Consider the following 62,641-nt stretch of genomic DNA (forward strand, 5'->3'; position numbering starts at 1 on the left):
ACATATACATTCATTCAAACCTCCCCCCATGAGGAGGATCTGCTCTGAGAGACACCATTCGTTTGCTGCCCCGAACGAACTCTCTCAACGTTCGGTTGCTACATGATGCATGAAGAAGACGAGGCACAAATACCTACTCATTTACGTTCTTGAATTTGAATAGCTCCAGCCGATAGCTGTCGTTGAGGAGAACATCCTCAACCCCGCCGCAAAGGTTGAGGCAACAACAAAAACAATCGAACTTATTGCGTTGCACGGTCCGCAACGTATAGTGCAAAGAGGGGGGAGGAAAAAGAAACGAAAAAACTAGCTTTATTACGGAGATACAAATACTTAAAAATTTTAAAATGATGTGTGAATCGACTATAAGCAAGGTGTGGAATGACATTCATCTTGGCGGACAGTGAAATTGAAATAAACAAAAAAATAAAATAAATAAATTAAATAAAATAAATTTAACGATGTTAACGCAGCAAATGCTCAAGAAAGAATGATCGAGAAAAACTATGCGTGTATGCGTGCACGATCTGTACCTAGTAGGCTAGTGGCTGTGGAAAATTACTGACAGCCACTCAAATGTTTCAGTTCAGTGCGAGTGGTTGGAAAGTCTGTTGCCAAACCAACACTCCTCCTCAACAGTTTCCAAGTCCTGAAGCTATTAATCCAACCATCGAAGAATACTTCCAGAGTTTTGTGGCCCCCACCGGTTTGGTGAGTAAATCTGCAGCCATGTCTTCTGTAGGGCAGTAGGATAGCAAAAGCGTCTTCCGGTCACACATCTCCTTCACAAAACACCGCCTTGCTTCAATATGCTTGGAGCGTTTTGTCATTCGTTCGGAGGCCACAAACTTAATGCAACTTTGGTTATCCTCAAACATCTCCACAGGTTCAACCACAGTTTCTCCAAAATCGGCCTACAAATTTCGTAGCCAAACAGCTTCCTGGCTTGCCTCGCTGAGAGCCACGTATTCGGACTCCATGGATGACAGCGCAACACTATTCTGGAGTCTACTCGCCCAAGAAATCGCACCACCCGAATATAGAAACACGTATCCAGCAGTCGATCGTCGGGTCTTCAAATCGCCAGCCCAATCAGCATCAGAGTACCCGAGAAGCTTTCCAGAAGAATCACCATATTTGAGCCGCCAAGATTTGGTTCCTTTTAAGTAGCTCAAAATCAGCTTCGCTGGGACCCAATCCGCCTTCGTCGGCGAACACACTCTGCGCCCCAGGATCGAAACGCTCACCGCAATGTCGGGTCTCGCACACACCGCTACGTACAAAAGTGCCCCTACGAGGCTCCTATAGGGCGTCGAACCATCCAGGGTTGGGCTTTCGGATTCCATTTTAACGAAACCTTCTTCCATCGGCGTTTTGGCAGCCTTTGCATCGGAAAGGCCAAACCGTTGTACTATTCGATCGATGTAGCTCTCCAAGGAAATGCTGTATACGTTTTGAAATCTCGTAATTTCCAATCCCAAGAAGTAGCTCGCATCACCAAGATCCGTCAGTTCGAACTCTTTCCTAAGTGACTGATAGATTTTCTCTATCTCGGTACCATCCTCGCTTCCCACCAAAATATCGTCGACGTAGATGAGAAGGTACACTCTTTTCCCATTGGCCACTTTGGTGTACAAACAAGGATCCGCTGTTCCCTGCTTTAAATCCATTTTCACCAGGACATTGTGCAGCCGTTGGTTCCAGCAACGCGCAGTCTGTTTGAGCCCGTATATGCTCCTCCTCAATCTGCATACCAGCTGTTCACTGCCTTTCTTCACGTAACCAGGAGGCTGCCGCATGTAGAGGTCCTCGTCCAAGACTCCGTAGAAGTATGCAGTTTTGACGTCGAAATGTTTCAACTGCAACTTGTACTTACTTCCTATAGCCAGCAGCGTCCGCAAAGTGGTTTGTCGAATAACAGGAGCAAACACCTCGTCGTAGTCCTGTCCGAACTTCTGGGTTAAACCTTGCGCCACCAGGCGAGCCTTATATTTGACTGGCTCCCCAGCAGCATTACGCTTGACTTTGTAAACCCAGCGGCATCCGACCGGCTTCCGTCCTACAGGCAGTTCCACCAAATCCAATGTTCCGTTGGTGGCGTGCGACTTGAGCTCGTCGTGCATCGCTTGCTTCCAGTCACCACTGTTTTCACACTTCAAGGCTTCTGCAAGACTGGTGGGTTCCATCTCCTCCTCGAAAGGAACTCCGGCCGCAAAGATTTGTTCAATCAACCGCTGTGGCAGGACTCCTTTCGTCGACCTCTGCGATCGTCGAGCGATGTCATCCAACGGAAAACCCCTAAACGATGTTTCCCCGTCAGTCGCATCCCCATAGAAGGATTCTTCAAGATCGTCGGAATCAGCTTCACCACTATCACTATAGTCTTCACTTTCCAAAGGTGCGGCACACTTAATGGTATAACCATTTCTTCGCCACACTTTTCAACACTTTCAGGTTCAACTTTTTCAATTTGTGGCAGCTCATGTTCAACCCGACCCTTCTTTATTCCAGGTTCATCAAATTTGGCATCCCGACTCACACAAATTTTGTCGGTTTCTGGCACCAAGAAACGGTACGCTTTCCGTCCCACAGAATACCCCACAAACACCATTTTCATCGCCTTTTGATCCAACTTCCGGCGCTTTTCTTTTGGAATGTGAACAAAAGCGTCCGAACCAAAAACCCTCAAGTGTCTATACGACGGCTTCTTGCCGTACCACAACTCATACGGCGTCTTCGGCCGTGTTGATGTCGGCGACCTGTTCTGCAGATAACACGCCGTGCTGAGTGCCTCACCCCAGTACTTCTTCTCGAGACCCGACTCAGCCAGCATGCACCTGACCATCTCGATCAAGTATCGATTCTTCCGTTCCGCCTTCCCATTCTGCTGTGGGGAATACGGAGCCGTCTGCTGTAACTCAATTCCACTTTGAGCCAGGAACATCTTCAGTGCCTTGCTGGAAAATTCACCACCACCGTCCGTGCGAAGAACCTTGGGAGACCGACCGAATTGGTTTTTCATCATGGCACAGTACTCCCGCACTTTTGCTTCAACTTCCGACTTAGCTTTCAGCAAATACACAACGGTGTACCCACTGAAGTCGTCCACCATAGCCACATAAAAACGATTACCGCTCGGAGTGCACACTTCCATGCCCCCCCCCCCTCCCCTCCATTCGGAATGGACTAAGTCACCCATGTCGTGACCTAAGCCGACTTCATCCTCCGGAACAGCGCTCGTGCTCCTTTTCGTCCTTCGAAGAGCATCCATTGTTCCAATTTAAAGTTGAACTACACTTCTCAACTATCACCAACAGAATGACCAGTTTGCGTACCTGTCCCGGAACAGCGTTTTTCTATTTCCCGATGTTTTCTCTTTTACTCCTGCGGCGCGGTGTGTGTGCGAAGAGGCCTAATCGTTTTTCTTTTGCGTTTCAAGACACTCTATAGTGCTTTTCAGTTCCATATAGTCTATTTCAATCTTGATCAATTCTGCGTTTTGATACACCCAGAAAACAGTAAACTTTTTTTTCATTTTTTTAGATACTGTTTTTATTTGGCTTTAATATTCATCCTTTATTTGACTTATTCACTACATTATTCTCCTTCTCTACTCTGAGTTCATCTTTAATTTTCTGGTATTGTTCTTAAATTATTATTATTATTTGGCTTTAATATCTTTTTTTCAGTTGTTTTTGGCGTAAACCTTTGGCCATGACAGCCCTGTTGTAAATTCATATGAAGCATATGATTAATTTTACTCTCTCTTTCTCGTTTTTTTTAAGTCCACAGGGACTTTCTCCAAAAAAAATTATATTCAACGATGTCCCACACCGAAAACAGTTCATATGATTCAAATATGAATTCTTCTTAACTTGCTTCACTGCTTTTTTTTTTCAAATGTAGTACATACTCATTTGACTTAATTACAGAACTATCAACTAATAGTTTTGGACATAAAATACATTTTGAATTTAAAATATATTAAAGCCCATTGTGCATTCATTAATTTTCCCTCATTTTTCTTTGGCCCATAGTTTGAGCTGTCAAAAATTATCCGAACCTTTGTTGTTTACGTTTTTGTTTAGTGTGACTTTATTGATTTACTTTCTTATTTACTAAATTGCTCTGAACTTACAAACTGAAATAGTTTTTTTTTTTAAAGAAAACAGTATATACGAAATGGTCGTCAAATCTAATTCTTCTATTAATTCTTCTTAACTTGCTTCCCTGCATTTTTTTTCAAATGTAGTACATACTCATTTGACTTAATTACAGAACTATCAACTAATAGTTTTGAACATAAAATACATTTTGAATTTAAAATATATTAAAGCCCATTGTGCATTCATTAATTTTCCCTCATTTTTCTTTGGCCCATAGTTTGAGCTGTCAAAAATTATCCGAACCTTTGTTGTTTACGTTTTTGTTTAGTGTGACTTTATTGATTTACTTTCTTATTTACTAAATTGCTCTGAACTTACAAACTGAAATAGTTTTTTTTTTTAAAGAAAACAGTATATACGAAATGGTCGTCAAATCTAATTCTTCTATTAATTCTTCTTAACTTGCTTCCCTGCATTTTTTTTTCAAATGTAGTACATACTCATTTGACTTAATTACAGAACTATCAACTAATAGTTTTGAACATAAAATACATTTTGAATTTAAAATATATTAAAGCCCATTGTGCATTCATTAATTTTCCCTCATTTTTCTTTGGCCCATAGTTTGAGCTGTCAAAAATTATCCGAACCTTTGTTCACTGATAAATCATTTCACACATTTTGCAAAATAGTTTCACACATTATCTGCAAATATATGGAGCTGTCAAACTCGAGTGTGGTTTTCACACACCATGCAAGTTTGAAATTTACACATTATACGAATTCACAGATTAAGGAAAAAGTGTGTGAAATCACAAACAGTCATGCGCGAGCCAAGCAGCAATCATCCCTAAAGTCGCTTCAAGTCATGAAAGAACAATGGCAAGTAAACCCGCACAGCACCTGAAATTTTGAAAATAAATCGACTAATGCATGACTTTCTCTTTCAGATCCGGCCTGGTATCGCCGGCTTGTTCTGGCTGGTAGAAAAAGCTCATGGAATTGCTCCCCCCGCAGCACTTAAATTAAATAATTACTGAAAATGTGCGAGAATTAATAAAACAAAAAATTGGATTTCAAATCATGATGTTTCAATATCCAAATGAATGAAAATAAGTTTAACTATCACCTCCCGTTTACCTAAATTGAACTGTTTTGTGATATTCACACATTTTCCTGTTTTAAACGCTTTTTGCATAATGTGTGAAACGCACACATTTCGTTTCCTTAAGCGGTATTTCCCATTAGTGTGCAGCGGTACCTTCACACATTTAATGTGTTGGTCTACTTATTTCCAAAATGTGTGAAATTTGACACACTAAAGTGTGAAATGATTTGTCGGTGTTGTTTACGTTTTTGTTTACACTGATAAATCATTTCACACATTTTGCAAAATAGTTTCACACATTATCTGCAAATATATGGAGCTGTCAAACTCGAGTGTGGTTTTCACACACCATGCAAGTTTGAAATTTACACATTATACGAATTCGCAGATTAAGGAAAAAGTGTGTGAAATCACAAACAGTCATGCGCGAGCCAAGCAGCAATCATCCCTAAAGTCGCTTCAAGTCATGAAAGAACAATGGCAAGTAAACCCGCACAGCACCTGAAATTTTGAAAATAAATCGACTAATGCATGAATTTCTCTTTCAGATCCGGCCTGGTATCGCCGGCTTGTTCTGGCTGGTAGAAAAAGCTCATGGAATTGCTCCCCCCGCAGTACTTAAATTAAATAATTACTGAAAATGTGCGAGAATTAATAAAACAAAAAATTGGATTTCAAATCATGATGTTTCAATATCCAAATGAATGAAAATAAGTTTAACTATCACCTCCCGTTTACCTAAATTGAACTGTTTTGTGATATTCACACATTTTCCTGTTTTAAACGCTTTTTGCATAATGTGTGAAACGCACACATTTCGTTTCCTTAAGCGGTATTTCCCATTAGTGTGCAGCGGTACCTTCACACATTTAATGTGTTGGTCTACTTATTTCCAAAATGTGTGAAATTTGACACACTAAAGTGTGAAATGATTTGTCAGTGTAGTGTGACTTTATTGCACGCTAGAAACTATTAAACCATTTATTATTCAAAAATAACCATTTTTGACCTTTTCCCGGGAAATGCCATTTTATGAGTTCTCCATGAGAACCCATAAAATGACTTTTCAGTGAGAAGTAGGAATATGGTTATTTTTCAAACGTAATAAACAAGGGCAGAGAAGTTGAAAAATGGTTATTTTTCAAACTAAATTCGAAATTTTACCAAAATAGTTATTTTTCGATTCAGTTGCATCAGAAATTGAAAAATCATGGTTTTTAAACATCCAGTAATTTATATTTTCAACCAGATTGTGTTTTATAAGTGTGAAAATGTTTAAAATTAATTTTTATGGCACATTTTGTAAAATTCCCATGTATCTCTGGCCACGATAGTCATTCCTCCGATGATTAGCTAAACCACCTCCTCCTCCCCGATTCGGGCCACTTCATCCTCGATCCCTCTGTCGTGACTGGTGGGTTTCTGTTCTCAATTTTTTTTACTTTCACTCTTCGAATTCTTTTTTCTTTATTTATTTCTACTTCGAAAACTTAACGCGATTTCTTATAAATTAAATGAACTGCTCTACACAACAACTCTTTACTAACTACTTCTGACACGGTCGGTCGGACTCTCCTTTCTTCTGAGAGAGATTCTCAACCTTCGTACAATTTTCTCATTTTTACCCATCCGCTCTCTGTTAGCATTCTTCAAAGATGAATTCACAATTCAAGTACACACTGAATAATTTATGTACATTTTTTATGGATATTTTTCATTCAATTTCTATCAATTTCAACTATCATATGTTCCCTTAACATTTATCACCTAACTTGAATCTCAATACAATTAACCCAGATTTATTATTCTATATCCAATATTCTCTACATTCGCCTTCACCCGTACTCTCATTCGAAAACACTAAAACCACTTAAAACAATTGATAAAAAAAATTGGTATCGAAAGAGGTTCAACCCCTTCAACGTTCTCTGGGATAATTATAACAACCATAATAACAAATCATAAATTTAAAAAAAATCACTATGATAATATTCTTCACTCTTCGCTTTTAACTTTTTATTATTTTGATTTTTTACTAGTTGAAAATTTTGACTTTATTAAACTCTCTTTTTTTTACTCTCTTCTGTTACACTTTATTATTAACTCTTTACATTTTTTTTTCTTACACATTACTGTAGTTTGTTTTCACTCCTGACACTTTACTCTTTAACCGTCTCTTTCCTTAATTGAATCCTTTTTTTATCTATTCTTATACGTCGTGATTCTTAATTCAGTGCTCTTTATGTACTAATGATGCTGTAGTATTTACTCCTAGCTCTGCGTGTTTATTATTTATCCATTATTACTTCTTCCTTACTTCGTACTTCTTATCATTACTCATTACTTTTGACCTTGCGTTTTTCATTTCAACTCTGAACTCTTTCTCTTATTTTGCTTATTATTCTTTACTTTGCATTCTTAACTCATTTTACTTTTCATCAACCACTTTTTGATACTTACTTTTACCTTTTACTATTTTCTTTATTTTTTTTTTTTCATTACTCTTCAACAACCACTTTTTCGTCTTTGTTCATAACACTCTTCACTTTTTATTCTTTACTCTCTTTTTTTCAACATTTCATTATCTACCCTTAGCTCATAACTTTTTACTTTACTCATTGTATATTTTATCTTCTCTCAATATTCTTATCATTTTATCTGGTCTTATTATTCAATTTCACCTTATTCGCTTTTTTATAATTTAAACTTATTTTTCTTTCACTCTTCACACATCCCTCCTTACTTGAACAACTTTTTTTACTCCTCTCTCCCCGTTCTTATATTTCCAATCTCTTTTCTCTCGACTACCTGTCATATTCTCTCTACTCAATAATAAATACCCTGTACCGTTTTTTTTTTGTTATAACTCTTTAATCTTGACTCTTTATTCTTTACTTCTCACCATTTACTGATTAATCTCTATTCTCTATTCTTTATTATGTACTCTTTCCTTTCTACTATTAGCTATCTGTTCTTTGATCTTTGATTTTACTTTTCTTTTTTCGTACGTCTTTACTTTTACCTTTCACTCTTCTGTTTTAATGGATAATTCCTGACATCTACTTCATGCCACTTAATGCACTTGATTCTTAGACCGTGATTTCATCGTTTGACAGTTGAACCTCTAGAGTTGCGTATTGACTTTTCTTGTTGGCTTTCCTGATTTCCAAATCTTCATTATTTCTATTTTACTATCAAAAAACTTTCAGATTTCAACTGCATTGTCAAATAATTTGAAATCAATCAATTCTTGTTCGTTTTTTTCTTTCTTTTATTATTTAATTTTTAGTGTTTTACTCTGAGCTTCGAAACGTTTGCTTAATTTAAAGCAACTCTCTATCATTTACTGGTTTTCCTTGATATTTTCTTCTAAACTCTTAGCTCTGTTATGTTAGCATCTTTATTTCTTTACAATTTGACCTCTCAATTATTTTTAGTCTCTTTGAAATTTACTTTCAACTTTCCTTTTTTTTTTACTCTCTTCTTTAAAACTTTGTTATTGACTGTTAACGCTTTTCTTTTTAAACTTTACTGTTTGCTTGGTTTTATTTCTCACGTTTTACTCTTTGACTTTTATTTTTTTTTCTTTTTACCTCTTTACTTTTTTTTTAACTTCTTTGAAATTTACTTTAAACTGTTAATTGTTTTTTTTTTACACCTTTCTGTTACACTTTATTATTAACTCTACGCTTTTATTTTTACAGTTTACTGTTTGCTTGTTTTCATTCCTTACGCTCTTTGACCGTAATTCAACGAAGAAATGATTGAATCATATTCATTCTTTTTATTATTTCCTGTCTACTCTCATTAGTAATGACTCTTAATTCTGTAATGTTTACTATAATTATGCTGCAATATTTACTATAGTCATGCTGTACTATTTACTATAATCAAGTGTACTATTTACTATAATCATGCAGTACTATTTACTACTTGTAGTTATTTTTTTTTTTACTTCGTACTGTAGTATATATTGACTTTTCATTATTCGCTTTTCTGGCTTCATTATTTCTATTGTATTAAAATAAAACTTCGAATTTCAACTATATTGATAAAATGTTTTCAATACATCAATTTTTGTTCATTTTTTTCAAAATAATTTTACTTGTTTTACTCTGCACATCAATAAAATTGCTAAGTTTAAAGCTGCTCTCTATCATTTACTGTTCTTCCTTCTTCTATTCTCTTAGCTCTGTTGTGTTTATACCTAGCTTGGCATTATTTATCTTTTTTTTTTTACTTTTCACCTTAAACTTCATATTTTTTTTTATTTAGTTAAAATTTACTTTTAACACTTTACTTTTCAATATTTGTTCTTAACTTCTATTCATTCTCTTCTCCTCGTTTTTCGCTTTAGATTATTTTAAGATTTTTTTTTCTTTCGATCAAAGCTGCCAGCGTGTTGTAACAAAAATCATGCAGTCAACTAGTCAACCGGAACCACTCAAACTAGTAAAACACCCGCATAGTAAAAAACTGTATCACAAACAGTCCATACGATACATCTACGGACCCAGAAAAGGTGATTATCTCAGTAAACGTAGCTATAATACTGAACTTTACTTCGACAACGATAAGAACGAAACATGAACGTTCATGTATAAAAGTGACGGTATCTGAAAAGGTGAATGGATAATACGAACGATTTATTTCAAATTTATCAGAATCGTAAAATTGATCTCAAACCGTTATCCTTAGCGTTCATGCCTTCTGCCTTACTCACGTCAAAAAATGACTGAAATGATGGTTAGAGATGCCAGATGATTTAACATGAAGAAAATAAGCATTCATTTATGAAAATGTTTTTATTAGATTTTTCTGTTCACTCAATTAATAACAAACAGTATTTAAACTGATGTCGGTGAAATTGATTCTAATTTCAAATTCAAAGCCAGTAGAATCTCAGGCTGAAATAAATAAAACTCCGATATTTTTACTGCAATTTTCATACTAAAACCACCTAAAACTATAAAATTCAAAGTTTTTGTTAAAAAAAAATATAGCGCGAACATAAAAAACCAGAATGTTTGGCACCGCTGCCAAAATCTGTCAAATAATAGTGAAGAAAAAGAAAAAGAATACACCGCGCCGGGAAAACTCACGATAAATCGGGACTTAAAGCAGTAAGTTATTTTGAAAAACATAAATTTTCTGCTACAATAATTAATAACTTTATTTTTTCTTTACAGAAACCCGCAAATATGGCCTCAAACTGGCCCTTTGGGCCCCGGAGCTCATCTTCATCGCCGGTGCCTCCGTTCCGCGTTGTGTCTTGTGTCGTGTGGTTTGTTCTGTAAAATCCCTTTGGATCGGTGAAAAGGATGCTGGCTTCCAGTGTTCGGCGAGGAATCGGGCGTCGTTCGATCTCGACCTTGAAAGTCCTTTCGGCTCAGCAGCTCACCGTCCGCGATGCCCTCAACTCGGCCCTGGACGAAGAGATGGAGCGGGACGAGAAGGTGTTCCTGCTAGGCGAGGAAGTGGCCCAGTACGACGGTGCCTACAAGGTAGGAATCTCGGCCCTGGAAGCGTGGGCGGAAGCACCAATAATTTCGTTTTTTTGCCATCTATGCTGCCACAAATGTTACGGAAACACCATTTGAGAGATCTTCTTGTGGCATTCGAGCTGAAAAATGTGAATAAAATATTTGTAAATAGAGAAAAGAAGTTTTTTTATTTATTGGAATTCTTAAACTCTAAAAACATTTGTATATGTGTGCGTGATTTATTCACAAACGGTTCCGAATACCGTTTTTGTAACGTTGGAAGAACGATTTGTGAAATCTTTTCATAACTTTTACTATAAATGTTTAGATACAAGAGAACTTTAAGGAAAACTATAGCAATAACAGTTCAATGCAGAAAAAACGTTTCTGGTCGCGGCTTGTTTACATTATCTCAACTGTTTGTAGAACAGTTTCTCCATATAAGTGTTTGAACGGTTTTTAACAATTACATAACCTAACGACATATTAAAAAGACTGTGAATTCGGAATTCACACTTCAACCAATGTTTTCCACAGTTTGAATAATCGTTTGTTAAAAGTTTTTTTACGCTTAATCAAATCGTCGTTTGACTATTTCACAAATCGTATGGTTACAATTCATATTTATGCGGGTATCGAGCATTCTGTAATTTTCATAAATTATTAAATTTTTTTTTTTAGTCGTAACGCTTTTTTTTACAGTGTCAACTGAACAGCTTGTTTGCATGGCATCACTGCTCCTGACAGAGTAACATAACGTGAGTAACGCATGGTAAAAATAAACAAAACATCGACCGGTTCCTTCAGGATAAATTTGATTTCGTCAGACAAAATCTCCAGTGCGGCTCTATAATCTACTCTTGTTCCTCATCATATCTTTCAGAAGTATGCGGTAGAACATAGGCACGAAAAGAAAATATCGACCCGGCTAGCAACTACTACAATGTTTCAACATTGACGGAAGTGTTTCTTTGTTTCGTCCTGAAAATGTGTAATCCTTGTGATACTCGTAGAAATCCATTCAGATTATCTTCAAAAATATTTGTAGTTTAAATGTGATTATATTTTTCTTCGTTATTGTGCAACCATCTGATTTCAATTACTGTATTAATGGTTGTTGTAAACCGTGGGCCTTAGATTCGTTAATACGATGAACTCAGTTCAGTTTTTTTTAATTTATAGAAACCTATTTGAATTTTAAGAATCGTGTTCTTCATAAAAAAAACTTGACATCAGAAGGAAAAAACTTCTAGGTTGAAATCACGCCTTCAACTCCGACTTCAGTTAAAATAGATTTATAGATAGAAACCTTGCCTTAACTGCACAATCACATCAAAACTCTATTAAACCTGACAAGACCTTTATTAATGAGTGTCTTTATTTACGGATATGATATTTGTTTAAAGAATTAGTGCTCAATGCAATTAAAGAAATTAGACCAATTTACATTCCTTATTCAGATTAAGTCTACGAATGATAGATTGTTTTTAGTAGGCATAAAATTGTTTAAAATATCGTTAATTATCGGTAAATGTTCCAAAACTCTTTGATAGTAAAATGTTCCAGTTTCACTAAGTTCAATTCCAACCTCCTTATGCTGTCTTAGGAAGTTTAATGAGTTTCTCAGAGTATTTTTTGCAAGGATCATTATAGCTCCTCAGAGGCAGGGACAACCATTATTATTATTTTTTTTAGCTATGTCTAGCAACTTCCCAGAATGTTAAGCTTCTCCAAGCTTGTAAGCTTTTCTTCTCAAGCTATAATTTTTTTTTAATCTTACAGTTTACCTCGTAGAATCTTGAATCTTTACCAAGTATATGAAGAACAATTTTGAAGCTACACCATGGGGCTTATTCTGCGAGGCGAATGACGTGAAGTGACTCGGTTTTTCAGAGTCACCTTATTCTGGCAGGCGAATACCGTGACTCGAAGCCACTTTAGGTGACTTGAATGAACATTCATGAACTCTCGCCGTATTCTCAGAGGCGAATGGCGTGACTCAAGTCGGTGGCAAGTGACTTTTGAAGTCGTAACCTATTTCGCAAGTGACTCGGTAGGAAATTAGGGGGAAAGCACCTGAATTCCATGAAAAAAACCAATAGTCGTTTTGAATGTCATAAAATAAAAGTGAAAAAGGACCAAATTTGAAAACAAATCATTGACGAAAACATTATTAGCAGTTTTTGACGAAACGGCCTTGTTTGTCCTTACCCCTCGTTAAAATTTGCCCCGGTGAACCTTATCTGAATCAGGAATTCAAAAAGTAAATTTCAATTTTATTCAATTATTCATTCAATTTTATTATTTTATTTCACCCCTAGTTTAATAATTCCCAGAACCGATATTGAAGGGAGCACGCAAACGTATAAAAAAAATAATTTCGGATTCAGTATTTAAAAATTTATTTTTTATATACTTTACAGTATAAAATTCACCAACTTACATTTGCTTGCTTGCTTCAAACAAGGCATCTCCTTGTTAGCTATTCCGCTGTATTTCCGGTACCATAATCATTCCCGAAATGATTTGAGTAGGAAGGGTCCTGCTGCCTGGAGTGCTCTATAGCATGATCCAAAAAGTACCTGTGCATGTTATTCCGGAGATCAGCACCGGAGCGCCGCTTGGTCTTAGCTTGCCTCTGGGGAAAGCCACACCGTTACACTGACCGAACGACCAAAGTGCGCTAAGCATTCCTGCTTGTTCAAACTCAATAACGCAGCACCTAAAAAATAGAATCAACTAAATTATAGTTCCGATAGGTCTTTTAAGAAAACTTACCTTTTAAACCTGTTAGCCCAGAAAATTTTTGTTTCCGACCTACCGGATTTGTTGGAGAGGAGCTAGCTCCGAAGGCAGGTGTTAAACTGTTGGCCATAGTCCCCATACGGTTTCAGTAACGCGAGACGAAACTCGAAAACGCAGAATTAAAAGCGTTTTTCTAAATTTTTTGGTTATTTTGTTTTCCCTCTTGTTTTTCTTGTGTATGATTCATTTGCAAATGAATACAGTGGCAAACACCAACGAAATGTAAAGGGAGGTGAAGCATTTTTTTACGTTTACATTTTTTTTGAACCAAAACAGGCAAAAAATGTTATTTTTTGTTAAGAAGAGTGTTTAGGCTAAATGTGAACACTAAATAAAATACTTAGCAAAAACATCAAAATGTATTTAAACTTAAAATTTAACAACTAATGTGAAAAATTGTACATGAAATTAATTTGATTTGCATTACCTGAGTATGTACGTACATTTAGAAAAGATCATTTCGGATGAACTTCAACGAACTGTCAATCCAAAAAAAAAATTGTTTTTAAGGTAAGATAATCTTGCTTTTGCTTATGTATTAGTAGGTTGGATAATTTGCAACTTAAAAAATCAGTTAGAGCAAGTCCAATGGTGTTGGGAAAAAGTGGTAGGAATTTTGACAGCTGTAGCACAGATGGGAATTTTTCTATCGTGAAATATAGACCAAAAATGTTGGCCGTCCACCGGTGTGATAGAATACGAAGGTATAAAATCGAAAGCAACCAGCGATGCCAAGTGAATTTGCTTTTCAGTAATTTTACTGACTTTTTTATTTTGAATTCACCGTTCGAAAATTGAAATCAAATTCATTTTACTTGATCATTATCTTGAAATAGTACCTAGTGTCAATATGAAAATTTTATTATTTATATGTATGAACAAGTATTGTTTAAGTTACAATGCATTCCAATATTAAACTGTATTCTGCAGAATTAGGAGTTTTGTATTGGAGTGCATTTGATTACACGAGTTGATAAAGTTTTTGAACTCTTCCTAAATCACTTTCAAAGTGATAATTAAGCAAGTGACGTATAAAAAGTATAGGTAATTCAGAACACAAGCTGAATTTTACTCCCGATTCGACGCCTACGTTTGATCTGATTGACACTTGTCGAATTAACAGCGAGGGTTCCGTTTTCTAAAGATGATGGATCCATTAAAGGCGGCGTTCCGAACTTGTTATCGGACATTCCGACGGAATATCTTTATCTTTATCTGTATTGGAGGGTAAAAAGCCCATATGAAAAAGATTGAATCCGTCTCATATGCGCGTAAAAACCCTCATCTTTTGCATCAACAGATTACAATTTAAATCTAAATGATACACCGAGTACTTAAATTTATCACACAATACAATTATCTCTTAAAACTATAATTATGAAAGAGCTCTACGGAATTTACATTTGAGTGTGTTTCGGGAGATATGAAAATCAAATTCTGATGAAACGCGGTTGAATGTTCGGATTGTTCTTATGAGAGGTGTATTTTGACCATAATTAGTAGAAGCATGCGGAACAACTAGGAAAGATTGAGAGCGAAGGTTTCTGGGCCTACTGTTAAAATTCACAAGTTCTAAAATTTGGGAACAGTCGATATGACCCAGTATTATGTCAGATATAAAAGATGCATCAGACAAAGCTCGACGGGAAGACAGTGTTTGTAGACCAATAAGATTGCATCTGTTTTCGTATGCAGGAAGATTGACAGGATCGTTCCATGGTAGATTGCGGAGGGAGAAGCGTATAAAAAACGAAACAATTTCCTACTCCCAAAAACCGCTCAAACAAAACAAACAAACAGAATTTATTTATTCACCCAGCTATCTGGCATCTCTGCGCCTCAAAATGTATTCGATTGGCAAGGGCATGAAAAAAATTGGCTGTGAGTTTGAAAGAGTTGATTAACTTCATTGCAATTCGTATCAATTTAAGTGATAAAAGATTAAATAAAAAAAGAAAATATCACTTTATGTTTACATCCTGAAATTGCTCAATTTCCTTTATTTTCCCCTCAACTGAGGTTTTGAGCATAAGTTAGATGGCAGCACCGAAGCGTTTCATGCACGAATACTGTATTGCAACGCCGACTCTATCACTTGGTTCGGTGTTGCAAAATATCGTGTTTTTCTATCACCCTCCGCCAAAAAGTGTTATACGATACAAATTTTGCAGCGCGAAACTGTTCGAATATCAGATTTTCCCAACACCGGTGGACGGCAAATGTGTTGTGATGTGATGTAAACCTTCGAAATTTCCAACTCCATCTCAACCAGTGAACTTGCTCTTATGTTTATAAATATGGACATATATGCATATGTTCACTTTCTGTTTATTGAATTATTGACTTTTTAAGGTAATGACAATATAATCCGAATTTAATCAAGAAAAATATTCCATTACTCAATAAACTAGCCCAGTTGTTAATCAAACTCAATAAAACAGCATATTCAAATTTTTCACAATTTGATTTAAATTTGCATCAAAAGTGAATTTTCTTGCTATCAACAATCAAGTTACGCAATCATTAAAAAACAAATATCTAAAAACCAAAAATGTATATTTTTCGTAGATTTCCTGTTTTTAGAGAAATAAAAATTTAAAGATGTAAAATTACACAATTTTCAAAGATTGTTGGTGTTCTGATTCATTTGTAAATGTTCAAGGCTAGGAGGTTATTTTATTGAAAACTATTATATTAAGAAATAAATTTTTATTTTACCTACATATATGTTTGTTTGTTCAAGTTATTGAGACAGAACAATTGCATATGTTTATTTCTATATTAAGAAAAGGACAGCAGCGAAGCTTGCACTGCTAAATCGAAGTTTTGTGCAAACTGCAAATCAAACCACTCTCCGCTTGATAGAAACTGCCCTGTGTACGCTTATGAAACTGCCGTGCTGAAAATAAAAACCGAGCAGAACATCACACTGGACGCCGCTCGCAGATTAATCCAAACACCGAATACTACCAGCTACGCAGAAGTAGTCAAATATCATAACGATACCTTCAACCAGCAGAAGAAAAAACAGCAGCCGAAAAAAATCACCGCACCGACCGAACCGACACAACAGAAGGACCAACAGCAACAACAACCCCAAAAAAGACTTCATCACTCGACAGAACGCAACACTCCAGCTCCAGCAACAGTACACTTGACCGTTTCACCGCCCCGCAAAAGATTAACCCCTCAAGCTTCGCCCATCGCCTCAGGTGACGAGGCTGAAGATGACCCTCAACGTACAAACATTACACTTATCAATTCCGAGGCTCGGAAATCGACCAGTGAAATAAATTGTTCTCCTTCCCCAATCCCTTCCTCCACATCCAAAAACCCCTTCCAACCCCCCCTTAATTCTAAGTCAAAACCAGACCCTCGGCACAATAATACTTTTATAAAGTGAATTGCCTCAATAAATATAGTATAAGATTTAAAAAAAAAAAAAAGGAATTTTTTTTAAGGATTCAGTTCGTTTAAAGACTGAATTTCATTTTTTATTTAATTGTTTGTTTGAAATTTAAACTTTTAATCTGAAATATGTTTTTATGAAGGTTTTTTGTATTAGGAATTAATTTCTGTGGAATTAGCATGACGTTTAATCGAAAAATTCAAATTAACCTGACAATCGATAATATAGAATAAAATTTTAGTTTTCAATCTGAATTGGATCTTTGAATTTGGAATTCTCTATAGCTATTTTACTTTTTAATTCTTATTTTTTTAATCTAAATCTGAAAATTTATCACGCCCAAAAATGAAAATCTCAATTCTCATCATGGACTAGAGTGGAAGACAATTTTAATTCCGCTAAGGGATTTATGGGAATAATCGAAAAAGATTGGTTTGATTTTTTTCATGCATTTGTTATATTCAAATTCTTCATGAATGTGACGTCATCCAAGAAATTGAATATCACACTACCTGCTTTGAATGTTCCTTACATGTTTGACAGTTCGCATGGTGAACCCGATGAAACTGGTTCATTGCCTTTGGAACGCCAAAATGAACATCAAGCCACCGAGGCAATGAACTAGTCACCGTGAGTGAGTCGCCTCTCGGAATACCCCGACTAGAGTCACGTGACTACGACTAATGTGACTACGAGTCACTTCATTCGCCTCGCAGAATAAGGCCCCATGTCTACTAGGTAGTAACCGTGTATTCAGGTTAAAGATTTAGACATCAGATTTTTCTCAGCCTTATTCGAACAAGCCTTAAACCTGTCTCAATATCCTACTTAAGATTATTAAAGCAGAGTCAACTTCAAAGAACTGAATGTTTCAACCCAATAGGCTTAACTCAGATTTAGGTTTCATTTTGGGATTCAATTAGGTGATAGTCATCAAAGTAACAACAAATTCAGACTCAGGTCAAGACATTCAACGCAGATTCCTCTTCAGAAGTCCAATTAAAACTAGGATTTGAGGCCCAGTTTAGGTTCGATTATACAGACTCACTACAAATAAAGGCAAATACCGAAAATGAAGACCCAGGTTTCAAATTCGTGGATGAATATAATTTATGTATTTTTTTTTTCATTCATATTGGGAACTTAGATTCAGACGCTGCTACTTTCAGATTATTTGTTCTAATTTAGTTATCGGATTTGCATTTGAACTTTAATTTAGAACTTGAACCTTAGAACCAGTTAACATAATATAATCTTATATTGATTCCAGACCCAATTCAGAAATAAACTATACGCTTTCAATACAACGATTATGTTTCATTTAAGACTCGACTCCGACTCGAACTCCCTTGTCTGGATCTCAAATCTTAACGATTTATTATTCAAGCCCCGCTTTAAACTTATGAAATTTATTGAAGATTTAAATGAAAAAAGTCGAACTACAGATGTTACATACAATAGTTAGTCAAGAAATAAAACTCAGTTGCATTTAGATAATGACTACTAAAACTTAAATATGTTAGGATACTTATACCAGGATAATTTTCACGCTAGTGGGATCGAATTCTTTACAACTATCTTAATCCGTCTTGAAAGCCCGACCATGTATCCAGTGTATTATCAGAGACAATCCATATTTTTAATTGATTAATCTCATTCAAAATCAATAAAAATAACGAATAATATTCATCCTAAAGATAACCGTTTGTAACTTGTTTTCATACCACAACGGTATTCTTCCTTTTTAAAATAGTATCACCCAAGCAAGGTTGCGAAATCTCATGAGATTGAGATTTTTTTGAGTGAGATTTTCCCTTTTTGAATCTCAGTGTGATGCTAGGTAATCTCATCGTGAGTATCACAAACGGTTTTTGTCTTGAATGTCAACGCTTTCTCAGACTGAGAATCACCAGCAGAAAAACTACTTTTTGGAAGACAGAGATGCCATGGAATAATATTTGTGCAAGCTTTTGAACAATGAAACAAGTTTTATAGTTCAGAAAAAGCTGAACATACCACGACTTTTTTAAAACTGTCAGTTATGTTAAAAACTTGATGAATGTTAAAGGCCAGTTATACTTTTTTAAACATTTTTATAGAGAACATACTATTAAAAGCTCAGTACAATCAGGTTGATGATAATAATTTGTTTTTTTTTTATTTATGTCTTAAGCAAAGTTGCGAAATCTCGTTCAGTTAATATTTTATCGAGTGAGGTTCTTCCTTTTTGAATCTCAGTGTAAGACGTTAACGTTGATTGTGAATGAAAGTTTTGATTTTAAAACATCTTTCTGAAGAATGTATTATCATGACTTGTAAGAATCTGATTATAATATTTATGTCTTAGTTTAATTAAAGTTTTACAGAATGAGCAAACAGTTTTTGGGGCTTATTCTGCGAGGCGAGTGACGTGAAGTGACTCGGTTTTTCAGAGTCACCTTATTCTGGCAGGCGAATGCCGTGACTCTAGGTGACTTTAGGTGACTAGAATGAACATTCATGAACTCTCACCGTATTCTCAGAGGCGAATGGCGTGACTCAAGTCGGTGGCAAGTGACTTTTGAAGTCGTAACCTATTTCGCAAGTGACTCGGTAGGAAATTATGGGGAAAGCACCTGAATTCCATGAAAAAAACCAATGTTTTCAATGTCATAAAATAAAAGTGAAAAAGGACCAAATTTGAATCATTGACGAAAACATTAATAGCAATTTTTGAGTAAACGGCCTTGTTTGTCCTTACCCTTCGTTAACACTTGCCCTGATGTACCTTATCTGAATCAGGAATCCAAAAAGTAAATTTCAATTTTATTCTAATTATTCATTCAATTTTATTATTTTATTTCACCCCCAGTTCAATAATTCCCAAAACCGATATTGAAGGGAGCACGCATACATATAAAAAAATAATTTCGGATTCAGTATTTAAAAATTTATTTTTTATATACCTAGGTACTTGAAAATATAAAATTTACCAACTTACATTTGCTTGCTTTTCTTTATTTAAAACAAGGCATCTGCTCGATAGCTTTTCCGCTACCAGAATCATTCTCGAAACGATTTGAGTAGCTGCCTGGAGTGATCTATAGCATGATCCAAAAAGTACCTGTGCGTGCATGTTTGTCCCGAGGTCAGCACCGAAGCGCCGCTTGGTCTTAGCTTGCCTCTGGGGAAAACCACACTGTTACACTGACCGAACGACCACAGCGCGCTTACCATTCCTGGTCGTTGGAACCCAATAACGCAGCACCTAAAAAATAGAATTAACTAAATTATAGTTCCGATGGGTCTTTTAAGAAAACTTACCTTTTTACCTGTTAGTCCAGAATATTTTTGTTTCCGTCCTACTGGATTTGTTGTAGGGGAGCTGGCTCCAAAAGCAGGTGCTAAATTGCTGGCCATAGTCCCCATACGGTTCCAGGGACGCGAGACAAAACTCGAAAACGCAGAAAAATTAAAAGCGTTTTTCTAAATCTTTTGGTTGTTTTGTTTTCCCTCTTGTTTTTCATAAGTATGATTCATTTGCGAATGAATACAGTGGCAAACACCAACGAAATGTAAAGGGAGGTGAAGCATTTTTTTACGTTTAGAATTTGTTTGAACCAAAACAGGCAAAAATGTAATTTTTTTGTTAATAAGAGTGTTTAGGCTAAATGTAAACGCAAAATAATATACTTAGCAAAAACATCAAAATCTATTTACACCTAAAATTTAACAACTAATGTGAAAAATTGTACATGAAATTGATTTCATTTGCATCACCTGAGTATGTACGTACGTTTAGAAAAGATCATTTCGGATGAACTTCAACGAACTGTCAATCCAAGAAAAAAAAATTGTTTTTAAGGTAAGATATTCTTGCTTTTGCTTATGTATTAGTAGGTTGAATAATTTGCAACTTAAAAAAATCATTTTTGTTTATAAATATGTACATATACAATTTAATCCGAATTTATTCAAGAAAAAATATTCTATAACTTAATAATCAAGCTCAGTTGTTAATCAAACTCAATAAAACAGCATATCGTACTTTTTCACAATTTGATTTGTCAAACTAATTAATTTAAAAACAAAAACAATCACAACTTATCGTTTTTCTTTGGAATAAATTATTCCAAAATTCCACACAAACGCTAGAATCACCAATGGGTATGAGTTTATAATCTGAATATCAACTCAGATTATATTAGTCCAGCCAGAGCTACGTACATGAAATTTGTTTAATTGAAAATTTAATTTTGTAATTAATTGTCGTTATGAATTTCGAATCATATGTTTTTATTGATAACTTATCTCTTGATGTGATTCGCAAAATAAATAATAAGCAAAGTTCATAAAATTAAAAAATCTTCAAATGTTTGATGACAATAAAAGTTGGGATGCTTTTTTCGGAATTTTAAAAACTACACATTTATATTGAAGTATACTTAGTTTGCAATATATGTTACTTTAAAAAAAAGCTCAAATGTGTTCATAATAGCTTCATAATTTTGAATTAACTTTAACTTAAATCGCAAAATTTAAAATTGGTAAGACAAACGTAAAAATAAAATAAAATTATGGATATGAGTTTTCAATCTGAACTTGAAATTTCCTAGCAGTTTAGTTTTTGGACTCTGATGAAGAATCCGAATAAAGATGTGAATAATGATGTGATTTGTTCATTATATAGAGGAGAGTTTAAAATATTAAAAAAAATGGTAGTAAAAAAGGTGAAGATGCTTTTTGGACTACATATTAAATACAAAGCAATGATAAGTTTACATTATCGAGCTTCGACAAAAAAAGGAACTCGAAAAGTTTAATTTAAGTTTGCATCAAAAGTGAATTTGGTTGCTATCAATATTGGAATGCTTCATAAACGTGACGTCATGCGAAAAATTCAATATCGCATTACCTGCTTAAAAGGTTCTTTATACATTTGACAAGTTATGACAGTTCGTTCAATGAATCTGATGAACCTAGTTCATCACTTAAAAATCGTCAAGATGAAGATCTGTTGTCAATTTGCACCCGAGGCGATGAACTAGTCACCTGGAGTGAGTCGCCTCTCAGAATACCACGACTATAGTCACGTGACTACGACTAATGTGACTCCGAGTCACTTCATTCGCCTCGCAGAATAAGGCCCTTTATGACCAAATATGTTGATGAGTCTCGCTCGTATTCAGAGGATTTAAGACATGCAAGTTATGAAATTGTATTTCCTACAGTAATGTACTTTTAAATCTCTTAAAAACGTTGATGCAAAGTTTTGCAATCATGGAAAAGAACCGCAAACATTGAAATGCCCAAGCTCAAAATTCTTCAAAAAACCCCCAATGGCTTAATGTGCTTGCCAGAAAAAAATATCTCAAATCTTCTGGACATTACAAGAAACTTTAAAAAAATATAGCAAAATCTGAATAGCTAAATATTTGATTATTATAAATATTAACACTGCAAAGACAACTAAGCTGGGAAACACTAAAATTTAGAATTAAAATTATAAGGATCCACCGGGCCTAATTTTACAAATTTAGTATCTTTGAATTACCGAAAGGTTTTGTGTCAATTTTGCAGAAAAAAGTTTTATGATTTTATTTATAGCATTCGAGCTATGCTTTGCTTTTACTTGTAGCGGCAACCTTAAAAACGAAGTTTAAATTTATAGGTAGCTATGTAGAGTTTTAATATAAATGAAGAAAATAGTTTCTTAATCTTCCAAACAAATTAAATTTTAAAATATAAAATTAAAAAAAGATTGTTACCAACGAAAAACCATTCCAATTAAAACGCATGGCATCCCAGCTAATGCAACCGGCTGGAATCGACCACATATGAAAAGCATTTATGAACCAAATAAAAAGTAATAAAGAAATATCAAAATTTACCCTTTCAAATGAAAGCGGCGGTTTGTAGCTTCTAGCCTAACGGTTAATCTTTTTTATTTCAATTTAAAAAAGACATTTTAATGATTTTTTATGCATTTTAAAGATTTTCTTTTTCAAGAGAAAGAAAGCCGGTTTTATTTGCACCGGCTCACAGATCTTTTTCAAATATTATCTCGACTCGCGTGATGTTTGAAATTCCCTGTGGGAAATTTCTGAAGTAGAAAACATGATCGTTGCACCAAAAAGTAGGATATGATTCATACCAGCCTATCTAATGTCCGATAAATTCACTTATTCTATTAAGAGCGTTTCCAGAAGATTTATAGAATTCTAAATAGAAAAAAGAATATAACAGAAATAATAATCTGCCATTGAATATTAAGATTGATCAAATATTATTGTACTACCATTTGGAGTAATTGTGAAATCGCTTCTCTTGTTAAGCGGTTTTACTTCCAATTTTTTATTACTATCTTATGAGCTTTTAGACACTTGCATCAGAAATAAATTGTTCTTTAATTATCATAGCTGGATTTTTTTTAACGATTTTTGAGTACGTTTAAAAATACCCTTTAAAAGAAATTCGTGAAACCCTTGGAAAAAACCTTGTTCAATTTTATTAAAATGGCTAGTTTAGACTGTTAATTGATCATCATTTTGAAGAGGTTTTTGTGAAATTGGGAATGTCAAGATTGGTTTCGAAAATTGGTTTTCCGGATCTTTTACAGTCTCTAAGTGACTATTACTGTCAAAAATTCGGCAGAAAATTGCACTACCAATGAGTAGTTTGGAACAGAGAAGGGATGTCAAGGACCAGGGACGTTTAAAAAAAGATCGTTTGAAAAGAGATTTAAATAAAAGTGAAAACTAAGCATATTTCGCTGATTTCAAAAAACCAGAAAATCGATTAGAAATGTTGCTTTTAATCCCATATTATGTTGTTGCTTTTAATTTGAAAACCAACAAAACGTCAACGACTGAATTTTATATTTTTTTAATTTAAGTCGTCTTGACTATGAAATTATGTTATAAATTATTTAGTACCAAAGCGCCGTATTTGCAAATAATATTATAAAATTAACTTGTTGTTCTCAACATTTATAAGTAGTGTGTTGTGTACATAGACACTTTTTGAAACATAGGTACCACGAGCTTTAACACTTTCGTTATTAAAAAGTTTCAATAAAATCCAATCATTAAAGCGCTCTTATTTTTTTATATCAAAGCGTTTGGAGTCGTTCAACTTGGCGTGTCGCTAATGTGAAAAGCTAATCGAATTATATGATACATTCAAATGTTCCATAGATTCGTTACAAATTTAACTGTCGTCAAAAAATAGTAGGGGAAAAAGTGGGGTGTTGTCGATTGACAACTTCAGAATTTCCGGATTATAAATACGCCGAGTGTGATTAAGGTCTATATTTTAAATCCCTGCGATGATACAAAGTGTGTTAGGATTTATACTTTTTAGGTTATCTGACAACTCACGTTTAGTCATTCATCCGTGTTTTCGGAATCTTATTCTGAGCTATGCGGACAATGGATATTTCCGTTTAACGTTTAGATACGATGCCTAAATCAAGTTAGGTTCACTGTAAGCAATGTTCAGGAGTGAATTAGAGCCCTAGGTAGGGATTGATTATTACTTACACCATTAATAGCACTACGTTCGCTACAGATCCTTGTCTAAGATACTGCCTAAAGATGCCCAATCAGGTTAGGTTTACTGTAAACAGCGCTAATGAGTGAAATGAAATCCCTAGACAATATGAATCATTACTTACAGCGTTAATAACACTTCTTAGTGAACACTTTCGCTTATATTAATGCCCTGAACTGATTTGCACACCGGAAGGTAGAATTAAATTTAATGAATTTTCTGTTATTCGAAATATAACTTCTTACGATACGATATCTGTTGCCAAAGCACGTTTTCAATCTTCCCGCTCGCCGCGAGTTATCCAACCTTCTTGACGTTTCTCTTTTTCTTCTGTCAGGGCTCCGCTGACAGCGGGTTGAGAAGCAGCATAACGAGGGACCTCGTAACACTCCCCCCCAGTAAGACGATGTTTCTTACTTCGGACTCGGCTTACTACTATGAACTCCTACGTCCAACACGGCGATCTTGACTGCAGGTCTCTCGTAGATGGATTTACAAGTTTGAACCCAGGCTCTCCTCACTTGACCATCGCGACTGGTCGTCTTGATTACTCGTCCTTTAGGCCAGCAGTCTCTAGGCAGATCGGGATCGGCTATCACAACGATGTCATTTACTTCGATGGGTTTTACTGGTTCATACCACTTGGTTCGCCGGGTTATTTCGGGGAGATAGTCGCGTAGCCATCGCTTCCAAAATTGATTTGCAATTGCCTGAGATACCAGCCAGCCTCTCTTTAATGTTGTCGAATCATCGCTAATATCCGTCAACGGTTTAGACCCATCCGAACTGCCTAACAAAAAATGATTAGGTGTCAGAGCGTGACACGATTCATAGTCAACAGGCACATGAGTCAGCGGGCGTCTGTTCAATGTAGCTTCTATTTCGGCAAACGCATTTCGTAGCTCTTCGTCGTTCGGTTTTCTTGAGACTTGCAGCTCCGGTAGTATTCGCTTCACGGACCGGACGAGTCGTTCCCAGCTTCCGCCCATGTGTGGGGAAGCGGGAGTGTTGAAAATCCAATCCGTATCCGAACTGATGAATTCCTCCGCTATTGAGTCGTGATTAAGTTTTGATAAAGCTTCTTTAAGTTCTCTGTGAGCTCCAATAAAGTTCGTTCCTCGATCGCTGTAGAATATTGCTGGTGAACCTCTCCGAGCGATGAAACTTCTCACGACCATAATGCAGGAACTCGAAGTCAGACTATAGGCTACCTCTAGGTGAATTGCCCTAGTAGTTAGGCAGACAAATAACGCTCCCCATCTTTTCTCTGTTTTGCGCCCAACGACCACTTCTAGCGGGCCAAAGTAGTCGATTCCTGTGTGGGTAAATGGTCGGGTGTGAGCAGCCAATCGAGATGGCGGCAAGCTGTACATCTTTGGAGGACGAGGCTCTGCATAACGATTCTTACAGTGTTGGCAATTGGATCGTACTTCATTGCAAACACGTCGAAGGTTAGCAATGTAGAACTTTTGACGAATTTCGTTTACAATCGTTTCTCGGTTCTGGTGGTGATATTTGTCGTGATACGATGCCACAATCAGTTTGGTGAGCGCATGATTCGATGGTAAAATAATTGGGTTAACCGTTTCGGGGTCTAAATATTTACATGCACCTGTTCTGCCATCCATGCGAAGTAACTTTTTCTCATCCATGAAGGCTGATAGTTTATAAATAGGACTTCGCTTTGATACTACTGTTACGCCTGCCTCGAAACTACGATATTCTTCTTCATAAACCTCTACTTGCGCTTGACGATAGTGAAGCTCTTCAGCTAACTGTAGCTCTTCCCGTTTTAGTACACCACAATTTCCCGCTCGACGAAGCTTTCTCAAGTACCTAAGTACGTAGGCAGTGACACGAACCAATCGTTTCCATTTGCTGAAGTCCTCAGCGCGAAATACTGCCTCAGGCTTTTCACAGTGTATGTGCAGCGATACTTTAAGTTCTTCGTGTGTATTTAGTTTTTTCAAATTCACTATCGGCCAGGTGCTTTCGGACTGACGTAAGAATGAAGGGCCTACGAACCAACGTGATGTCGGGGAAAGATCTGATTGTCGCTGCCATCTTGTTCCGTCATCAGCCACGTTCCACTTAGTGGGAACCCATCTCCAATCAGATTCGCAGGTTATTTCGAGTATTTCGCTGACTCTAGCTGCTACGAAAAGACTATACATACGATGGTCTGATAAAATCCATGAGAGTGCGTTGCGTGAGTCAGTCCACAGGAATGTTCGTTGAATTTTGATTGTCAGACTGTTTTTGATTGACGCAGTTAGCCTTGCGCCAACAACCCCTGCTTGTAATTCCATTCGCGGGATCGACAGGTATTTGAGGGGGGCCACACGAGTTTTAGATCCAACCAGGGAACAGTAGATGGCATCGTTACTTTCATAGCGAAGGAACGTCAACGCGGCCATTCCGTCTTGGCTTGCATCTACGAACGTGTGCAGTTGGACTTTGACGTTCGGATCTGGTTCGTTCATTAAATGATAGCATCTAGGAATCCTCAGATTTTCCAGGGAGGGTAGAACACTTATAAATGCCGTCCACCTTTTAAAGAATTCTTCTCCAATCGTCTCATCCCATTCTACCTTGGCTCTCCATATTTCTTGCAGCAGAATTTTCAGAAACATAAGGTAATGGGACACTAAACCCAGTGGATCATATATTGACATCAATGTTTTTAAGACCTCACGTTTCGTAGGCACTCGCTTGAGGTTTAGAAGCTCGCTGTCGAGTCGACTCCAATTGATCTTGAAGGTAAAGCAATCGGTCTCGGTGCACCAGAACATGCCGAGAACTTTCTCTGCTGTTGTCCCCGGAATGAATTCGAGACTTTTCTCAGCTTTGGGTTGCTCACCCATGAGCATCAGAACTCGGCGCGAGTTCGACATCCAGTTATGCGTTTGAAAGCCTCCTGCGGCGTTGATAGTGCGAATGTTTTTTGCGATTTCGATAGCCTTATCCTCGCTTTCTACACTGAAAAGGACATCGTCGACGTAGGTAGAATACTTAATTATATTCGAGGCGACAGGGAACTGCTTTGAAAAACGCTCTGCATTAGCGTCTTTAACGAATTGGGCGCTCGAGGGAGAGCACCTGGCTCCGAAAGTCATTACCTTCATAACGTATTTGCTGGGTTCTTCATCTGTTTCTTGGTCTTTCCAGAAGAATCGCTGGCACTGTCGGTCGGGTTCTCTTATGATGACTTGGTGAAACATCTCACACAAGTCACCACTCACGGCGAAACGATGCTCCCTAAATTTGATTAGTGTTGTGACCAAGGAAGCCAGTTGATCAGGACCCGTTAGCAACACTGAATTGAGTGAGATGCCATTGTAAGAGGCAGCGGCGTCCCAAACCACTCGAATTTTTCCAGGTTTGTTCGGATTTGTTATCGGAAAGATTGGCAAGTACCAGACAGGATGCTGATCGGGCCAGGTGCTCTCAGAGGGAACTAATTTCTCAACGTAACCTTTAGCTATGTAGTCGGCGATTTTATCTGTCAGCATTCGCTTCAGTTCCGGATTCTGCTTCATTCGTTTTTCCAAATGTTCGTATCGGCGCCTAGCCATACTTTCGTTGTTAGGAAGACGAATGTGGTCATATCGCCATAAAAGCCCGGTCTCGTAACGCTCCTTGGTTAGCCGTGTTTTATTGTTGAGGATCTTCAGTGCTCGTTCATCTTCTTTTGATCGTATGTCATCTTTTAGTGTCGTGATACCTATGCTTTCCAATGCGAAGTAGTCGGTCAATGCCTGATTCAATTTATTATCCAGGTGTACCTCTTCTTCTATCCCACTCGAACATGTGTGAAAGTAACAGTGGACCATGCTCACAGCGAAACTATCTGTGCTCCCTCCATAGACGGACCAGCCGAGGCGAGTTTTAAAGGCCACTGGACCTCCCGTATTTCCTTCTCTACTTTTTTGCACTAAAGAGATTTTTACATGCTGGATTCCTATAAGAATTTGCGGTCTTGCATTTTGGTACGAGTCGACGGGCAGGTCACGAAGATGATTGTATTTACGTTTCATGTCGTCGAAGTCAAGGGTTTGATACGGTAGTTGAAGTTTGCGAACGGTACGTACGCCGTCTAATTGGTGTTTTTTACCACTTCGTCCAGATATTTGGAGATTTACCACCCGGGAGTCGGATTCGTGTCGTTCAGTTCCCCCCGTCCATTTCAAGTAAAGTGGGCGTTTTTCCCCGAAAATTCCCAATGTGTTAGCCACTTCTTCGTCTAAAAGCGTAAGGTGGGATCCATCGTCGAGAAACGCAAAGCAATCAAGCTCTTTTCCATTTCCGTAGAGCTTGACTGGAACGTATCTAAGCAGAGCAGAACCCGAATTGACCTGGTGTGTGTTACAGGAAGGATTTTCTGCGGTAACTTGCGGTTGTATGCCTTTATATTTGTGCAGTAGAGCATGATGTTTGTATGTACAACCTTGTTGACCACAGAGGGGAGTAACGCAACGTCCTCTGTGCCGTTTTAAACATTTTCTACATATTCCTTTTTCTCGAACAGAATTCCATCTGTGTCCGTAGGTCTTTCCCCGGAATTTACTACACTGTTCAAGGCTGACGCAACTTCCTTTGCATAACGGGCATCCAGTATTAACATGGTGCGTCAGCGTTGAGGTTGTCTCTTCGTGCGGGGATTCATAATCAGAATCTACAGATTCCACATGAGTGTGGAGCGAAGCCTTCGTTCGACGGGAGCCATAATCAGCGGGTCTGCTCTTCGAGATTGTTGGTTCCGTTACCACACATGCGTCCTCTGCATACGTATAAAGCCAATCACTGAATTTTGCGAGATTGACTTTCTTCCTAGAACGCTGATGTCGGGCCCATTTCATTTTAAGTTCCTCCGGAAGTTTACCAACAAGATATTTAAGTAAGGAGGTGTCCCGTGAATATTCCTTCTTGCCACAGGCGTCTATCGTGGCGCTGAGATTTTGTACCGCTAGGGAAAAATCTATCAATTTATCGGTGTATTCCACTTTCAGATTAGGCATCGCTCGAATTTTTTCTTCTAGAACGCCTATGACAAATTGGGGTTGACCGAACCTCAGACGCAGCGCGTTTAGGACTTTTGGGACTGTAGACGGGTGTATCAAGAAACTTCGCACGGCGTTGAGAGCATCTCCTTTAAGACAGTTTCTTAGACGAATTAAATTCTCTTCGTCATTGAAGTGACACATGTTGGTAGTACTTTCGTATGTAGATACGAACATGGGCCAATCTTCGGGATTCCCCGTGAAAACTGGTAGGTCTCTTATCACTTGTCTGGCGGCAATGTGACTACGATCAAGGTTACTGGCATTTCGGTTACTTCTGGTAGTCCCCTCAGCTTTACCCGACTTTATCGGCCTGGAGGAGATGCGTTTCGGTGTTGACTGTTTATGAGGTCTAAAATTTTCTCTTTTTGATGGCTCGTCTTTCACAGAGTCGGCTTCCGACGAATCAGTGTCCGTCGACGTCTCCGATTCGGAACTCTGGTTACTACTGCAAGAAGATCCGTGTTTTCGACTGCCCTGGATTTTACTGGGGGATACCGATTCCTGTAGCCATTTGTTAACGTCGTTCATGTTTTGCTGGTCATCCTTAACTGAATTTGATTCCTCGAGCTCGGCTATCTCTTCCAATAGGCTGAAGCGCTTTTCCATTAATTTTCTTTTTTCCTCTAGAATCTCTTGCTCCGCCTCCACCTTGCGTAACTGAATCTCAAGGAGAGACTTCGCTGATCCTCTGGATGAAACCGAGCCTACCTTCGATGCTCGAGGTGCTTCTGGCTGTTTACGGAACTGTAACTGCAATTCTTTTCTTTCAATAAGCTTGCTTGGGCCCGGGTTGTTCAAGGGCAAATCCTCTTTAGGTCCCTTGTGTGTACGATTCAGTTTTTTCTCACATTTTTTGCAGCTCCAAGGAACGTTTTCACCTTCCACTTCGTCGGTTACACCCACACATCCGTAATGGTGCCAGAGTGAGCAATGATCACATAATACCATACGGCTGTTGTCACATTGCTCACAAATTTGGCAATTGAATCCAACGGTTTCGTGAATGATCTCTCCAAGTTCTGTCGCAGCTAGCGTAGTTCTATCCAATCCCATGTCCGGTCAGCAAGCAGTAAGATTTTCGTAAACGGATTTAAAAGATGTTGTCGATTGACAACTTCAGAATTTCCGGATTATAAATACGCCGAGTGTGATTAAGGTCTATATTTTAAATCCCTGCGATGATACAAAGTGTGTTAGGATTTATACTTTTTAGGTTATCTGACAACTCACGTTTAGTCATTCATCCGTGTTTTCGGAATCTTATTCTGAGCTATGCGGACAATGGATATTTCCGTTTAACGTTTAGATACGATGCCTAAATCAAGTTAGGTTCACTGTAAGCAATGTTCAGGAGTGAATTAGAGCCCTAGGTAGGGATTGATTATTACTTACACCATTAATAGCACTACGTTCGCTACAGATCCTTGTCTAAGATACTGCCTAAAGATGCCCAATCAGGTTAGGTTTACTGTAAACAGCGCTAATGAGTGAAATGAAATCCCTAGACAATATGAATCATTACTTACAGCGTTAATAACACTTCTTAGTGAACACTTTCGCTTATATTAATGCCCTGAACTGATTTGCACACCGGAAGGTAGAATTAAATTTAATGAATTTTCTGTTATTCGAAATATAACTTCTTACGATACGATATCTGTTGCCAAAGCACGTTTTCAATCTTCCCGCTCGCCGCGAGTTATCCAACCTTCTTGACGTTTCTCTTTTTCTTCTGTCAGGGCTCCGCTGACAGCGGGTTGAGAAGCAGCATAACGAGGGACCTCGTAACAGGGGAATATAGCTGAAGATTTCTCTAATGGGATTCTGGATTTCAGATTTTTTTTCTAGATGTGATGCTCAGTGAATTTCGTTTGACATCGAAAGCTTTGAGCATCACAACGAAATTCATTGTGCTGCTTAATTGATACTCATCACGGTGAGTATCAATTTCAAATGATTATCTGAAATCTTGCAACTCTGCACCCAAGTGAAACCGCTTTAGGACTTTTATTACCCCAACGGAACTCCTTCTCCTTAAATTGTATCACCCACTAGGGATTGTCATTCACCCTAGTGGGACCCTTCGGGGACTTTGCTTACCTCAACGGGACTCTTTCTTTTTAAAATTGTATCACCCACTAGGGACTGTCATTCACCCTAGTGGGATCCTTTGGGGACTTTGCTCACCCCAACGGGACTCTTTCTTCTTAAAATTGTGTCACCCACTAGGGACTGTCATTCACCCTAGTGGAACCCTTTGGGGACTTTGCTCACCCCAACGGGACTCTTTCTTCTTAAAATTGTGTCACCCACTAGGGACTGTCATTCACCCTAGTGGAGCCCTTTGGGGACTTTGCTTACCCCAACGGGACTCTTTCTTTTAAAAAAATGTAACACCCACTAGGGACTGTCATTCACCCTAGTGGAACCCTTTGGGGACTTAGCTTACCCCAACGGGACTCTTTCTTTTTTTAAATTGTATCACCCACTAGGGACTGTCATTCACCCTAGTGGGACCCTTTGGGGACTTTGCTCACCCCAACGGGACTCTTTCTTTTTAAAATTGTATCACCCACTAGGGACTGTCATTCACCCTAGTGGGACCCTTTGGGGACTTTGCTCACCCCAACGGGACTCTTTCTTTTTAAAATTGTATCACCCACTAGGGACTGTCATTCACCCTAGTGGGACCCTTTGAGGACTTTTCTTACCCCAACGGGAATCGTTCCTCTAAAAATAATTTCACCTACCAGGGAGTATGATTCACACGGAACTCCGATGCTTTTTTTTTAACTTCACACATTGTTTCCTTTTGAACTAAAAACTTTCGCCTCAATAAAGGTTACTCACCTCAAAATGTTAAGCCGAACATCTTTTCGACCATCTTACTGTGCGTCCGAAAATATTTTTCATCAGCCGCCATCTTGACAAGCCGACACCTTTTCGACACCATCCAAACATAAATTTTATCTGCGTTTTGGGATGTTCATAAGCCCACCAACTGCGCCATTGTCGTGACTGGTGGGTTTCTGTTCTCATTTTTTTTTACTTTCACTCTTCGAATTCTTTTTTCTTTATTTATTTCTACTTCGAAAACTTAACGCGATTTCTTATAAATTAAATGAACTGCTCTACACAACAACTCTTTACTAACTACTTCTGACACGGTCGGTCGGACTCTCCTTTCTTCTGAGAGAGATTCTCAACCTTCGTACAATTTTCTCATTTTTACCCATCCGCTCTCTGTTAGCATTCTTCAAAGATGAATTCACAATTCAAGTACACACTGAATAATTTATGTACATTTTTTATGGATATTTTTCATTCAATTTCTATCAATTTCAACTATCATATGTTCCCTTAACATTTATCACCTAACTTGAATCTCAATACAATTAACCCAGATTTATTATTCTATATCCAATATTCTCTACACCCTCATCGTCTCCTGCGTTACAATCCCCCCTGGAATAGGGCTTCTGCTGCTGCTGGTCTTGATGCGATCTGATCATCTTATTCTGCTGATGGCCCTGTGGCAATAATTGACCCATCAATATTCGCGTCCCGCATTCCCTGCGACTCGCTAGCATCTGGTTGAACATTTTTAAAGCAACCACCAGCTGCAGGCTGCCGTCGCATCATCCGGGACTTTGTTGCTGCTGCTGCTGTTGGTTCGGAGATTGGTTGTGTTGTAAGTGCGGGCCTCGCCGATATTCAAAGACAGCTTTTTTTACCTACCGACAGCAAACGAACGAATCCACTGGTTCCTCAACGGCCGGTGTTTTAACGACAGTTCGATCCGTTTCAGTTTTCCGGAAGGAAAATGGCCATACCAACTTCTTTAAATTCCGGATGATCGTAGGACACTCAATTTCAGCATCCTATTGGGGAAGAAACAATTCACAAATTCAATTTCCAGTATCTACACGCAGCGAAAAGATTTTTTATTTCAAAGGAAAGTGCCGCAAAAACAAAGGATTTTTTCCTTTGATTTTGGGATAAATAAAAATTCCTTTGGTTCAAATGCATTTTTCTTTGTTTCAAAGAATTTTTCTTTTGAAAAATCTTTGAATCTAAATCCTAATCCTTTGAAACAAAAAACAGTTTCATTTGATACAAAGTTGTTTTCGTTTGCTACAAGTAACAAAGATTTAGATTTAAAAGCATGTATTCATTTAACCCTTTCCCATTTATTCCAATTGGAAGAAATATTTTCTGTTGTTCCGAAGTTCCTATTAGGAATTTCAAAAAATAAATAGAAAAATATAACATAATTAATTCTTTTTTTATTCACGAGCTTAAGAAAAACACTGGTTCACTATATAATTAAATGATCCGATCCTAAATTTCGGTGACAAATTTTACCAGTCTGGCGTAAAGGCATATCTTCATGGGCTGACTTCCAGAAGCAAGTTCCGTTGCTGGCTTTCCTCGCCATCCGACTGGTAGTTGCCGCTGAAGATCAAGCCGAAGATGAACAATCCGCTGAATTTGAGGCCGAATCCGCAGTGGTCCTGTAACAATGCAAGCGCTTATAGAAATTTTCAAATATTCACTTTTTTATCACCGGATACACTTACCATTCTTCATCCTGAATAATCCTTTAGCAAAATCTGATTAACTGGTTTAAATTTTTAACACGACCGGCCAACTCTATTCTATTTTTCTGTTTTATTCTTCTGGCTCAATCCAAAATAACTCTAAGTTTGAAGTTTTTATTTAAAGAAATTATTCCTTTCCTTCGAAAGCAGTTTTCTTTGGTTAAAAGAAAATTTACTTTGTTTTAAAAGAAATATGCAATTGAACAAATGTCTTTTGAATCAAAGAATTTCTTTAAAATCAAAGTCCAATATTATTCGATTCAAAAAAATTATTCTTTCTTTCAAAAATTATTCACTTGAATCAAAACTATAATTCATCGATTCAAAGAAAACAGGAGTTTGATTCCAAAAAATGAATTTTTTGAATCAAAGTCAGTTTTGTTTTGTTTCAAAATCCAAGTTTTCTCTGCGTGTAGCATATTATATTTATTGAAGACTTATAAGTCTTCTATAAATATAATATGCTAGATACTATACCTATACCTTTAGCAGAGAATGTTAGCCGTATAATTCCATTTTCACATCAGATTATCCACACCCGGATGCAAAAAGCCAATAATTTCCAAAATGGCGATGAAGAAATACCAATTTTATCAACCATTTTGTGGTTAACGCTCGAGAACTGCCGAAATGGTTAAAATTCTTTCTAGAAATATAATTGAAAAATAACCAAATTGGCGGTTTCGAAGCAAAATCAGTAAAATGGTTATTTAAGAATCATAAATGGTTCTAAAAAAATGAGCGTGTGATTTACTTTCTCATTTACTAAATTGCTCTGAACTTACAAACTGAAATAGTTTTTTTTAAAAAGAAAACAGTATATACGAAATGGTCGTCAAATCTAGTCGGTCTACGAATATTACGTCGATTTCGAACATCGTTCTGGTTGGCCTCTGTAGCAGTCAAATCCCAGGGCTTATAGATAAGGGTGGTGTAAACTGTCAAATAACCCACTCAGCCATGCTGTGACATTGTTTACAAAACAAGAAGTGATCAAAGTGCATCAAGCACGCAGGTATCACGGAGATTATTGAGTGACTGAATAATATCGGTTCAGTGACAGTGCGTATTTAAAATTTGTTTTGGTTTCGTGAATTTATCAGTACAGTATTGTTCCGATTTTGTCAGCTCCCGATTATGTCTACCCCCGATTTTGTCTATCCCCGATTTTGTCAGCATTTTATCCCGATTTTGTCAGCCTTTAAATTTAGTTGAAATTTTCTGCTTTTGAACTAAAATTCCCAGTCATTTAACATTGTATTTTTTTTGGGGTTGTCCTGACCCACGAAGAGGACCACCCATTAACCACTTAGTATTTTAGGAACCATTCAAATATTACGTAACGCTTTCAAGGGGGGGAGGGGATATAGCAGTTTGCTACGCTTTGTGGATTTTGCTTAGAAATTTTGAGACGATTGTGCTACGTATGGGGGAGGGAGGAGGGGGGGGGAGGTTGAAAATGCTCGAAAATTGCGTTACGTAATATTTGAACGGCCCCTTAAGGGTTGGTAAGGGTTGGGGGTGATTGAAGGTTCATAAGAGTTTTCATTGATGCCGAATGGAAGGAGGTTGAAACTTGGCCACATTTTGATCACATGGTTTATGGATAGCCCTTAGGGATCATCCATAAACCACGTAGGCTTTTGGGGGGGGGGGGTGGCCAAAGTCTACGGTTCCTATAAATTTTCGAAATATTATATGAACAAAAGTACATATACGAGGGGGGAAAGGGGGGAGGGGTGTCTGAAATGACCAAAAATGAGTCTACGTGGTTTATGGATAGTCCCTTAGGGAACTGGAGTACCGTTACATACTTCAAATTAAAACGTGATCAACAAATTCATCTGTTTTGCAATTGCATATCAATCCGGACGGAATTTTCAAATGGTATGTACACATTCCATTTTCTGAAAGGTGTTTGTAAACAATCACTTAGGGCTGAGTTCTTGAAGAGGTCCTCCATTTTGCAAGACCTTTCATTTGACATCTAAAGAACTCAAATCGGTCAAGCGGTCATCGAGAAACGCGTGTGACATTGTTTTGTAACACACACATACAAACACACACACACACACACACACACACATACAAACACACACACATACAAACACACACACACACTCACACACACACAGACACACACACACACACACACACCAGAGGTATGCTTTCGATGCATGGAGTACGGCCACAAGTCGTTTGACTGCAAGGGAGTTGACAGACGAGGATTATGCTGGGGGTGCGGAGAATCCGGCCACATAGCGACTAGCTGCAGTAAGCCGGCAAAGTGTCTTATCTGCACTGGTGACCATGTAACTGGCAACCCAAGGTGCTCTGCCTACCAAAAGGCGCTAGCAGCGATACCAAGGGCTTGGAAGTAATCCAAATCAACCTCAACCACTGTCACGAAGCACAACAGCTTCTGCGACAGATGGCGGTGGAAGAGAAGCTAGACATTGCGTTAGTAGCAGACCCCTATTTTAGGGCCCTGAATGGCACAAATTGGGTGACCGATAGTGCCAAACTGGCCGCAATAGGGGTGACAGGAAAGTTTCCCATACAAGAAGTGGTCACATCAAATGAAGAAGGCTTTGTGATAGCCAAAGTCAATGGGATCTTCTTCTGTAGCTGCTACGCTCCACCGAGGTGGACCTTGGAGAAGTTTAGCGCTACGATGGATAGGATAGTCGATTTGCTCACAGGCCGAAGCCCCGTTATTATCGCGGGGGATTTCAATGCGTGGGCCCAGGAATGGGGTAGTTCCCATACGAACGCCAGAGGACAGAGTCTACTTGAGGCACTTGCAAGGCTGAATGTGGACCTGGCGAACGTAGGTAATACTAGAACCTACCATAGAGAGGGACGTGAATCGATTATAGATATCACATTTGCTAGTCCCAGATGGACAAGTAATTGGAGGGTGAGCAAAGACTACACTCATAGCGACCACTTTGCGATCCGTTATCGTGTGGGTGAAAGTGCACAGTCAGTCAGAGGAGAGGTAATGACAGGTGAACGACGCTGGAGGACACAACAATTTGACCGGAATGTCTTCGTCGAGGTTTTGAAGTGGGAGCAAAACCTGTCAAACTTGTCGGCGGAAAACCTGACGAAAGTACTCACACGTGCTTGTGACGCAGCAATGACGAGGAGAGTTAATCGTAGAAACCCACATCCACCAGTTTATTGGTGGACTGAGGAAATCGCGAATTTGCGTGCCACCTGCCTTCGCGCTAGACGAAACATGCAGAGAGCACGAACTCAAATGGAGAGAGACGAGCGTAGGCCGCTTTTCAAAAATGCGAAAAGAAACCTATGCAAGGCAATTAAAGAGAGTAAAAAGGCATGTTTAAGGAAACTTTGTCTTGATGCCAATGACCGACCATGGGGCGATGCCTACAGGATAGTCATGGCAAAAAACAAAAGCGGTAGCACACCACCTGAAATGTGCCCCAACAAACTGAGGGAAATAACGAGAGAGCTGTTTCCTCATCATATTATTAATAGCTGGCCGCAAGTCCCGTACGACTGGGATACGAGCGATGAGGAGTTAATATCGTTGGAAGAACTGCGGGACATCGCCAAATCCCTTCAGCTGGAAAAGGCTCCGGGTCCAGATGGTATCCCGAACATTGCAGTTAAGACCGCGATTAAGGAATTTCCCGAAATGTTCCGATCGTCACTGCAAATTTGTATAGAGGAAAGGATGTTTCCAGATATCTGGAAACGACAGAAGCTGGTTCTGCTGCCCAAACCAGGAAAGCCATTGGGGAACCCATCGGCATACAGGCCAATATGCCTACTGGATACGGTTGGAAAGATTCTGGAAAAGGTGATCTTGAATCGTATCCAGCGGTACACCGAGGGCGAAGGCGGATTGTCCAACAATCAATTCGGCTTTCGAAAAGGGCGATGCACAGTCGACGCCATTCGAACTGTCATCGAAACGGCTGATAAAGCCAGACTCAAGAAGAGAAGAGGGGACCGTTTTTGTGCGGTAGTAACATTGGACGTGCGTAACGCCTTCAATAGTGTCAGCTGGGCAGCGATTGCTTCTTCGCTTATAAAAATGAGGATACCGAAATATCTCTACAAATTAGTGGAAAGCTATTTCCAGAACCGCAAGCTTCTATACATGACGAGCGAAGGATTTCAGGAAATGGATGTTACAGCTGGAGTACCGCAAGGGTCGATACTGGGCCCGGTTCTGTGGAATATTACGTATGATGAGGTGCTGACATTGAGCCTGCCAGAGGGAGTAAAGTTGGTTGGTTTCGCGGACGATGTCGTGCTACTAGCGATGGGTTACTCTACAGAAATCGTCCAGCTAAGAGCTTCAGAGGCTGTAGATTCGGTAGAGAGCTGGATGCACTCCAAAAGTTTGCAGTTGGCTCACCACAAAACCGAGATGGTCCTGATATCAAACCTGATTTCACCGCAAACAGGCAGGATTACAGTTGGATCATGCACTATCGAATCAAAGCGTGAGCTTAAATATTTGGGTGTGATGATTGACGACCGGCTCAGCTTTAAAAACCACGTTGAGTATGTGTGCAAGAAGGCGGCAACAGCAACGGCCGCACTCACGAGGATAATGGCGAACAACTCGGGGATCCGAAGTAGTCAGCGAAGGATAATTTCGAGTGTAGTTTCGTCAATCCTTCGATATGGAGGGGCGGCCTGGAAATCTGGTCTTAACATCCAGTGTAACCAGCAGAAGCTGAACAGTGTACAGAGGCGAATGAATTTGCGGGTCATCAGTGCATACCGCACCGTTTCGTCGGAGGCTGCATGCGTTGTAGCGGGAGTCATGCCCATCTCGGTTTTGTTGGTGGAGGACTCATATTGCTACGAAAATAGAGGCATGCAAAACGTGAGAACACGAGCCAGAGATAGCTCCATGGCTAACTGGCAGCAGCTGTGGGACAGCTCGGAAAAAGGGAGGTGGACCCATCGTTTGATCCCAAACATCAAAGAGTGGATGGAGAGAAAGCATGGCGAAGTGGATTTCTACATGACGCAATTCCTGACTGGTCATGGATGCTTCATGAAGTATCACCATAGGTTCGGACATGCGGCCTCGCCGGTCTGCCTAACATGCGGTGACGTGGACGAGACACCCGAACACGTGGTATTCTATTGTCCAAGATTTGAAGAGGAACGTGCCAACATATTCGCCGCCTGCGGACCAGAAACGACAGCGGACAACATGTTGCAGAAGATGTGTGATGACATTAGCACATGGCAGGCAGTCAGTGATGGGCTCGCCCGGATAATGGCTGCTTTGCAAAGGAGTTGGAGACTGACGCAAATTGCAATTGACGCAGGATAACGTAGGGTAACTTTACTAAGCCTAAAGAGTCCGAAGCTATGAAATGAACTACGCAAAACAATCAGCGTAGCCGATGGGACGTGAAGATGATGTTGGGCGGTCAGGATGATATTTAATTAAAATATGAACTTCTTGGCGAGTGTTGCGAAAGTAGCGCTATGCGTGAATTAGACACCCCCTTACCGAAGTATTGCCTTAGGGCAGGTACCGGTTTGGGAATTAGTCTGACGCCCCAGGTGGAGTTTAGGGCATATGTATATACGGATGAGTATATAACGAGTTGACCCATTGTTCCCATGTAGACACGGCACTCGACGTGCATTGGGAACAATTCGTAAAATTCCTTCTTCGAATTTACCACCTGGGTAACCAAAAAAAAAAAAAAAAAAAAAAAAAAAAACACACACACACACACACACACATACGCACATACACATACATCCGATCTCGACGAACTGAGTCGAATGGTACATATATGACACTTGGCCCTCCGGGCCTCGGATCGTAAGTTGGTTTTTCAAAAGACATGTATTCCCTTCTTTGTAAGAAGGGTAAAAAAAATAAAGAAAAGGGGTCAATGTCACCCCTTATCATGGTAGTCACATAAAATATCGAAATAACAAGTAAACGGACAATTATTAAATCAAAATTGAAATTATTTTCAAGAAAAAATTTTTTCCCGATTTTGTCAGGTACCCTGTTTTGTCAGCCCTAAATTCAAGATGGGGCTGACAAAATCGGAACAATACTGTAAATTCAAACATTTTTCTCCCCTACAGCGGAATCCGAGGAAAGTCTGTTCCTTCTGGCTCAGAAGCTGAGCACACTAATCAACGATGATCACTTGCGGGTACGGCATCTGGACGAAGTGACCAAACAGTTCGGCGATATCGGATGCTTTGCGTTGGAGTTGTCGTCGAGGATCTGCCAAAAGACTGAACGTGCGGCACTGGCCAACGATGCCAGCCGGAGGGCGGTGAAGTTAAACCCATTCATGTGGCAATCGTTGCCGAGCTATGCCAGCGTGGAGCGAAACCGGATCTGACGGAAGTATTTCAGCTTTCCAGCACCGATATATTTGCCACTAGTCAGCCAACGGCCTTAAACTCGTCGGTGGTTTGGTTTGGAAATGGATGTGGCAGAGGTGGGGGAGGAGGAGTAGGAGGGGGTTGCAGTTTCATTATTAACCCGGACGTCGGAATCGAGCTTCAACAGCAGCAGCATCAACAGTTATTCAGCAGTAGTCATTTATGTATCTACTCCACTAGATCAGATTTCTCAATGTCTCATACAGAATATACCCAAGCAACATTTTAAACTCCTCAAGGTTTTATTAAATAAAACGTAGGTTTTTTAATGGGATTGAAAATGCGGTTTAGGTTGTGTAACATATTTCGTGAAGAACTCTATATAAATTGGCCTAAGGATAGCTACAGAACCATAATACAACCACATACAACCTTGTTATAAAACTCAACATAAATTCAGCATGAGTTCTAGTTTTAATTTTTATTTGGGTCTACACACTAAGATTGCATTTATCTCGCTCGGGACCATGAATCTCTGTGTCACGGGAAAGCTGCTCAATTTAAACGAAGTTCGAAAGGAAACTCACCCGAATCTCAGGACGCTTTATCTCTCCTGAAATCCAAGACAAACTTGCTACGAGAGCACAGAAACTTAATGTATCCCCGTGAATGCAGGACAGTGTTCTCCAGAATCACGGGACATCCAATTCTTGTCAAATTTTCTTTCTCTTGCTCTCCCGTGCAAAAAACAACAAGTTTTTTTTTTCTCTTTTCCACATGAGCATGAAAATTAAAACCGCCAAACGTTTCAACTTGTCATTTTTTGCGGATTCGTCGTCGGATCGGTTTCAACGCTTGTTGGTGAATTTTAGAAGTTTTTATTTTATTGGCTGCTGAGAACGACTCTTCATCATGTGCAACCGGAACCAGGTTCTGGTGAACTTTTTACCTTTAAAATCAAAGAACTGCATGGAAAAACTCTACGGCTGTGTGGTATTTCTTCGCCCCGGTTGGCTTTGGTCGATCCATTAAGATATTTGCTGACCTGGAAATGGAACAGGAGCGCAAGCATTTAAATTCCATGGAGCGAAAGGCGCATAGGTAAGTTTCTTTACCATTCAGCTTTGGGTAATGAAAATAATGGAAATCTTTTCTTTTTCTACTTACAGAAAAGAAATTTGTTTGTGTGTTATGATTGTAAAGAATGGTGAAATGTGCAAAAAATGTGAAATGTACTAATAAAGAAGAAAAAGTTGCTTGAAATATATTGACCTTGTTTTAACAACAACTGAGTTTCATTTTTTTAAACAATGCATTGAAATTTATTTTAAATTGAAAAAAAATCGAACCAGGGGAAAGGGTAGCGGAATACACTTCACAGTAGGAAACCGTTTCGAGCTCACAGGAAAATTTCCAAAGTCCCTGCAAGTCACAGGAGAAAACCGTTTCGAAGATACAGGCGAATTTGACAGTTGTTTTCCTGAGCTGTTTTGTTGTCCTGAAATCGTCCTGTAATTTCAGCTGTTGAAAATACAGGACGAAATCGTCCCGACCACAGGAGAAAAGATTAAGTGTGTACAAGACAGATATACAACACTTACAAAACCTTGCTATACAACCTACATCCGATCAATTTGAGACGTCAAAAATTTCAAAGCCATTTGGTCGTATAAAAAGCTTATGCAAGAATAACTATTCCAAAACCAAACGAAATGTCAAAAGTTTGTTTACGGCAGTACGAATGGTAAGAACAAGAAGTTTGTTGTTTTATCATCCGTTCGTTACCATCAGAGAGTAAATTTTTAGGATTTCATTATCAAGATATTGATTAAAATACCCTTTTTAACCATTCCGGTAGGTCATATATTCGGAGTTATGAAGCCAGTGAATCTCTTGAATAAACTGGTCGTCCTCAATTCGGCGGTTCTGTCCCGGACATACAACCATTCCCTCATTCCCGGGAGTTCATCTTTATCAAATTGCCGGTTCCGAAGGATGGTTTTTCATACAGCACCGCCACCAGAGCCGCCTGTTCAATTCCGTTGGCTGGCGGAATTGCTAAATGGGGTACCCGTGGCAAGTGGAGCCGGAAGCATCTACCGAAAGTTATTCAACTGAAATCTTCGGCCGTTTCTGTGATGTTTAATTAAATGTGATAAATTAACAATCCGTGACATAAATGTACAAGAAAAAGAAGTGAGGCAAATAATAAATTAGTTTTAAAAAGTGTCTAATGTTATTTGAAAGAATCGTAAGAATAAAATTGTTATGTTTTATGTTTTGTTATTTTGCACTGGACTCTGAAAAAGTTCCGGGAACAGTTCATTTGATCATAAGTTGCAACATTAAGAGTAACTGGACTTATAAATGTTTTCTCCAAGGTAAATGGGTATTTTAATGAATCGCCATTGGACAATTGATACCTTGAAATATTTTCTCATCGAATATATTTTCACCAAAAAGTTATTTAAAATGAGATACTTGACGAAAAGCTACTTTGCCTACAAAATTTATGAAAAATACTGACGTAGGGGTGATGAATCCGGTTATCCAAATGTAAAAAAAATTATATGACTAAAATTTTTCAAATTCAGATCTTTTATTTTATAAAATCTAAGGGGCCCACGTTTTATTTAGTTGTATCTCGAAAAATCAATCGATAAATTTGGAAGCGCAATATTTTTTCCAGTCGTTAAGCAAAAAAACGAACAAATTGCCAAGTAAATTTATCGATTTCACATATACACATTTTATGTTGTAGGTTATTCAGTCAGAATATTTTTCTCAACGAAATCGATTTAAAAACCGCTGTTCAAAAATAAATATTCACGCAAAAAATTATCCACTCAAACAAAAATTTGACATCTTGCATCAGCTCTTGACGAAACCTCCGAGGTTGTATAAGATACTTGAAATGCGTTCTTCAGAACCTCCTGTAGGTGGGCCTTTTTACACTGACAAGTGTTTTATAAATGTTTTAATGCAGTTTATATGACTTGACGTTGTTTTATAACGCAGTTTCATAGCGAGCTAGCAGGTTAGTATAAAACCAAAATTGTTACTTGGGATAAACAATACACCGAATTGCTCCACAACAGCAACCTCAGCTCCAACAGAGTCAGAATATATCTAGTATAACAAATGTAGAACAAACTCCAGGCAATGGTGCAGGGGCGGAAATGGGGACCGCTTTCCGGAAGCAACAGTTTAAGTATCTAGCCGCCATGAGTCCTACTACTCCTAGTTTCGATGATTTACCTATAATGCATAGTCCAGTTTTAAGCAGTGACCAATCGAATTTGATAATGACACCTTCACCACAAAAGTTTTCGACTTTGGCCACCGGTTGTCTTCAGCCGCAACAACCTCCCGGTTCGCAAATCCAACAACAGCTGAATTCGATACAGCAACAGCAAATCATAGCCGGAAGTGAACAGCAGAAAATGGCTCTTCTGTGCAGTAACAAAAAGATGCGTGGCCACCACAATTTAGGTACAATGGGCAACATAATTAGCAGGAAAAGCGATACCACGGTAAGAATTAGCTATCCCGATTTCCTTTTGCCATATTAAGTTCAGTTTTTTTTCTTTCTAGGCAACAACGATGCTGCTGCAGGACAAAAGTACAAACACCAAACCGATTGTGTTTACTCAGACATGCAACCAGTTGATGACGCCGCGAACACCCAACACGACCGGCGGTGCCCTGCAGGCCCAGAATGTATTTACTTTAAAATCTTGGCAGTTGAAATCAGTGATTTATATTATTACAGACTTAATTTGAACCAAATTTGATTCCAAGTCTTGGTCTTGGTAAAAAAAATCGATAACTGAATAAATTTCTGATGGTGATACACACTAGTTGAACAAAACTTCAAAGAATTTAAATTCTTCACATTGTATGTATTAGGAAATATTCTTTTAAATACAAACATATAACATTTATTCCTTTTCTTCTTAAGTACAACAGCTGTACCCTAGTGTTACCAAAACTCGCTCCAGCAATTTTTTTTTTGCGTCGTCTAGATTATATACAAGGCGCCAAAACAACTTTACAAGCATTCTCCTGTTACTCCTTCATAATTAACTGCATAATAGCACAGAGAACAGACATCGGGTCCCGAACAAAAATTTGTTGAAATCGTGTGTGAGAATACCCACCTAAGTTTCAAACCAAATTCGTAAGTGGACTAACATCCATAAGATGTCGCTACCAGTACACATATTTTTCCATTTTTTCGACACGCTTAGAAATTAACACTCATAGCTTATCTCAAATGAGGCCATTGCAATGTATGAGAGTAACACAACTTTTTGTGTGATAATTTTTTAGAACATCTTGATTTAAAAAAAATGCAAATCATATTTCAATCATACTTTAATCGCTGTCATATGTCCCAGCATATGCCCCATATTGTTCAATCAATATTGGCGCTGAATTGAAAGTTGAATTCCTAGTTTTAAAATATGTCTGTCATTAAATAGTTTTCTATAACAGAGAATGTGAACATAAATGTTATAATTGTTAATTATGGGTCGGTATTCCGGTTGATGGTATCTTGTAACTCATGTTTATAAATAACTTAAATCATTTCTACTGATTACTAACCCTGAGTTACAAGTCCTCATATATCGATCTCAGGTAACATCAACCAGAATATCGAGTCATAGTTTACAATTATAACATTTATGTTCACATTTTCTGTTCTAGAAAACTGTTAACTGATAGTAAAATCCCAACACATACTTTAACACTTGGAATTCAACTTTCAATTCAGCGCCAAACTTGTTTGAACAATATGGGGCATCTGACAGCGTTCAATTGTGATTGAAATATGATTTGCATTTTTTTTAAATCATGATGTTTTAAAATTTATTACACCGAAATTTGTGTTACTGTCATACATTGCACTGGCCTTCTTTGAGATAAGCGATGAGTATTAATTTCTAAGCGTGTCGAAAAAATGAAAACAAAAATAGGTGTACCGGTAGCGACATCTTATGTATGTTAGTCCACTTACGCATTTGGTTTGAAACTTAGGTTGGTATTCAAACACACGTGTTGAGCTCCAGCTCGAACTCTGTTCTCTGTGATAATAGTTCCAATGACCTTGCGGCCATGCTCGTGGTGTGCCAAATTCAGCAACGGATTGGAAATTTAAAGCTCCAAAACTTTAGCCAGCTCGAGGCGTAAGAATTTAATCATTTTCGCCTGCAGCACAATCCACTCATCCTCCAGCAGGATCACGAAATCGCCACCGTGCAGTTCTATCTGCAGATCGCTGCCCGAGAACAGGACCATCGGCAGCAGCGGAACTATTGTGGTATCCCGAATGTAGATCCGGGACGTTTTAACCTTTTCCTGGTAGGCCAGGCACGGGGAATTGAAGTGGCCACATGTGGCATTTATCGAGGATGGATACAAGAAAACGTATCCATCCTTTTGGGTTTTAAAACCAAGATCGGACGGTTGAGGCAGTTTGTGTACCGCACCACTCGCTCCACTGATGAAGCTTTTCTCTGGGGTTAACACTTTGATGACGTTTGGGTAGAGGGCAACTCATAGGATGGCCACTAGGAGCCGATTATTCTCTCCGTTCGAATTTATTTCCGTCCCGGTAAGCTCGAGCTTCAGCGATTGACCTCTAAAAGTTTCGAGCGTTTTGATCCTCAACAGAAGTGGTTCTAATGGCAGACAAAGTGTTTTGCAGGTGGCCTTGGAGTATTCTGTGGAATATGAGATAAAAAAGGGATGTTTGTTAACAATAATTCACCAATTTCAATGTCAGCACCACCTACACAGAAAATTTTTTTGACTATTACGTGTCACTGAAACTGCAACCTTTAAAATAAATCAACCTGTAACTAACGAAACCTGTAATTTTAAATTGTTTTCCTTGAAAGTAATCGAAGATTCATTTATTATTACAGCAAATGTCCTGTAAAAAAGTTGTACACTGAAAATTAAATGTCACGTAATTTGTAAAATTACGGTACATGTCCTGCTCCTTTTTGTTACAGGACATTTGCGTAATTTTTCAGGAAATAATTTTTGCTGTGTACAGACGAAAGTTCCTATACTAAACTCACTGATAGTACAATAAGTATCAAGTGGGAATGTTGTTGGAAAATACACAATCCATCACGACCTGGTTCAGCGGCATCGAGCGATAATTGGGAAATGGTTGGTAGCGATTCTGGTTCCAGTTTAACTTTCTGCTTCAGTAGGAAGGGCGTTGAGGAGGAGGAACTGCTGCTGTAGCCAGCGTTGCCAACCTTCCAGATTTTTCTGGAATCTTCCAGATTTTTATGTGTCATCCAGAAATGCAGACCTCATGTTGTCTGGTCCAGACTTTTCATAAATTATCCAGATTTGTCCAGAAATTTCTATAAACTCAACGTTTTAATAAAAAAAAACTTTTGAAATCCAGTATCTCATAACGGAAACACTGAATTTACTGTGAAGCAGAATACAGAAGATATTTTGACAGCTGAATAGGTCTAAACTTTCGGTTGTTTAAGCTTTCGTTCACATAGAATTCGCGCCCGCTCGCCGCTGGTTGTGTTAGTGCTATGAATGAAAGCTTTTTTTTTTAATAGAGATAATCACGTGTGGGTGTATAAGTGCTTTTCGCGAGAGTATGGTGGTGGGTTTTGTAGGAAAACAACTTTTCCCCACACAGTCATCCCTCCATGTAAGCCTTTTTAACTGTCCAGACAAATCCAGACTTTTTTATTGACAACTTCCAGAATTTACTAGAAAACACCTGGTAACCCTGGCTGTAGCCACTGCTGCTGGAGGCAGTGTTCGGAGATCGGGCTTCACGGCTTTTGCCCGAGGAGCTAGGAGAATGTTTTTCCGTTTTGGCATTGCAGCCACTGTTGTTTGTTGTAAAACAAAAACAAAAAAGATTTACATCAAGTTGGTGGTGACGTCATATAAAACACCACTACCAAAGCACGACTTTTTCGTCATACTTTTCATTGATTTTCTTTGACACAAAACGTAAACAATGTAATAGGCTGTCAAAATTTTGCCTTCCGTGCCCACTTCTTCACCGCGCCTACTTTGTGTCAAAGTTGTTCAACCCTAGGTTTAATAGCCCTGAGCGGGACGCCACTAAGGTCGAATTCACAGTGAGCGCGGTGCGAAGTGCGAAGCGAATTTCCAATTCGCGCGAAAAACCGCTTCTCATTGAAACACGTTGAAAAAAACATCGACCGGCCACAGTGCAAGCGAATTTTCTTGCGAACACCATGGCTGGATCGCGCGAATTCATCCTGTTCATCCGGACATACACTGAAAATATTCTCTCGGATATTTTTTATCGTAAAATGATTTATCAAAAAAATTTTTTTCAAAAGTTTATTTATTTAATTATCATTGCCGTTTCTGTTTTGGTAATGAAAAATGCACGGTTTTTTAGCGCGGATTTTCGAAACAAACGCGGTTTCAGTCTTTTTCTATTGAAACAAATTATAACTGGCAATAAACGACCGGTGGCATGAAAGCCCCACAATATGTGTATAGGGTGAAGGGGCTGAACGGATAGAAGTTGGAATTTGTTATCCGACGCCATCTTGAAATCCAATATGGCCCCTTTTACTCAATTTTAAAATGCTGGAAGTGACTGAAAAGCACATGAAACTCCCACAATATGGGTATTGGATGAAAGTACTCAATAAGTAGAAGTCAAATTTGGCTGTCCGACGCCATTTTGAAATACAAGATGGCGGTTTCCGCTTAATTCAAAATGCAATAAATAACTGAAAATCGTAAGGTCCATCCACAATATAAGAAATCAGTAAAAGGGATAAAAAAGTAGATGAAAAATTACTGACAAAAATTTAACAAAAATTTTGAGAGAACTGCAAAAAAGCACTGAAAAGAATAAACAAAAATATAACAAGTGTTATAAAACTAAAGTAATATTGACAAAAATAATACAAAACTGTGGGAAAATATGAATAACTATTACTAAAATTAAAAAATATGACAAAAAAAATAGTGACAAATGACAAAACTTTGGATAAAACACGCCAAATGTGGTTAAATAATTAAGCCAAAAAATATGACCAATATTACAAAATTAGACAAAAATATGAGAAAAAAATCACAGAAATGGCAAAACTATGACAAATGAGAAAAAAAATTTATGATAAAATTATAATCAAAATTTGATAATGAAATGACCTGACAGAACTAATATAAGGACCAATATTTGACAATAAATTTACAAAAATGACAAAATAATAACAACAAATTTACAATAAAATCACAAAAATCTGACAAAAAATAAGGCAAAATGGCTAGAATATGATAAAGTTTTGAAAAAAATATGACAAAAAATTGTCAAAAATAATGACAATAATCTAACAAAATTATGAAAAATGAGATAAAAATATAACAAAATACTTTCAAATATATGTAAGAAAAATGACAAAATGATGACAAATACGACATAAAAATCACAAAATTAAAAAAAAAAAAGACAAATCCAAACATATAATAATAATAATAATAATTTATTAATGATGAATATGTAAAAAATATATCGCAAATACGACGAAAAAATGACACAATCTATAAAAATCTATGGGCTTGTGATATGTGTAACTCAGTTGGCATGTTAGTTCCCTCCTAAGCCAATGTCCGTGAGTTCAAATACAAGAGTAATCATCGAATGCATTTGTACTGGAAAAGACTTTCAGTATGAAGAGAAGGTGGTAAAACGAATATAATCGAACGAAAAAAGACAAAACTATAAAAAAAACTTATAATCAAATGAACAAAAAATCTGACAGAACTATGACAAAAATATGACAAACGAAAACATGACAAAATTATAACAAAAATTAAAATAAAATGACAAAAATCTTACAGTACTATGACAACCTTTGTCAATTGTCATAGTTTTGTTTTATCATAGTTTTGTAACATTTTTTCATACTTTTGTTGCATATATTTTTATCACATTTGTAAGATTTTGGTCATAGTATTGCCAGATTTATGTTATTTTATTTCAAAATTTTGTCATACAGACTCCGCTTGATTTTGGCAACATCCGAGCAAAAACCTTTCGTTTTTGGCAACATCAAAAAAAGACGTTTTTTTGTCTTTTTTTTATTTTTTATTTTCATTTTAAACAAATAAAAATTAATGTAAAACGTAATATTAGCATGAAATTTTTTCATTCGGCTTAATTATGATAGTTTTAAACAGTAAAAACATGATTTTTCCCATGTTTAATGCTCATAACTAATATAATTGAGTCAAATTGAAAAATTGTATGCTAATATAAGGTTTTACATAAATTTTGACTAATTTGAATTAAAAATCAAAAATGAAAAAGTGACAAAAAAAACCGTTCGATTTTGGCAACATAAAATTTTCGGGCGTGTTGCCAAAAACGAACGGGGTCTGTATTTGTAATTTTTGATTAGTTATTATATTTGTCATATTTTTATTTCATTTTTCATATTTTCCATAATGTTGTCAAATATTTGTCAAAGTTTTTAATTTCGAGTTTTGGCATTATTACTAATTTGTTGTTATTATTCAGACAACTTTTATTAATTTTTGTCAGTTTTTTTTTTAAATTTAGTCATGGCTTTGCCATTTCAATGTCAAATTTATCATAGAATTGGTATATTTTTCTAATATTTTTTGATATTTATATCACCACTAGCTGACCCGGTGTGCTTTGCTACACCTTTCAGAAACAAATGATATTTTCAGAAATCATTCAAGTTTTTATTGTTTTTTGTATTATTTTAAATCAAATTATGACGAAATTAATAAGCAACCACTATAAAATGAGAGCTTCTGCTGGAGTTTCAAATTGCAACACAAACCATAACTTATATTCTCAATCTTGATTTGTAAATTTGTTTTAAAGATCTGATAGTTTTCATCTGTTTCCTTAAGTTTCGCCCTAAAAAGAAGGGTCCCAAATTAATCGTTCGCAAATAATCTAACTTATAAAGTATGGTTGTTTTTGCTTGATATGTTCTGGATTTATGCTAAAAAACTGATTAGAAAGCCCCCCCCCCCTGTCCTTCCCTTCACCCCCTGCTGAATAGAGATTGTAATCTTTAATAAACATTTTTTTCGTTCCCAAAAATCCTCTTATATCAAATATAGTTCCATTGGTTGATAAGTATTTAAGTTTTACAACAAAAATTATATGGAGCCCCTTTCTTTCTTTCCCTCTCTACACTGTAAAGCATAAGAGTCTATAACAATCGTAGAAACATATCTCGTAACCAAGTACCTTTCCATGCCATATTTGTTTCCATTTGTTGGCTTCGTAAGCATAAATTGAGAATAAATGCTAACAAAATTGTATTGGGCTCACCTCCCTCCTCCCATGTACCTTCTCACTGAAAGGAGGATGATGTGTCAAATAATCATAGAGTCATACCAAAATGATTTTCCATGTTAAGTATTGTCCATTTCTCGGATTTTGTAAAATAAAAGTTAAATGAAAGCTTCCCTCTTCCTTTCCTATATTCCATGCCATGCCAAATTTGGTTTTATTTAGGTAGTAAATATTTGAGTTATGTATAAACTTGAAAGGGAGTACCGTCCCCCTTTCCGTTGTCTTCTTTCAAAAGAGGGGTGATAACTTAATATTCATAAAAGTATTTTTCGTACTCAAATACTTTTTGATGATTATGATGAAATTTGGTTTCATTTGCTCTATTAATTCTCGAATTATGCAAAAAAAAAAATGGAAACCCCCCTTTTTCCTTTATATCTTACCGCTTAAAAAAGGTACGGCTTCAATTTATAATAGAAACATTTCTCGTATCCAAATACACTCACATGTCAAATATGGTTCAATTTGCTTGATCAGCTCTCCAGTTATACTGAAAATTGTAAGGGAGACCTCGCCTCCCCCTTTTCATCCACCTCTTCGAAAGAGTGATTGATACTAAATACTCATAGAAGCATTTATCGTACCCTACTATCGTTCCATGCCAAATTTGGTTCCATTTGCTGTTGTAGTTCTTGAGTTATGCAGTAAAAATTGTATGAAACTCCCCTCCCTCTTTCCTTCCTCCCCGCTTTAAGAAGGAAGGGGTCTCAAACAATCATTAGAACATGTCACGTTCCCAAATACCCGCCCATGCCAAGTTTGGTTCCATTTGCTTAATTACTTTCTAAGTTATGTTAAAAACTATAAATAAGGGCCCCTTGCCCTCTTTATATCTCTCTACTCGAAAGAGGGAGGGGTCTCAAATAATCATCTAAATATTTTTCGTATCCCAATACCTTCCCGTGCCAAATTTGGTTCCAATATCTTGATTAGTTTTCGAGTTATATGAAAAATTGTAAGGTAGCCCCCCTCCCCCCTTCCTATCACCCCACTGAGAGGAGGGAGGGGTACCTATTATTCATAGGAATATTCTTCGTACCCAAATACCACCTCATGCCAATTTTGATACCATTTGCTTGATGGGTGCTCGAGTTATGCAAAAAATTGTCTTTTGTTTGGGAGGCCCCTCCCTCCCTTATGAAGAGAGGGAGGGGTCTCAAACCATAATAGGAACCTTCCCCGGCCTCCAATACCCCCACCTGTCAAGTTTCACGCAAATCGGTTCAGTAGATTCCGAGTCTATAGGGAACAGACAGACAGACAGACAGACAGACAGACAGACAGACAGAAATTCATTTTTATATATATAGATTGCCATATTTTTATTAAAGTTTTGTCAGCGTTTCGTAATATTTGTTATTATTATTTTGTATTTTTTTTCAAAATTTTGTTATATTTATGTCATAGTTTAGAAGATTTTTTTTGCGATTTTCAGTCATTAAAATTATTTTAAAGTTGAACGGAAGCCGCCGTATTGGATTTTAAGATGGCGTTTCATAGCGTCAGAAAAATTCGACTGTTACTAATTGATTGAGTTTTTCGGAATTAACGCGGATTGGTTTTTTTTTGCGCGGTGCGTATCCCTCGCTCACAGTTTTGTTAATTTGCAAAGATTTTTTCACATGTGATTAATTTTTGCAACACAGAAAGTTTTTTTCAGTGTTGAACCGCTTCGCAATTCGCGTGCACTGTGGCCGGCCTTCAAAAGCGAACTTGCGAAATTCATCCGGTGAATGAATATTTCGCTTCGCAGTTCGCTTCGCGCTCACTGTGTTCGTACCCTAAGGCCGATGACATAGTGAATACGATGCGATGCGATGCGGTGAATGCGGTTCAATGCGGTGAACCACATTTGATGAAAATGTATGTGAATCGCTTAAACCTGACATACTCAACGCGGCGAAGCAGATGTCAATTTGCTCCGCCGCTCGAGTTCGCGTAGGCTGCGTCCGTAAATTTACCGCCAATTCGCATCGCATCGCACTCACTATGTCATCGGCCTAAGGGTACGAACACAGTGAGCGCGAAACGAACTGCGAAGCGAAATATTCATTCACCGGATGAATTTCGCAAGTTCATTTTTGAAGGCCGGCCACAGTGTACGCGAATTGCGAAGCGGTTCAACACTGAAAAAAAAACCTTCTGTTTTGCAAAAATTAATCACTTGTGAAAAAATTTTTGCAAATTAATTTGCAGAATCAAAACTGTGAGCGAGGGATACGTACCGCGCCAAAAAAAATAATCCGCGTTAATTCCGAAAAACCACGTTAACTTCGGAAAACCACGGAAAAACCTTGCGCGTTCTAGGGCCGCGGGGATTATGAAAAGGAATCTTAAGGTCATGAATTGCCTGGACTTTATGAGTACGTCGGAGAATAGATTTTTGACACCCAAATCCTGTATGACGGCTTCAGCCTAACACCAACATGCTTTAAATGACTGAAAATCGCATAAAACAAGCATAATGTGGATATTAGGTGAGAAGAATCAATTAGAAAAAGTCGAAATTTGCAGTCTGACGCTATGAAACGCCATTTCAAAATCCAATACGGCAGCTTTCGCTCAACTTTTAAATATTTTAAATGACTTAAAATCGCAAGAAAAAAATCTACCAAAACTATGACAAAAATATAACAAAATAATGAAAAAAAATTACAATATAATAACAACAAATATTACGAAACGCTGACAAAACTTTGATAGAAATATGACAAAGGTGACACAAATATTACAATATGATAAAAATATACCAAATCTATGATAAATTTGACATTAAAATGGCAAAGCCTTGACCAAATTTTAAAAAAATCTGACAAAAATTAATAAAGTTGACTAAATAATAACAAAAAATTAACAATAATTCCAAAACTCGAAATAAAATCTTTAACAAATACTTGACAACATTATGGAAAATATGAAAATTGAAATAATAATATGAAAAATATAATAACTAATCAAAATTTACAAATATGACAAAATTTTGCAATAAAATTACATAAATCTGGCGATACTATGAAAAAAATCTTACAAATGTAATAAATATATATGTAACAAAGCTATGAAAAAATATGATAAAAATTTAACAAAACAACGATAAGAAAACAAAATTATGACAAACAGTTGACAAAGGTTGTTATAGTACTGTAAGATTTTTGTCATTTGATTTTAATTTTTGTAATAATTTTGTCATGTTTTCATTTGTCGTATTTTTGTCATAGTTCTGTCAGATTTTTTGTTCATTTGATTGTGAGTTTTGTCTTTTTTCGTTCGATTTTAGTCGTTTTAACATCTTCTCTTCATACTGAAAGCACTGACCATACTGACTGGACACTCGATTTCGTTTCCTGGATAAGTTTTCCAGAAAAAAAACAAAAAAAAATCATTTTTCCAACAATACGCAATGTCGATTCCAGAGTGCGCATGGATCGATTTGAAGAAATGCTACCCCAGTTAGGAAATGCCACCCAACTTTAAAAATAAAACACGCAATTTCTACGATAAAATCGGGCTGAACAGGACCATTTTTCCTACAGGGTATTTTTTGTCAAATTTTTCAGGTTCGCCACCTGCCGTCGGTATTGCGAACCTGCAAAATCTGACAACAAAAAATTAGACAGAAAATGGTTGAATTTTTGTTCTAAGAGTCAAGTCAGTGTGGTCAGTGCTGAAAGTCTTACCCAGTACAACTGCGTTCGATGATTAGGGGAGAGGCAGGTAATATGCGCATATTAAGGAAAACACTCATTTTCTCCCATATTCCGATAGATAGGAGCCTGAAAACTATACGCACATGAGCGGACATCTGTTTTCTATACGTAAGAGAAATTTTTCTGTTAAAATCTTTTACAGTTTTTGTGAAAATAATTTTATAATAAAAGAAGTCAAAATAGCCGATTTCCGAAACCGGCGGGCTAAATGCGCATATTTATGTTTTAAGCTATATTTCATTTACACTCGCAATATTTTGAAATTATTTAATTGAAAATTGTAGAAACGGATGTTAAGGATACGTCAAGGCTGAAATTTTGGTGAAATTTTTTACTTCACTAGTTCTTTTGCATGAAACATAGTTAAGTATACCATATGGCCATATTTCATGGTAATATTTTGTTCATATTGTATTTTTATCGGATCAGTATGAAGTTCTTCTTTTTTCGCTGTAAGATCGTGATTTGAGCGTAGATTTAATGTTTAAATGATAGGAAGTAAAAAATTTATAAGAATAATCTATTTTTCTTGATATAGGCATTTAACCTCACGCAGAGAAAACTTGGATTTTGAAACAAAACAAAACTGACTTTGATTCAAAACATTGATTTTTTGGAATCAAACTCCTGTTTTCTTTGAATCAATGAATTATGGTTTTGATTCAAGTTAATAATTTTTGCAAGAAAGAATAAGTTTTTTGAATCGAATAATTTTGGACTTTGAATTTAAAGAAATTCTTTGATTCTAAAGACATTTGTTCAATTGCATATTTCTTTTGAAACAAAGTAAATTTTCTTTTGACCAAGGAAAAATGTTTTCGAAGGAAAGTAATGATTTCTTTAAATTAAAACTTTAAACTAAGAGTTATTTTGGATTGAGCAAGAAGAATTTAAACAGAAACAGAATTGAGTTTGGCCGGTCGTGTTAAGAATCTAAACCACTTGATCAGAGTTAGCTATAGGAGAATTCAGGATGAAGAATGGTAAGTGTATCCGTTAATAAAAAGTGAATATTTAAGAATTTCTATAAGCGCTTGCATTGTTACAGGACCACTGCTGATTACGCCCAAAATTCAGCGGTTAGATAATCTTCGGCGCGATTTTCAGCGGCAACTACCAGTCGGAAGGCGAGGAAAGCCAGCAACGGGACTTGCTTCCGGAAGTCAGCCCACGAAGAAATACCTTTACGCCAGACTGGTAAACAGTGTTTGCCTTAGATTTGTGAATAAAAAGAACTAAAGATGTTATATTTTTCTTTTCATTATTTAAAATTCCTAATAGGAACTTCGGAAAACAAAAAACATTTATTCCAATTGGAATAAATGGGAAAGGGTTAAATGAATAAATGCTTTTAAATCTAAATCTTTGTTACTTTGTAGCAAAGAAAAACAACTTTGCATTAAATGAAACTGTTTTTTGTTTCAAAGGATTAGGATTTTGATTCAAAGATTTTTCAAAAGAAAAATTCTTCGAAACAAAGGAAAATGTATTTGAACCAAAGGAATTTTCATTTATCCCAAATTCAAAGGAAAAAATCCTTTGTTTTTGCGGCACTTTCCTTTGAAATAAAAAATCTTTTCGCTGCGTGCTGCCTTGATATGGGCATTCAGAACCTGTCTCGTATTCCAATATCTTATCATCTACAACTTTGCCAAAAGCTTCAATTTGTTGAATTTCCGATTTCCAGATGAATAAGAAAGAAAAACCATTAAAATTTTTGTTCACAGAATCTGTACGCACGATAATTAAAATTCAATATATTATATCAAAACTGACAAAAATCTTGTTTGAATTTTTAAATTTTTTCGACTTTATATAACAATTTAATTTTTTCATGCCATGTGTTAAAAGCGTACTACCCTCAAACTGCACTGATTAGATAAGATGAATCTCTAGCCATATCGTCAATCGGCTGTATGCGCATATTACCTAACATGCGCATTTAGGAACACTTCCCCCTACTCTTGTATTTGAACTCACGGACATTGGCTTAGGAGGGAACTAACTTGCCAACTGAGTTACATTTTTAACATATTCCACATTATGTCATTTTTTTTTAATTTTGTGTTTATTTTTTGTCAGATTTTTGTGATTTTATTGTAAATTTGTTGTTATATTTTGTCATTTTTTTAAATTTGTTGACAAATATTGGTCCTTATATTAGTTCTGTCAGGTCATATTGTCAAATTTTGATTATAATTTTGCCATACATTATTTTTCTCATTTGTCATAGTTTTGCTGCTATTTCTGTGAATTTTTCCTCATATTTTTGTCTATTTTTTTTTAATTTGTCATATTTTTTGCATAATTATTTTACCACATTTGTCGTGTTTTATTCAAAGTTTTGTCATTTGTCTTTATTTTTTTTGTCATATTTTTTAATTTTAGTAATAGTTATTCATATTTTCCCACAGTTTTGTTATATTTTTGTCAATATTACTTTAGTTTTATAACACTTGTCATATTTTTGTTTATTCATTTCATGCTTTTTTAAATTTTGTTAAATTTTTGTCAGTAATTTTTCATCAAATTTTTTATCCCTTTCACTCATTTCTTATATTGTGGATGGATCATACGATTTTCAGTTCTTTATTGCATTTTGAATTAAGCGGGAACCGCCATCTTTTGTTTCAAAATGGCGTCGGACAGCCAAATTCGACTTCTACTTATTGAGTACTTTCATCCAATACCCATATTGTGGGAGTTTCATCTGGTTTTAGTCACTTCCAGCATTTTAAAGTTGAGTGGAAGGGGCCATATTGGATTTCAAGATGGCGTCGGATAACAAATTCCAACTTCTATCCGTTCAGCCCCTTCGCCCTATATATACACATATTGTGGGGCTTCCATGCCACCGGTCGTTTATTGCCAGTTAGAATTTGTTTCAACTGATAAAGACTGAAACCGCGTTTTTTTTTCGAAAATCCGCGCTAAAAAACCGTACATTTTTTTTTTACTAACACAGAAACGGCAATGATAATTAAATAAATAAACTTTTGAAAAATATTTTTTTGATAAATCATTTTACGATAAAACATTTCCGAGAGTATATTTTCAGTGTATGTCCAGATGAACAGAATTAATTCGCGCGATTCAGCCGGGTCTTCGCACGAAAATTCGCTTGCACTGTGGCCGGTCGATGTTTTTTTCAACGTGTTTTAATAAGAAGCGGTTTTTCGCGCGAATTGGAAATTCGCTTCGCACTTCGCACCGCGCTCACTGTGAATTCGACCTAAGGCTGATGTCATGCTGAAGCAACTAGCAACGCAACGCAACGCAACGCAACGTTCCAATAAGATTGCGTTGCAATGCATTGGTATGTCATGCTGGCGCGACCTGTGACTTTGAAATTCCCTACAAATCATCACTTCTCTACATTTGATAATGCTTTGAATCGTCTCCTTTCTTTCGGGAGCCATCAAAAACTCATCAAATCACGACCCGGATTGCAAGAATGCCAAAATTTGAACCGACAAAATTCCTTGTTTTTTGCCGGAACTAAGAATTCATGAAAATTTTCTCGCCGATTAAGATATTTTTTAGTTTATTATCACAAGTTCGGACAGATCTTCGTACTATTGTGCTTAAACCCGGAATCACTGCTTCAAATCGAGAAAAAACAATATTCCTATTGGATTTCCTACTAGTCACGCTACAAAACACATTGGCATCAGATTGGTCGCGCTATACAAAGCGACCAGTATGACAGGTCTGCGCGATTTCCATGGAAACGCAGAGAAAACTTGGATTTTGAAACAAAACAAAACTGACTTTGATTCAAAAAAATCATTTTTTCGATTCAATCTCCTGTTTTCTTTGAATCAATGAATTATGGCTTTGTTTCAAAGAAATAATTTTTGAAACAAAGAATTAATTTTTTGAACCGAATAATTTTGGAATTTGATTTTAAACAAATTCTTTGATTCAAAAGACATTTGTTCAATTGCATATCTATTTGGAAACAAAGTACACAGCAAAAATTATTTTCTGTAAAATTACAGTAAGTATCCTGTAACAAAAAGGAGCAGGACATTTACCGTAATTTTACAAGTGACATTTATTCTTCAGTGACCATATAAAATTCACAGGCCTGTGATTTCAAGTGACCTGTGAGCACAAGCGACCTGTGATTGCAAGCGACCTGTAATTGCAAGCCACCTGTAATTGCAAGCCACCTGTAATTGCAAGCCACCTGTAATTGCAAGCCACCTGTAATTTCTAGCGACCTGTAAAACAATTTGCAAGTAATTTCATTGTTTCGATTTATTATAATAGAGGGAAATTTTATTGTTGTATAAAAAAAATTTATTCACATATAAATACATAATTTACAAACACTTTTTCGAATTGATACGTTTTATGACACTCTGTGGGAATCATGACCCTGCAAGAATTCTAAGATAAGTCCCGAGTCCATATCTGAACATTGTTACGAGAGTGTACACCGCCTTCAGTGCAATCATTTTTTTTGCCTTTCTTACAGAAAGGTATAGTTATCGGTCGATTTGGGAGATCATTAATTATGGGTCTTAGATATACCTTTATAGGTACCTATCGAATCAGCTCGATGAGTTCTGATGATGTCTGTGTATTTGTGTGTATTTGTGTGAATTTTTGTAAACTTTGTTCTCGACGTTTTTGTGAAACTGAGCAGTACAATAAAAATGATTTTTATCTTGAAAAATTTGATTTTTTTTCTTCTTCAACCTATAAAAGAAAGAAAAAAATACAAAATAGTTTGAAAATTTTTTTTCATAGTAAATATCAAAAATCACCACTCCAAAAAACGTGTCAATTTGGCTTGCTAGCCACAACCAGCAATCACTAAAATCAAGTTTATCGATAATATGACGTCAAATTATACGTGACGTCATAGATATGCGCTTGCCATCTGAAAGTATGGATCTGTCGGTGTGTGGAAGGGAGAACAAAAAGGCTTCACTCCCACTCAGGTTTGATGTCATCGTGACAGAAACCGTGTGGGAGGAAGACGACAACTAAAATTTTCCCGACCAATCGTTAAACTTTTTGAAATTAATGGTTCAGTTTGCAACCGAACCATTCCAAAAATACCATACAGGAATGGTTATCACCAAGGGGTACGACCCCGAAATTAATGAAGTCGTTGATGAGTACGTCATGCCCACACCGCATGGTACGAAAGCGATAGTAACTTTGCCCAACATTATATTCAGGCACAGATTGCTCTGAGAAGGGGAAAACAACACGGGTACGCGGACGATGTATGCACATCCTCTCATCTTCTCACGTGCCGTTCGTGCTTACGAAGCTTTTTCTTAAGCAGTAACGACAGGAGAGTAATTCGCCCGTGGAAGCAAACTAAATCCAATAAGACAAATGCTACTGAATCCTCTCGAGCTTTAAGCTCTCGGGCTTGTTTTTTTGTTCCCTTTTCTCTTCCTCTCTTCAGATCTAACGTTGCGTTGTTGTTGTTGGGGTTGGTGTCTAGAGAAAAACGATGACGGCTTGGAGGTCAATCTGAACTTTCACTTGCTGAAGCCAATGGAAGATGACAACTAAACAGTAGCGCCACCAAGTCCTCCATAGTAGAGTTTGAAGCATTTGGGATTTTTTTTTGGAAAATGCATATAATGCTAAAAAGCTAATAATCATTATTGACAAAGTTGAAGAAACAGGAAGGAACTCCGAATTAACCATTTTCGCCAGGTTGACCAAATACAAAAATGACAAAATCGACAAAATTGACAAAATTGAAAAAAATTGACTAAATAGACCAATTTCACTAAATTGACGAAATTGACAAACTTGACATAATTCGTTGATTTGACAAAATTAACTTAGTTGAAAAAATCATAAAATTGATAAAGTTTATAAAATTGACAAAATCGAGAAAATTGGCAGAATTGACCAAATTGACGATGACAAAATGGACAAAATTCACTGAATTGACTAAATTGACAAGATTGATAAAACTGACAAAATTAACAAAATTGACAAAATCAACAAAATTGACAAAAATTACAAAATTGACAAAAGAGATGACAAAATCGACAAAATTCATTAAATTGACAAAATTGTCAAGATTGATAAATCTGACAAAATCGACAAAATTGAAAAAATGACTAAATTAACGATGACAAAATCGACAAAATTCACTAAATTGACAAAATTGACAAGATTGATAAAACTGACAAAATCGACAAAATCGACTAAATTGACCAAAATGACCAAATTGACCAAATTGACGAAATTGACAAACTTGGCTTAATTCATTGATTTGACAAACTTCTCTTAGCTGAAAAAATCATAAAAATTGATAATGTTTATAAAATTGACAAAATCGAGAAAATTGGCAGAATTGACAAAATTGACTATGACAAAATCGACAAAATTCACTGAATTGACAAAATTGACAAGATTGATAAAACTGACAAAATTGAAAAAAATTACCTAATCAACGATGACAAAATCGACAAAATTCACTAAATTGACAAAATTGACAAGATTGATAAAACTGACAAAAATCGACAAAAGTGACAAAATTGACCTTATTGACCATGTTCAAGATCGTCATACACTAATAGTGGACTGTATGATTACTGGACGATCTGAACAGCACACAAAATCTTGTCCACTCTCTGGGGCAATTAAGGCCTCCAACAATCACTAATCGGGGTATTTTATCTTCCCGATCTGTCCCGTTTCACTTGGAGGGACTGGCCAAACTTCGGTGATATCACCACTTCCGGAATTCTTTCTTCCACATAAAAATAACACACGATTAACTACCAGGGGGAATTTAACTTTATTCCCTTAAATTGATAGCGACCGACGGGGGGTTTAAATAAGGAGGCGATGTGCCGTGTACGGTGGTTGGATCGAACTGATTTTATTGCCTCTGTTTATTTTCTATGCTGTCAGCACGATCGGTAGTCGATCGTGCCAGTGAGAGTGAGTTCTAGAGAGAGCGACCTTATTTTCAATAGCATAGCTAGGGTGGCGCGGACATTATGGCAATCAATTATACAATACAAAACATGCCGCCCCCCTTGAAACCAGCCGCGTTTCAACATAAATCCGTTTACATATTATTCTTAGTGCTAACAATAATTCAAACCATACATACTATTACTCTACAAGAACACAAGAACAAATTCAAGCGCAATCTCTTTGAAATCAGACGATTTGTCAAACCATTTGACCGTGAAACCGTACTGTTTCGTATCACCGATCAACAATTTCAATCCTCGATTTCTCTCGCTCGCTGCTCTGTGTGGTGGCTTGCGAGGTGATCAATCCTATTGCCGTTTGCCTACGTTCGATATCACCGAGTGGTTGCCGTACCGACCGTACCTATCCCGTACAACAAAGGCAACAATTTTGCCAGCTTTGTATGTACGAGATATGCACATGCTGCTAGCTGCAAATTTCCTCCTGTGGTTTGCTTCTTTTGCTGCTGTTGCGTATTTTGGATCTGCTGGTTGGGACACAAATCCACCCGTTGATGCTGCTGATCCAAATACTGGTACGTGTCGATTCCTTGTTAAAATGTTTTTTCTCAAAGTTTTTCGAAATAGAATTTTTGCTTCCTCGATGTGGCGCCCAACAGTTCGGTGTAGTTCGATGTTGTGTGGATCGATTTTTTCGTATCGGATGCCGCTTTCGATGAGCCACCTGATGCTGTACCATACATTTGTGGGGCTCTGAATTCCTGAGCTCATGCGCAAACTGATAGGGCCCTCAGTGTTTTATTCAGTGTGGTTGTTGATCTCCGATGATACATAAAAATAGAAATGTTCGGCAGGATTTTAGTGGTTTATAAACTTAATTTGCAATGACCAGATGCTCCATTGCTTTTACTGACTGAACTAATTCTGACATAAACAGACAAATATACACACATGCAGACTTGAAAACTGACACATTTTTTCGAAATATTTTTGACAAAAACTCTTTTTGGAGCATTTACTGACGGATTATCATTATAAGGTTTTCTGACGATAATTTACTGACATTTGATTCTGACTCAATCTTTATCATATATATATTTTTGTTTGTTTTGAAGAGTACCCATTGTAAAACATTTCCGACTTTATTCAACTGACA

At 37.2% G+C, this 62,641-nt stretch overlaps 2 protein-coding genes and 2 long non-coding RNA genes across 5 annotated transcripts; 2 read left to right on the forward strand and 2 right to left on the reverse strand.

Annotated features, from left to right (window-relative positions):
- The first annotated feature begins 577 nt into the window (after nt 1-577).
- On the forward strand, nt 578-3,405 carry LOC129748975 (uncharacterized). The gene is made up of 3 exons (XR_008737890.1): nt 578-711; nt 887-2,415; nt 2,512-3,405. It is a non-coding gene; the product is annotated as an uncharacterized LOC129748975 (long non-coding RNA).
- A 21,449-nt stretch (nt 3,406-24,854) lies between these two features.
- LOC129737688 (uncharacterized) lies at nt 24,855-30,557 on the reverse strand. The gene has a single exon (XM_055728849.1). The coding sequence runs from the start codon at nt 30,555-30,557 to the stop codon at nt 24,855-24,857; it is 5,703 nt and encodes a 1,900-aa protein (XP_055584824.1).
- Nucleotides 30,558-43,345: 12,788 nt separating this feature from the next.
- LOC129738645 (uncharacterized) lies at nt 43,346-44,347 on the forward strand. Of its 2 annotated transcripts, XM_055729897.1 has the most exons (3): nt 43,347-43,502; nt 43,564-43,998; nt 44,060-44,347. In XM_055729897.1, exons 2-3 carry the CDS (start codon nt 43,645-43,647, stop codon nt 44,246-44,248), a joined length of 543 nt encoding a protein of 180 aa, XP_055585872.1. In that variant the 5' UTR covers nt 43,347-43,502; nt 43,564-43,644; the 3' UTR covers nt 44,249-44,347. The 2 variants fall into 2 exon arrangements, with proteins under 2 accessions (XP_055585871.1, XP_055585872.1); XM_055729896.1 differs by having other exon boundaries at nt 43,346-43,998.
- On the reverse strand, nt 44,347-46,521 carry LOC129738647 (uncharacterized). The gene is made up of 2 exons (XR_008735582.1): nt 46,264-46,521; nt 44,347-46,191 (listed from the first exon to the last, which is right to left on the reverse strand). It is a non-coding gene; the product is annotated as an uncharacterized LOC129738647 (long non-coding RNA).
- Nucleotides 46,522-62,641: the final 16,120 nt, after the last annotated feature.

The sequence above is a fragment of the Uranotaenia lowii genome, chromosome 1 (genome assembly GCF_029784155.1).
Source record: "Uranotaenia lowii strain MFRU-FL chromosome 1, ASM2978415v1, whole genome shotgun sequence".
In the NCBI taxonomy this organism is placed as follows: Eukaryota; Metazoa; Arthropoda; class Insecta; order Diptera; family Culicidae; genus Uranotaenia; species Uranotaenia lowii.

Bases quoted from the DNA above. Each gene is read 5' to 3' on its own strand.
- LOC129737688 (XM_055728849.1), bottom strand. From the start codon at position 30,557: ATGGGATTGGATAGAACTACGCTAGCTGCGACAGAACTTGGAGAGATC.
- LOC129738645 (XM_055729896.1), top strand. From the start codon at position 43,645: ATGGGGACCGCTTTCCGGAAGCAACAGTTTAAGTATCTAGCCGCCATG. The intron at 43,999-44,059 runs GTAAGAATTAGC...TTTTCTTTCTAG, and splicing joins GCAGGAAAAGCGATACCACG to GCAACAACGATGCTGCTGCA.